Source organism: Mytilus edulis, chromosome 11 (genome assembly GCF_963676685.1).
Source record: "Mytilus edulis chromosome 11, xbMytEdul2.2, whole genome shotgun sequence".
NCBI classification, from domain to species: Eukaryota; Metazoa; Mollusca; class Bivalvia; order Mytilida; family Mytilidae; genus Mytilus; species Mytilus edulis.
In genome coordinates, this window is record NC_092354.1 from 16294498 (window position 1) to 16366586 (window position 72089).

The window sequence follows — 72089 nt, forward strand, 5'->3', positions numbered from 1 at the left end:
TCATATGGTTCAACAGTAAAGAAAAATAACAGATTCATATATTGATCCTTTTACTTGGTTCCCGAAGTTTAAATAGTAAAAACGTTCACGGACGTCGGACCCAAAATTTAATACATTTAATATGAAATCTTTCTATCATATGCCTCAACAGAGAGAGAGAAAAAAAAACAGTTTAATATGAACGAATCGACAACAAAATAATTCAACAATATACATAATTATGAACATTGTTTGGAAAAGTCATTTTTTTTACAGAAACTTTCTAAATTATGTTTCATAAAAAATTTAAAAAAATGCATTTATCTAATAATTTTTTTTTTTTTTTTTTTTTTTATTATTTTACACAATATACTTTCCAGTATTCAAATAATTGTTTTGTACACTACTTTGTAACGTTTTTCACTGAAAACGTAGCATTGAGGTGTATTTTTCGGAATTGGCCGAGTATCACCGGAATGCCATGTGATAACGTTACGGAAAGGCATGTGATAACAATCGAAGCATGTGATAAACTTTTCATACCAGCCCGCTAAGCACCAATTCGAAAAATATGAAATATACCTCAATTTAATGCTGTTATCATAAGGTAAAATTTATATGTTATTTAGTCTAAGTATATGATAAGATTGATCATCAGTGCCTTCATACTTGACTTTGATATTGCAATATCAACCGGAATGATTCCATAGTGATATCGAATATGTTCCTTGTGTCCTAACAACAATCCCCGTCTCCATTTCATGAATGTTATCTACTTAATAAAACTATTTACAAGATTTGTAATAACATAATAGTTATCAAAGGTACCAGGATTATAATGTAATACGCCAGACGCGCGTTTCGTCTACATAAGACTCATCAGTGACGCTTAGATCAAAATAGTTGTAAAGCCAACCAAGTACAAAGTTGAAGAGCATTGAAGCCCCAACATTCCCAAAAGTTGTGCCAAATACGACTAAGGTGATCTTTTCCTGGGATAAGAAAATCCTTAGTTTTTCGACAAAAATAAAGTTTTGACAACGGTAAATTTATCAAAATTGCCATATAATTGATATTCGTGTCAACACCGAAGTGCCGACTACTGGGCTGGTGATTCCCTCGGGGACGATACGCAACACGACTGGTGCCACATGTGGAGCAGGATCTGAACAACGTTTTGGTAACTGTTATATATAAATCTATCTGTTATCACGTACACACATCAGACAACGGATAATTAAAGTTCTATTCTATTACTTTTTTCATCCCGTATAAAAATAAAAATAATTTAACAAAAGTTTAAATTTTACTCAAACAAATATTATATACTGACTGTGATGTTTGAAGATTGACTAATTAAATCATTGAAAGGCAGTAGTAAATAATGGAAACAGACGTGTAGCGCTGTTCGAAATTCGTTAATCGCTAGAGAAAAAACAAATCTAGGTTACAAACTTAAACTGAGGGAAACGTATATATAGTTATCAAAGGTACCAGGATTATAATTTTGTACGCCAGACGCGCGTTTCGTCTGCATAAGACTGATCAGTGACGCTCATATCAAAATATTTATAAAGACAAACAAGTACAAAGTTGAAGAGCATTGAGGATCCAAAATTCAAAAAAGTTGTGCCAAATGCGGCTAAGGTAATCTAAGGGAAAAGAAAATCATTAGGGTTAATATATAAGAGAACTACGACACAACGGAACACAACATTAAAGTGTAAAACTATAATATAAAATATTGAAAGAGAGTCTTTTATCTACCTATATAAAATTGAGAATGAAAACGGGGAATGTTTAAAAGATGCAACAACCCGACCATAGAACATACAACAGAAGAAGGTCACTAATATGTCTTCAATGCAGCGAGAAATTACGACACCCGGAGCCGTCCTTCGGCTGGCCCCTAAACAAATATATACTAGTTTAATGAAAACGGACGTCATACTAAACTTCAAATTTTACACAAGGAACTAAAAGTAAAAAAATAAGACTAACAAAGTCCAGAGGCTCCTGACTTGGGATAGGCGCAAAAATGCGGCGGGTTTAACATCTTTATGAGATCTCAACCCTCCCCTATACCTCTAGCCAATGTAGAATAGTCAACGCATAACAATACCCAAATTATATAGGTGAGTTCATCTCACCACCACATTTTTCTCCATCATAGCGCTATAATCATGTTAGGCCTCTTCATTATTATTAACTCTGAATATTACTGGACAACTCTAAAATAAAACCACATCCTGTTCACCAGAAAGATCGTAAATACCAACTTACAATCATAAACAACATCGATGGTACAGAACAAGATACTATTCTGCAAATATAAGAATGTACCATAGCTGTAGAAACAAATCAAGAATGTATCATGGAAAAATATTTAAACAAACATGTTATCTTGCATACCTATCATTGCTGCTCATTATCACATCAAATGACATAGACTTAAACCCTGCTCTAAAAACAACAATTTTCCCTTGTGGAACTTGTGACGAACCTGTTACATGGGCAGAAAAGGATATAATGCGCGATACCTACAACCAGTGGTATCACGTCTCCTGTCAGTCTATGAGCTCAAGAACATACAACATCCTTGCAGAGGACAATGCAATAGCCTGGGTTGTCTCATCTGCGACTGTCCGAATTACAGCTCAGTATGCTTTAACCTAGTGCTGTCAACATCAAATTCATTCAGTATACTTTCTGATACATCACTCAAAATCCACTTCCATTAAATTGTATTAAACCCATTCATGCATCCACACCAGAGAGAAAAAATCAACGCTATAGACCAAAAACCAAAAATATACCAATCGAGATGCTTACTGTGAATTTCCAATCCTAAACATAGTACAGGTTAAAAATCTAGTAGAAAGTACACAGCCTGATATTGTCCTAGGAACTGAAACATGGATATACCCAACTATATCCACTTGGAATAAATCTAGAACGAGCGAGTACCACAAAAAACGCCTTCATAGTAGTTGGTTGTGACTTCAACCTGCCAGGCTGGAATTGGTTAACAAGAACCCTAAAACCAGAATCCACTTGCCAAAATAAAAACCACTATAAGTTTGGTGATATCCTGGACGACAATGGTTTTGTACAGCTAGTAGAAGAACAATCAAGAGGCCCCAACACATTGGACCTAGTTATTACAAATAACCCATCACGCTTTACACGTACCAAAATAATAGCTGGATTGTCCGAACATGATATTGTATTTAGCGAAATAGACACCAAACCAATATCAAGGAAACAAAAGCCAAGGAAAATTACCCTACATAGAAAAGGAAACTGGGAAACCATTAAAAAGGAGATGAATGACATCCATCAAAAGATCAAAGAACTAGCTGCAAACGGCAGTTCAACCGAGAAGATATGGTTAATCTTTAAGACCGACGTAAACCAGAGTGTGACAAATCACATCCCGCAAAAAACGGCAAAACAGAAAGACAGCCTGCATTGGCTCACACCCTCAGTACACAAACTAATGAAACGCCGTGAAAGATTGTACAAAAAACATAAAAAGTCAACTGATCCTTCAATAAGATCCAAACTTAAAAAAACAAAGAGAATGGTACAAAGAGAGCTCCGTCGTTCATATTGGAACTACATTGAGAACATCGTAACACATAAGGAGGAAAACAACCAATATAGTAGTATGAAACGGTTCTGGACATACATCAAACATCCAGTATTGGACCCATACTTTAACCGAAATAGATCGTCTAGAAATGGTCCAGAGACGAGCAGGGGATCGGGGAGAGGGTCTGCATGCGCACCTAAGTCATGGCATAATAATCAGCTCGTTGATTGTGGCCATTATCAGGCAGAAGCAGAAGCAGAAACTGAAATGCCAGCTCGAAACCTCAATTAAACTGAATGAAAGATTAGGTCTTCATCCTATGAAATCAGACCGATCCCTCCCGTTAGGTGTTAAGTATCATACCATCATAAAATATATCAGAAGAACATATATAACCCGCGTCATGCCCGACTGGTTTTTAAATAACTGTGTTTAGTTTCGATGCAAAGACGATGTTAAAGCCAAAATACGCAATCTTCAATGACCTAACAACAGTATCGTGAATATATCCCTTCTTAATAAGTCTATTAAAACGTTTTGTTAGCTTCTGAGTTGAATACTGACATTTGTGTGCTTTATAAAGAATATTACCATAAAAGATTTGATGTGAAATACATGAGCGTATTATAAGTTAGCATGTTGAGCTATATTAACGAATGATGTCCTTGTATCGATGCTAAAATTTAGTAAAATTTAGTAAATGTTTTGACTAGTTTAGGATATCGAAAACCCTGGTGTATTTATTTTACAGTGGTACATAAATTTGTCTCGTTAAAATGTGACGAGAAGAGAAGAGAAAAATCGTGAAGAGAGATTTATTTATCCCGTACAAACAATCATCTTTAAAACTTGACAAGTGACATTAATCCGTGTAAGAACATTTGACACTTACTAGTAGGTGGAACTTTGGAATTACATATTTCAGTTTGGAGGCTCACCCAATGATTGTAAATGTTAAAGCTAGGACGTAACATTCAGCTGAAGAATGGAAAAATCAGTTGAAAATAAAAGACTTGGTGAAAAGTGTTTTTTGTAAAGACTATGTGCTTTATATTCCTTGTTGATGTAACGAAACTGTGCGAATGTACAAATAGTTAAAACAATATGAAATTGTTTAGCACATATTGCAACCTTTATTGCCACTTGCTATAGTTTTTTTACTTGACCGATAACCGAAATGTCTAACTACAGAGTAGGTCGTCTTGTCAAAAATTACATACTTCGAAATCAGAAGTCAGTAATATGAAAACAAGTTTATTGAGACATTGACACTATCGTTAAATTAATGTAAAGGGGCGTTTTAAATACAAACTAAATGAGTGAAACAATATACAGGTGTTTGTTATCTCATAGAACATCAAATCAATTGTTGTTAGTAAAAACAACGATTTGTATGTATATATTTATATTGATTTTATGTAGTCATGGATATTTTTCGTCCGGTCTGATCCATATGTGTACATACATGTTTAATTTCATTACATCAAATATTTTTCCTTGTATAAGTATAATATTCCACAATTAATATTTCAAATTGTGATTGAAGCGGTAAATCTATCGTTTGCAGTTTTCAAGATAAAATGCAAAAAAGCATTCACAAAATGACTGTAACACATGTTTCTGTGTACATGAAAATGGCACAAAAAGATGATTATTTAAAAAAAAAAATCACGCTATTTAGAATAGATAGACATCACTGTATTGATTACTTAAACTACGTGCTAAAGCTAGGTCTTCCACGTGCTCTAAACATCTTCTATCGACATCATTAATATCAATTATATCAGTTATCAAAGCCGGCGTCAAATTTATTGCGATACTACCCTTTTTAGAGATGGCGTAAATAAGATCAAGATAATAAAGAACTCCAAATGTCTTTATTAATTTCAGAATAAGACCCAGTTTAAGCTGGCAACGAAATTGAATCAATTATTATTTGAATCGATCTTAGAAAGACCAGTTCGCGTTGACTAGTACATTGCACAATAAAGATCCATCGAGATCGATCTTATTTAATCCAGTGCGTTTACACTACATCATAAAACCGGTCTGACCTTTATTTTTTATATATAAATATAGCATTCATCTATAAAAAGATCGATCGCGATCGATATAAGCGTTTGCACCAAAAAAGATCGATTCAAATAACCCACCTCTAGAGGTAGACTTTATAAGTCCGATTGAAAATCGATCTTACCCTTTTACACTGGACCAAATATCGATCTAATAGTAAAGATCGATCTTTTTTGTCAGTGTAAATAGGGTCTTATTCAGATAGTAACCTTTGTTTTGTTTTTTTAACTATTCACAATCAACATATATTTTCATAAAACTAAAAAGCGTATAGAGCTATCTCCATTATATATATTGATTCTACTGAATGATTTAATTACCTATTAATTAAATTCCTAAATAAGACAGCAATACAGAAAACGACTAAAAACCTGCCTTTCTTTAGGATCAATGTAAAAAAGATGATTATTAAAAAAAATCAGTGTATTTTCAGTAAAAAGACATCACTTTATTGAAAACTAAACTCTATATTTTGTTATACTACTAGATCTTCCAAGAAGGTCTAAGAATCTTCTGTAATACAATATATCTACAATATAAACATCAATTCTATCAGTTGTCAAAGCCGGGGTTCAATGTTATTGCAAAACTGCTTGTTTAAAGGTGGTGTGAATCAGATAAAGATAGTAAAGAACACCAAATATCTTTCGGAGTATGATCAGATAGTAACCTTTGCATTTTTTAAACTATTCAAAATCATCTTAAATTTTAAAAAAAAACTATAAAGCGTTTAGAGTTATCTTAATTATATATTGAACCTAACGAATGATTTGTTTACCTAAAATTAAACCCCTAAATAAGACAGCAATGCATCAAACACCTCTATAGCCTGCCATTCTGTAATGTCAATGTATACTTGAGATAGCTAAAAAGTTTTACGCAAATCCAAGTTTATTTGTAATAGCTATAAACAAGGGAAATATCTGAGATTATTCCGAACTGTAGGTTATAGCTTTTTTTACCTATAAAATCACATCCCTAATTTTGAAAGTAATAAATTGAACTAGAAGACAACTTGAAAATCAAAGTAAACATAGCTGTAGAGTTTGATGAACATGTTTGCTCATAATTGAAGGTCGTACGGTGACCGTTAGTTGTTTATTTCTGTGGCATTCCTTATTTGAGAGAAATCAATCAAACTACGAAAAAGCCTGGCATCTTCTTAAATCAATATGTCATTCAGGCTGACTCAGACCAGTCTAAACTTATGTTAAGGTCAATACTGGTCGAGCATTTGTCGAAACCATGTCAAACTATACCAAGATTATCGAGTACTTAATATTTCAAGCTGTGAGTTTCGTTAAATCCAAAAACCAAAGTCAACAAGTTAAGTACTGTCGGGATTAGGTCGAGTCTAATCAATTGAAGTATGTTTTCGATCTTACTGGTCTAGCACAAGATATGGTCTTTCCAGACATGAAACAGTTTGTTATCTGTGTCAACGTTTTTCATGGAATCAAAATCAGATGAATTGAGACTGCGATAAAATAGAAGTTTTATTGTTGATAAAAACATACGCATACACGTCGTTACGATATTTCAAGCCTTAACATTTAAAAAACCGAAACGTGTGGATTTTTATACAAACAAATCCAAAATATAAAATCGACCCAACTCCCTCGAATATCAATACTGCAATCAACAAATTTAAGCGATCTTGAGGCAATACACAGGAACTCCGGATGCTTACATTTGGCGCTTTAATAATTACCTACCTTCGCCCTTATCTTACTATCACACCATAGAAATAAAAGAGGGGCTAGAAATAAAATACACCATATAAGTTATCAATTAAAATGGCTTCTGTCGATCAAAAGACTCATTTACACAGGTAAATATACAATATGTTCCAAATCTAAAACCATTTTAAATTTTACTTTTTCGGTGATAATAGTTGACGTATCTTGAACACTTTTAGGATGTTTGTGTTTAACAATATCTTAATATTGTATAAATTATAGTTCTTATATATTGACTTTTTTATCAACGATAAAAATGAAAATATATTAACATAATGATCATAATTATAAACAGTTGTTACAAAAGTACTTCAATATTGTCTGAAAATTGACTGATACACTGATTAAAAGTACAAAGTAGCAACAACCTTTCAGTAAGTTATTGAACTTTTATATACGTTTACTTTTCTACATTGGCTAGAGGTATAGGGGAGGGTTGATATCTAACATGTTTAACCCCACCGCTTTTTTACAACCGTCCCGGGTCTGGAGTCTCTAGCCTTTGTTAGTCTTGATTTATTTTTAATTTTAGTTTCGTGTACAATTTTGAGTTAAGTATGGCGTTCATTATCAGTGAACTAGTATAAATATTTGTTTAGGGGCCAGCTGAAGGACGCCTTCTCGATGCATTGAAGACCTGTTGGTGACCTTCTGTTGTTGTTTGTTCTATGGTCGGGTTGTTGTCTGTTTGAAACATTACCAATTTTCATTTTCAATTGTATCTCTCTGCAATCCGTACACACATCAGAAAATGGATAATAAAGCTTCTTATTGCTTGACTTCTATATCAAGGATGAAACAAAACATAATTTAAGAAAATTATAAAGTTTACTCAATCAGATGTTATAGAGCATCTGGGATGTAAGATTGATTAACTAACTCATTAAATGACAGCTTTGGTAAAACAGGGAGGTGAAGGGTTATTTTCATGCAACGGGTTTTTCCATGGTTATTTCACGGGTGGCTGCGATTACGGCGGTTCGTTATTCACCGTGCTTCGTGGAATTAGTATAGAGATTAACGTGAAAGTAACTTTTTATTGTTCGTTCATCGTAAAATGGCAACTTTATTTCGCAACCTTTCATTCAGAAACCCCATTCTTTTTCGCACATCATAAAAAAATAGTTGGGTTGTTGATTCCTGACTTTTGTTTACATGTTTCAAAATTTTTATAAGTCAATATATGTACTTGTAATTTTTGAAAAGAAGAAATGAAAAAACTACTGATTTTTTATTTAGATTTGTCAGATTCTCTCGTTAGACGTTTGAAATGTAAACATGTTATATACCGACGAGTATATGACAAAACGACATAGAATCACGTCTTATAGTTAGCCTCTATGATTAGTAATTGAATTGGAAATCAACGCATTTCAAGACTGTTGAAATACCTCCATTTGAAATGAAAAATTTTATAATATTTATTTACGTCGCGAGGCAATGGGACAAACACTTACCACAAAAAATATTGCTGATCGAATTATGTTCAAGTAATACAGCAGGTAAACTTTAATTATTATTATTTTTGACCCCATAAGGTTAGGACTGAACCTAGAAAATAGTCTAGCTAGTACTTTGCAATGGCTCCCTTCATTTAAGAATTGAATATTTTTTTGTAAATGTATTTGAGTGTATAAGCGTTGACTGAAGAAAGTTTTGATTATGCACAGGCAATGTTTTGCAACTGTATAACATTTCTTTACTAAGCATTCCATATTTGCGGGCTAAAGACATTGTGTTTTCTGTGATAACGAAACACACGATTTCGATTAAGTTTTCTTATGTTCATTATGATTTTTTTTACGGAAGCACGTGCCATCATGAATGTTATATTTTATTCTGAAATGAAGGTTGGTTTCAGAATGACGCGATATTGCTGTTGGCCATATAAAAAATATACACTTGTAATGTAATTTTATCTATCTTTTACATGATTCAATCTATTAATTATCAGTATCTATCTTATTACATTTAGTTTAACAAATTGCCACTAAGGATGAACTTGGGTGAGGTCTAGAAATTGGTGTCAAATGTTTATACTCTTCTGGTGTTTTTTTCTTTCAGTGAAGGGTAAAATATGTTTTCCCATTTTCTTTTCATATAAAACTTCACCAACTCTTAAAACAATCATTTACACACATTTAAGCAGATTCTGAATTCATTTTCTTTTGAATTAAGTCCTATTTAATATCAATATAAATAATATAACGCAAAAGTCCAATTCATCCTTTTTCTGTATTTTATAAAATAAAATATCTCGAAATTGAGCTCCATAACCAATCGATATTGTTGGCCTGTTTTTTTTCCTGATCTAGTACCCTTCCAACATAAAATATCATATTTAAATTCTTGTTTTTCTTTTGAATTCACCTCAGGATACATTTAAGGCTTTATACCTCTTACATATTACGTGGAAATCTGTGAAACCTCTCAAATTCATTTGATATTTATTTCTTGTTACTAGCGTTGGAACTCAAATAAAATGATTTTAACCTAGATGATAAAAATGTATAAGACCTGAATTGGTCTGTTTCAGTATACCACAAAGGGGCAAAAGGCGTCAATAAATAGATAAAACGCTCATTTAAGAACAGTGTCTCCAAGCGTATCAAGAAAGTGCGACAATTGATGAATACAATCAAAATAATTACTTTAAAACCTGTTAATATTTACTTAAGATTCTGTAATATGCATTATTCTTTTAAAATTATCACTTCTAGCATAGCTGTGGATAAATTTATCTATTGACACGATATCGTATTTTTATTATGAATACCTAAATAAGGTAGCTCCTCACAAGAAAGCTATTAAACAAAAAAGTTCAAAATTATGAAGTTGAAATCATCCCTTTGTAAATTTTAAGGACGATTTTATGGATTGGTTGACCCTTCTGGAATAACCTTTTCAAAGAAGATATCAGATACGTTTCAAATGTCGTAACTACAACCCACTTCCCTGCAGCAAGAATGTCATCCGCCGATTTGGCCTATTTACCGGGTTTGCAGTTTGAAATAACATGTTTTTTTGTATAATTACTCTAACTACCTGGTTTCCGTATCCGTTTTAAAATTTTATTATAATTTTGTTTCTTTCCAATATTTTCAGTTACGTGTTAAATTGTCACATAACCTTAACTTCTCGTTTGGCTACTTGTGATAAACAAACACAAGTAGCATTTTTAACGACAGAAAGAGTAGTGTTCCGCTTGATTGAAGATTGAATAAATTTCAAAACTGTTTTTGGCTCAACAACAAATAAGATTTCGATGGTATGTAACATGTAATTGTCTGATTGGTCATGATGTTAATTGTTAGATATTTTCCTTAATCAATACCTGATATTGAGTATATGTACTGTTGTCAGTTGGTTATATGTACAACACATTAACGTATTAAATTGAATCAGTAAAAGCGTCAACGATGAAGTCAGTAATTTTCACCATAACCGTTCTTTTGGGATTGTTATTTGTACTAGTCATTGAAGGTAAGTTTTTCATTTGTGAATCTAAAGAAAAAAATACTTGGAAAGCAGCATTATAATCAAATGCAATTTATCAAGCTTTAAGGTTCATGTGGACCCTATGGCTAAAATGGCCGCATTTTCACCTCAAAATTTACTCTGAGTACAGAAAAACCTGCGCATATGTAACAAATTTCAGGCACAGCATGTCCTAGATAAATGAGTTTCAAACATGTTTTGTGTTTTAGAAAAATAAAAACTTACTTGCCGTGCACTTTTTTTCATTCCTCAAGAAGGTGCCAAAATAAACTAAGTTGGGAAACAGGTTTGAGAACTTCCCCACAGGTAAAAATTATAGTGAGCATTTTTAATTGACATGGACATTAGATGGACAATAGATACCTGACAATAATCGGTTTTTTAAACTGTGTACCTGAGTGGACCATATCAAGGTAAACTCAACTGTTTGTTAATTTTATCATCTTCTGCAGAGACGAAAAAAAGTGTACGGCAAAATCCAGTTAAGTTAAGAATTTTCTAAATCATACAATGCATTTGAATTATATTTATGTAGGGCATGCTATGCCTTAAAACTTTTCGAGATGCACAGGTTTGCCTGTACTCAGAGAAAATTTTTAGGTGAAAATACGGCCATTTTAGCCATAGGGTCCACATGAAACTTAAATTGTTCCTTACAGATGGTCAGCACGACGAAAACCAAGTATCTCTTATGCTTGTTAAAAACAAATTATATGAGATTACAAATAACAGTATATGATACAGATTATAAGACGTGTTAAGTAATATTTATATGATTGATTTACTTAACAGGATATACAAAAAATATATAAATACTTTTATCGGACCACAGATCAATTATAACGTTGCGACTGGTTAAATGCCGTCACGTGGTGACACCCTATGAGACCGTATAGGGTTGGTAAGTTTCATATGGGGTTCATGACGCGTTAATGGCGACGTCATCTATTAATGTTGTTGTGTTTCATTGTTTTTTTTCAACAAAACGCCGCAGAAAAAGTCCAGCGTCCGATAAATTCGTTATACGGTTAACTACTGACCCCCTACGGATCCATAGAGGGTGAATACAATTCATAGGGGATGATGCCTCCGGCCTCACCCCCTATGGATTTTACTAAGAGATATTTACGAATTTAACGACCATTCAATTGTGATTATACTGATTGTTAGATATTTTTCGAGAATAAAAAAAATGGAGTCCACATGTGTGCAGTAATTTGTGTTAAATATCCCGATAAACATGAGATAAACTTGGCTTTACAAATGTTTCCTATGAACACGTTTAGTTGGGCTGTTGTTCTCCTTTAATTTGATATAAACAAAAAAAATGCATTAATAAGTACAACGTTGTACCTTAATTGTACAATTTTTGTGTTCTAGTTAGCCTCAATTTGATTAAATAAATAAGGGTTCTCCAGGTGACGGCGTTAAACTAATCAAATTTATAAAAAAAAAAAATTGTGTCCTAAAAATATTGATTCTTTCAGTGAAAAGCAAAAGATGTCACAAGACACCAACTGTTGGTAAGTAATTAATATATCTATTTTTTTGGTGTCCGTCCAATATATAAGGGGGGCCGGAGGTGTCCTGAGCTCGAAATCCCAGGTTTCACAACATTTAATCCCGATGTCCCAAATTTAGATAAATTTAAATCCCGACATCCCGAAATTCAAACAAAAAATTCACAGACCAAAAACGATCAATCCCGAAGTCCTGGGCTAAAAAGCAGGCGACCCCGACGTCCTGGAAAAGGTCATTTCCCCTCTTAATATTGTTAATCAGCAAAATTATAAACAACTGGCATACAACTGTAAGCTTTAAAATTAGCTAGCTATTAAACCAGGTTTAACCTATCTTTTCGTCGCACAGTGCTATTAACAAGTCAACTTGTTTTCCATTGGTTGATTTAGTTATGAAAATTGACCGTTTGATTATGTTATGATATGGTGGATTACTTTTTTAATTAATTTACATTTATTTATTGGATACTTTTCAAATTTGAAAAATGCTAAAAATTTCATAGAACATAATTAATTTATTTTATATAAGGAACGCATGTGATATCACACATTAAAAGAGATTATGATACATTTCTCTCAAAAATATTTTCATAACCGTTAGCTTTTCCAGCAATGTATATAAATAAATAAACTCATCAAAAGATACCGGGATTAAATTTTGTATTTAAGCCCGATTACAGTTTCGTCTACAAAAGACTCATCAGTGATGCTAGAATCAAACACATTTACGAAGTTAAAAAGCATTGAGGACCGAGCATCCTAAAAGGTTTGGCAAATACAGCTCAGTAAATTTATTCCTGAGGTAAAAGGTCTTTGTATTTCAAAAATTCAAAACTTTTGTTAACAAAAGTTTACACTTGATAACGACTATTTTAATGATAAAGCAAGTCAGCACAGATTTTCTGACTACTGGGCTGGTGTTACCGTCGGGGAATTAATAATCCACCAGAAGTGACATCGACCACGTGGTTATAAATAAACTCATCATTAATATAGGTATATAACCCCAAGGTAGTCAATAAAATTATAATCGTTAAGGTTGAGGTTTTCTTTTCTCTCACAAAATCTTTGATTTAGATTGTAAATACAGAATGTAACCAAACTAAATAAATACTTTTTGAAAGTAAACAAATTGAATTCTAAAGGTAGACTCAGAAAAGGGGGAAAATGGAGTGAAGGGGAGTAATAATAAAGGATAAGTTCAAATCTTCAAGGCGAATACCTATTTAAAGTATTATTATGAGTCTAGGATAAAAAAAAATCTAAAAAACTTAATAGTGTTAAGTTTTAGAAGAAAATTTAATTTCAGTGTAAAACAAAAATACAGCCTATACACGTTCTTATCTTAAAAAGGCTTTATTATGTTTGCACTAAGCTTTAATTAGACATATTAGTTATTAACACATTTATGGATGTTCGCTTGTCATGTTTTGGAATTTTTTTGTCAGATTTTCGGAATCCTTTGGTTTTTTCCATTAAAATGCCTTGAACAATTTTGTCCATTGATCCCCGTTTTCCTTTTTATAAATCTATTACCTGAATATTGATAAGCCATTTGAAAAAAGTCTTTTAATTAATTTTTGATAGTTGTTGACAGCTTAAGGTTGTCAATGATAAAACTATGAAAAATCAGGAGAAAACATTTTCCCGCTATCAAAATTTCAATGGCTTATGTATCGAAAACAAGCACATAAGCCCATGTTTTTGCTCTTTTGATTCCGTTATTAATCCCCTATCAATATAGACTAATGTAATGAAAAGCTATGTATTTTGAAACTGATAAGCGAACTCCCTTAAGTAACAAATACAAAGACATTATCTCAATTCAGTTTGTCATGATTGTTAATAAAAAGTGTCTTGTTCTTAATCCCCAAAAGAGTTTGAATTTATAAAATGATCATGGAATTGTAAAACAAACAGACCTTTGTTAACTGATTTGTAATTATATTTTAATGTGGCTATAATATATTAACTCATGATAAGCTGTGTACACTAAACCCAGGGTTAGTTTGCATAAGACTCATAATATGTCGGTTTTAAAAAGGTGAAAAAGGTCAAATAAATTACTAAGTAGAAGAACATCGAGTTCTGTGGATTCATTAATATTCGTTGGATACCAATTTTCGTGGAATTCGTGGGAACAGAGGAACCACGAATTTAAATGTTCAACGAAATACAAATTTACCAAAGGAATGCATGCAAACTTTTCCAACACAACGAATTTAAATATCCTCGAATATGTGAGTTTTTAGCAATCCACGAAAATTGGTACCCACGAAAATAAATGAATCCACAGTATTGAAAATTCGTTATGTCTTATGAATATGATCGGAATGTTTTCCATGGAATGTATTTTTTATAAATATATTTCTAGTTGAATGTCCAGACCCATTAACCAGAACCTGTGGCAAGAACTGGAACATAACTGTTATCACGAAAGATAAATTCGTTGGTGCCACGGTAATATTGAACTGTTCGGCTGGTTATTCGTTATCAGGGAATTCCAGTATAACTTGTTACAGTCTGGTGTATGGAGTCCGATAACAGCTGCTATATGTAATATTTGTGTTTTAGTTGCTTACTTTTTTGTTTATCTTTGATCTTAGTTTATGAGTTATTCTTTTCTCTATCTGCTTCAAACACTGATCCAGTGCCCAAGCTTCGATGAAATGAATTTCAAATCGCTCCGTTTTGCTTTCTTTTTAAAACAAACTTCCAAATTAGATCTGCTTTTGTGCAAGTTGTAAAAATGATCAGTATTTTGGTTGCGCACGTTTACAATCAAGTTAAGGATTGCTCGCCTTTCATGTTTTAGAATTTTGTCAGATATTTGGAATCCTCTGGTTAAATCCATTTGATTGCCTTACATTTCTTTTATACCACAAACCCCCATTTATCTTTTTATAAACAGTTTACATGTATAATCAATAGCCATTTGTAAACGTCTTATGAAATTCTTTTTATTTTTAAAAGGTTTTGAGAACTTCATTTTGAAAATGATAATGCTGCTATGAAGAGTCCAGAGGCAATTTTTTTCAGGAAAAAAATCAATGGCATATAAATTGAAAACAAACACTTTATCATTATATATACTAGTGTCATAAAAAGCTTGATATTTTGAAACTGAGTAGCGAATTTTCTTAATGTCTAACTAGATATGGTACGTTAGGATCGTTTATATTAGAAGTATCTCATTTCAACTTTAATGAGAAATAGTAAGAAGTTTCGTCAGTACTATAAAATGTCATTTTGAAATTTCCCTATTATCTATCTTCAGGTGTTCCAGATGATCTCCTGCGAACTTATGTATATGATTTCAGGGGTTCGACATACACATTTGTTTTTAAAACCAAGACGTATATACAGGCAAAGGTTAATCAATATACATAAATATTATAATTCAACACATTGTAGAGTAATATTGAAGATTTGTGGTAGAAAGATTGATTAAATATATAAATGATTGATATATGTGTTTTAATTGATATGTGTTAGTAATGTGTGCATATTTGGGTTTACACCAGTAATTTTGGGGCCTTTATAGCTTGTTGTTCGGTGTGAGCCGCGGCTCCGTGTTGAAGGCCGTACATTGACTCTATAATGGTTTACTTATGTTTAAATTGTTATTTGGATTGAGAGTAGTCTCATTGGCACTCACACCACATCTTCCTATATCGATATTTGTATTAATTTGTTTTGTACTTTTATCTTATTTCATAGAAGTACTCTTAACATTTACTTTACGTAATGTATACACTATCTTTTGAACGTGGTTTACTGTCCTATCAAAACATGTTTTGCAGGATTATTGCCTTTCGATGTGTTGGACTCTGGTTGAAATTAACAACAAAGAAGAAAACCAGTTCATTTATTCAGTTATTCAAGAACGTTGTTAGTACTTGTATTTTGTGAATTAATTTTAAAATAAGATAAATGCCATAGTATAAGAAATTAATAACTTAATTAGACAAAAACGTAAAACTTATTTTGACATGCAATTTATCAAAAAGTCCAATACAAAAAAACAACCAAAAAAACTTGTAGCATTAAGCTTCTCAATTGTAAACTGTCTATTTCTTTATAGTAAAAGACCTCCAGCGTCTGCATACGAAATATGTACTCAATTGCTTCAATGTTTCGGAGCTTGTATTTCCTGTAAACATTTCTATACTAGAGAAATACTGATTACAAATTACCTTTTACATCAAGAGTGATAGAATATCTGTATTTCACGAAAAACATGACAGATATCACATATATATTATGATCTTCTTACCCTTCCGTGTTTTTATTGTGAGGTTCCAATTTATCAGTATTAGGTTTTTATTGTATGCTCTGTTTACAAATGATTGTCTTTTGATTATGCTTAGTTGTTTTTTTGTCTACTAGTAGGTAGTTTCAGTGTATGATCGATTTTTTAGTTTAAATGTCCATATGGACAACACAGATACTGAAAAATTATAAAATTCAAAACCAGAGCAAATTCAATACTAAAATTTTTTTTCAAAGTTAGCGTTAACCACATATTGAATTTGCTCTGGTTTTAAATTTTATAATTTTTCAGTATCTGCGTTGTTTTTACTGAAAATACTGTAATTCTTACACTTGTGCATGTTAAACAAATTTCGTTGTAGAAGGGTCTAAACCCAGCACAAACAATATTTGCCTCAAAGCCAAAAAGAGTGAAAATGTATAATTTTACAAAACGTATTTGACTAAAAGGTAGAACAACTAGTCCGATTACGCAGTTCAGTGGCGGATCCAGAAATTTTTATAAAATTTTATAAGTGGGGCCCTATTGACTGCCTAAGAGGGGCACGCTACAGTCATGATTTAGTGATTCCCTATATAATCAACCAAACTTTTCCGAAAAGGGGAGACAGGCCCCCTGGACCCCCTCCAAATCTGCCTCTGCAGTTTGGTTGTCCACGATTATAGTCCTTAGCGTTATAATGTGTTACTTATCAATTTCTTTATAACCCTTCCAAATTTATTTCTCCATGTTTTATGCCTCAAATGGCAAGAAAGGGTAAAAATTACACTGTAAACAAATTTGGGTCATGAATTTTAAAATAAAGTAGTGTTTGAGTCTAGCTGAAACATGTTAAAAAAAATAGCATTTAGGAAGCTGTTAAAAGAATTCAGGACCCCTTAACATAAAATTGTAGAAAGTTTGAGTTAGAGCCGATGAATTTTTCTATAATGTTTCTATAATCTGTAATAACATGGATCTTTATATTAATTTTATATATATATATACTTGATATGCAGGTGCTGTCTTAATATGTTTACAGAAAATGTGCACAATTGAAGCCTGAGATCAATATTTGATACTTACTAAGCTGTATTTATAGACTAACTTGTTCTTTGTGGAATAGCTGAAAGTTTTGTTAACAAAGTCCACACAATTTAAAATATGTGTCTACTTTATCAGCTTCTTTTTAAATATTTGTTGTAGTTGTACAGCGTAGGCAATTTTATATTGGACTAGAGTCAAGGAATGGCATTAATTATGAGTGGCAATCTAAAAATACCACAGAATCAAACGGATTTGACGATTGGAACAAGGGACAGCCAAATAACATTGACGTTGACACTTGTGTTGTTATGTACGATTTAAAGTGGTATGACGCATATAAAAACGCTTGCAGGCTTGATGATCATTATTTTATATGTGAATCAAGGTAGGATATGTTATAATTTTTAATAGTTATATATAACTGATTTGTGTTTTTTTTTCATTTTGTATTTAAATTTTTTTGTGTTAAATTTACTTAATCTGATTGCTTAACACAAAACACAAATAAATAATACACAAGCACGAATATAAATATGCTATTCTAGAACATGGTAAGCAAACGTATTTTGTCAATTGACCTTACAATAAGATATATGCCATTGTATTGAAAATTCTATAACACCTATGAGATGAAAAGAAAAAGATGCCATTCAACGTATACTATTTACACTAATGATGTGTATTACCAATGACATACTCAAAAGTACTGGACAGTATTTCAGAAAGAACCAATTTCCCAAATTCAATTGTTAAAAGTTACATTTAATGCCACTGCTAGTGGAGTTATTATTCCCCGAGGTTATCATTAGCCCAGTAGTCTTCACTTCTGTGTTGCTATTATTTATCATTGATATGGTCATAATATAAAAAAACTGTCAACAAAACTTTCCATTATGAAAATACTAAGATTTTTTTCCCTACAGAATATATTACTTTAGCTGTACTTGGCCCAATTTTAGGAATTGTTGGGCCTCAATGCTGTTCAATTTCGTACTTTATTTGGCCTTTAACATGTTTTTGTTTCAAGCGTCATGGTGATAAATCTTTTGGAGACACATTGCTTTATATACAGGTTGTCTTCACAATGACATAATTAAAGCATTGCTTTATATACAGGTTGTCTTCACAATGACATAATTAAAGCATGAGTCATTAGTTTTAATGGGACAAACATATACTCATATACAGCAGAATTGAATACTGTGAAAATAATTACAGATGGTCTGATGTAGAATTATATAGATGAAATATAATATAACTGGATTTTTGATTTCTCGTTTGTATATCCCCGACAAATGTCATACTGATATAATGACAGAAACCCTTAGTTATCATGGTTACTACCCTGGGCAAACAAAATGCGCTCAAGATCAAAAGAAAAATGAAGACTTAAATTGTCGTATGGTTAACAATACATAACATGATCATACACATTTTTACACCTTCTTCGTACGACTACCTGACTATGTCTTTATTATATGCATTACTAGAGCATAGTCCAGTATAGATACCAGTAACTCTTATTATTTTCTAAAATTTCACCAATCTCTTCATAAAATAACTCATATCTTATTTTCTAATTTGCAGGTTTGACTAACTACCATGACGACAATGACCAGCTCAGGATAACATACCGTTATTATAAAATCTCAAACAAAACTTTATAACTGTATAGCATTGTTTTTTGTCATGCTCCTCTCCCTTCGAATATGTGCCAATTGATTTTGTAAGATTATTAGAATGATGAAGTGGATAGGAGATGACGGGGTGGTATGTGTGACTTCATGAAAGAGAAGTGAACGTGAATCAAGGTGGAAGTAGGCGGGGTCAAGGATGATTCAAAGGGACTGAACCTGGGGGTTATGAGTTAAAACAAAGAGATCATTTTTACATGAAAATTTGACATGCCATTGGTTTGGTCGTTTGAGATTATTTAAGTTTGTGATGTCGATAGTTCATAGCTTGCAATATGTGATGTAATTTTCTCATTGATAAATGTCGTAGGTGTGATGTAGATTTGCTAACATCGACGTCATTTATGTCTCCTGTGGATATTAACAACATCTGTATTAATACTACATCTTCACATTTTAATGTTATACATGTATAACTTTTGACTTTTCTTGGTCATGATAAATATTTATCAAAGGTACCAGGCGTATGATTTAATACGCCAGACGCGCGTTTCGTCTACATTAGACTCATCAGTGACGCTCAGATCAAAATAGTTATAAATCCAAACCAGTTCAAAGTTGAAGATAATTGAGGACCCAAAATTCAAAAACATTGTGCTAAATATGGCTAAGGTAAGCTATGCCGGGGATGAAAAATCCTTAGTGTTTCGAAACATTTAATGTTTTGTAAATTGGAAATTTGTAAAACTTGACCATATAATTGATATTCATGTCAACACCTAAGTGCTGACTACTGGGCTGGTGATACCCTCGGAATAACGTCCACCATCAGTGGCATCTACCCAGTAGTATAAATAGTTATCAAATGTACCAGGCTTACAATTCAATAAGCCAGACGCGCAATTGTCTACATAAGACTCATCAGAGATGCTCAGATAAAAATAGTTATCAAGCAAATCAAGTTCAAATTTGAAGAGCATTCAGGACCAAAAATTCCCCAAAAAATGTACCAAGTACGGCTAAGGTTATTTTTGCCTAGGATAAGATAATCATATTTGATAAAACTATAGTGTTGAATATTTTCAGCATTATTCCCATGTATCCGACACAACTGTATACCTATTTTGTCTGAACATTATACTACAAACATTGACAGCGCTGTGGTTATTGTTAGATCAGATGTTAGCAACCGGAGTTCCTGTTATTGCCGCCAAGGTCTCTTCAATTTGTGGATTGCAATATTGATATTCAAGGGATGTTGTGTTGAATTCGTATTTCGGATTTGTTTGTAAAAAATCCCCACGTATCTGTTTTTTGAAATGTTATGGCTTGAAATATCGTAACGACGTGTATGCGTATGTTTTTTTTAACAATAAAACTTCTGTATTATCGCAGTATCAGTTTATCAGATTTTGATTCGATGAAATAAATTTGACACACTCTACAAACTGTTTCGTGTCTGGAGAGACCACATCTTGTCCAAGACCAGTAAGGTCGATCACATATTTTAAATGATTAGACCCGACATAAACCCGACAGTACTTAACTTTCTGACTTTGGTCTTTGACCTTTACGATATTCACAGCTTGCAATATTCAGTACTCGATAATCTTGGTATAGTTTGACATGGTCTCGACAAATGCTCGACCAGTCTTGACATAAACATAAGTTTAGACTGGTTTGAATCCGCCTCAATTATATATTGATTTAACAACGTGCCAGGTTATTTCTGTAAAATACAGTGAGACAGAAATTAACAACTAAAGGTCACAGTACGGCATTCAATAATGAACAAATATCTTCATCAAACTCTACAGCTATATATAATTTGATCTTAAAGATTTTAAGGTTGTTTTCGAGTTTGATTTATCAGTTTCAAATTTAAGGATGTGATGTATACATTTAGGTAAAAAAGCTGGAATTTCCAGATTGGACTAATTTTAGATAGTTCCCTTGTTTATAACTATTACAAATAAACTTGGATTGCGTGAAACTTTTAACTATCTCAATTATACATTGGTCTAAAAGAATGACATTTTATTAAACCGTTTAGTGTATTGCTGTCATATTTAGGGATGTAACTTATATGTAAACAAATCATTCGGTAGGATCAATTTCTAATTGGGATAGCTCTATACGATTTATAGTTTAACATGTTTAATGAACATCCAAGTTGATTATGAGTAGTTTGTTAAAGTAAAAATGTTAAAGGTTACTATCTGAATTTTTCAGAACTTAAAAAAAGAAATTTTTCTTCATCTTCATCTTATTTGCACCATCTCGAGAAGGGCAGTATCGCAAAAAATGTGAAGCCCTGCTTTGCTTACTTATATAAATGATGTTAATAATGTTGATAGAACTTTTTATACCACGTGGAAGACCCAGCTATATCACCTTGTTTGTGGAGACACTTATGAGGTTTATGTATTCAATACAGTAATGTCGTTCTATCCGAAATAACTTGTTGGTTTTTTTTTTTAATAATCGTCTTTTTTGTGCCATTGTTTCGTAGACAGAAACATGTGTTACAGTCAATTTGTTAAATTAATGCATTTTTTACATTTTATCTTGAAAACTGCAAACGATAGATAGACCGCTTAAAATCACAATACCAACTCAAAGTTATGACTCTGTTTGAATTATAATCTGACAGACAGACTTATCAAACAAACTTCACCATTTGTTTTTTTCTCTAGATAGTTTCTTGCAGGTTAGGTTACTTAAACGTTTACGTGTCAAAATTAAAGCTTTTCGTCCATCATAATTGATTTGATCAATCAATTTTTGAATATTATACTAATAAAGGGAAAAATATTTGATGTAATTAAATTAAACATGTATGTACACATATGTTACCATATGCATCAGACCGGACGAACGATATCCATGACTACATAAAATCAATATCAATATGTACATACAAATCGTTGATTTCACTAACAACAATTGATTTGATGTTCTATCAGATGACAAACACCTGTATATTGTTTCACATGAAAGTCATTTAGTTTGTGTTTATAAGCCTCTTCCCATTATTGTCAAGAGAGACCATAATTTCAATGTCTCAATACACTTGTTTTCATATTACTGACTTCAGACTTCGAAGTATGTAATTTTTAACAAGATGACCTACTCTGACATTTTAGGTCTTCGGTCAAGTAAGAACAACTATACCAAGGCACAATAAAGGTTGCAATATGTGCCAAACAATTCTATAATGTTTTACCTGCGTGTACATTCACACGGTTTCGTAACATCAACAAGGAGTATATAGCATAAAGTCTGTACAATTAGAACTTTTAACCAACGTCATTTATTTTCATTTAGTTTTTCCATTATTCAGCTGAATGTAACGTTCTAGCTTTCTTTGTCACATATTGCTACCTTTATTGTCACTTTCTAAAGTTTTACTCACTTGACCGATGACTAACTACAGAGTAGGTTATCTTGTCAAAAATTACATACTTCGAAGTCAGAAGTCAGTAATATGAAAACAAGTGTATTGATCCATTGGCATTATGGTATCTCTTGTAAAGAATGTAAAAAAGCGTTATAAACATAAACTAAATGTGTGGAACAGTATAAAGTAAAATCACAAAAATACTGAACTTAGAGGAAAATCAATTCGAAAAATTCATAATCACATGGAAAATTCAAATTTATGAGTATATGAGTGTTTGTCATCTGATGGAACATCAAATCAATTTTTATTAGTAAAACATACTGATAAGTATGTAAATATTGGTATTGATTTGATGTAGTTATGAATATCTTTTGTCCGGTCTGATGCATAAGGTTACATAATTATGTATATACATGTTTAATTTCATTACATCAAATATTTCTCCCTTTATAAGTATTATATTTAAAAATTGATTGATCAAATCAGTTATGGCGGACAAAAAGCTTTAATTTTGAAACGTTATCGTTTAAGTAGCCTAACCTGCAAGAAACTTTTCCGTAAATCCAAGTTATAAACAAGGAGACTTTCTGAAATTAGTCCGAACTGGAAAATACTTCAAACAGAGTCATAACATTTAAGTACAGCTATTTGTAAGAACCAGGCAGTACACTGTATAAAGGTGATACAGTGGTATCAAAAAAAGTTATCAAAAACCATTTAAAATTAAAGATTCATACATATAAGAAAGGAAAATCATAAAAAACAAATATTTGAAAAGCATTTTCAATATACACACATCAAACTTAAATACAGATTTTAACAAATATCCCTTATTGACCTATATGAAAATGAAATTTTAAAATCATTTTCTATAAAAAGTGCAGACCTGATCTGAGAATGTGTTTGGATATTATGATAAAATAATAGTTGAACTAATTATTTCTTTTAAAAAATACGTGGGATTTTTTGGATAAACCATTTTAATAATTCATTTTAACAACGGTTCGTTTTCATATTTCCCCGCGCTTTTCGAAGTTGGGTTATCTCCCTTAGCATGTTGTCATAGCGATGTGCCAAACGATCGTCGCTTCCGGTAGGCGGTAAATATGGACTGTCACTTTGGTCTTCTATTTCCTACCGTCGCCTGTGGTATATTACCGCGATTTCCTCTAGAAGCAACAAAGGTAAAGCTGAACGATTGTAATAAAAGCACCCAGTCGCATCTTAGCTCGCTTAAACTTTCCCAAAAGTTACGAGAGGGGGAGCTTATTTCCTTCCGAGCTGGGTTGTTTACCTTCAATGGAAACATAGAAGTTTGCCCCAAGCACAGACACTTCTTGGGGATTTTCTGGAGACCTAAAGCTGGATGTGCCTTTCCAGAACACCTGGGAAGATGCCGACCTGACAGGCCAATAAACTTAGAAATGTGTCGGAATATTTATTTCGAGAAAGGAGTAGTCCTACCAGTTGGCGCTGGTAAGTTGTAGGATTTTTCGTTCTCCTGATAGCTGTGTGTGTATGTAAATTAAACAAAGCTGAACTTATATTTTGTTATTCTTAAAATAGTATAATGTTAAGATTTTACTAACATTATGCTGATTTTAAATACATAGGGGTGTACATTTAAGGCTAAAAGCTCAATTGCAGTCTTTTTAATCAAACTGTCAAAATCCATACTAATAATATTTTATCCTGTTGATGGCCTGGGTTATAGGGTTGGGGGTATAATGAAAAGTGCTGCGTGCAGGGGAACCCCTGCCCAATTTTTTTAAAGGAAAGTTTACAAATGATTAAACTTAAAAAGTCTCATACTAATGCAGAGGTCTTTATCATGTTTTATTTTTTCCAAAATAAAGGAACCCACAAAGGGACTGTTGTTATACTTCTGATAATTGATCAGAGTTAACATTAAACAGTACAATGTAATATTTACAAAATAAGAAGATGTGGTATGATTGTCAATGAGACATCTCCAAACAGGAGACCATTATACAAGAAATAAAAATGGCACAGATATTAACCAGATTCTTGTGTTAACACCAACAACCAAAGACAATTGGAAGAATCATTTACATGATCCATGTTTTGCTAAGTGATAGAAACATACTGAAAGAGTCCATCTCTCAAATTGCTTAAATTCAAATATATACATTTGTGGATTGGATTGGTACAAGAAAAAATTGTTTTAGTATTTAAACATGTATAATATACAAATGTACAATCAGCATTATGAAGATAGTACAAATGTTAAACCAGTTTTGCATTATAAATAGTAAATCTTGCATTTATAAGCCACTCATAACATTATGGAGACTTTTTCTTATAAAATTTAATTGGTTTTTTTTTTGCATAGTTTTATTTGTCGTATTATGATTACTTTTTTAAATGATATTGTCAAATGTATTTCAGGAATATGCAAGAAATGTCGTGGTGTCTACTATAATACATTTCCAGCCACTGATGTTGAATGTCAGGTAATAATCTCATTAAAACAAAACATATATCAATATGACAATTTTACATTTAGACCTTTTATAAACAACCTCAAATATATATATGGTTAAAGCATATATATATATATATAGATATATAACCTAGTTTGTTCTTTTGAGATTCAGTAAAGTTTTGTTTTTATAAACATTTTTCAAAAAATTTAAAGTCATAAATATCAAATGATATTTTTTCACTGCAGGTGTATTGTATATTTAATACAACACAATTCAGCAAGACTTGTTACTTGACCTGCATTGCATGCTTAAATGACTTTGGTTAAGTTTTTGCAATTACGCAAATGTATTTTACAGTTACCTTTGTAATACATGTACATGTATATTAAAGATAATTGATCACAACAGTATTTTTCTATAAAACAACACCGTTGAACAACGCTTGTATCACTTTAACCTACATTTTACAGTTAGGCATCCATAATTACAATGTTTACCATTCAGTGAGTTCTGGTATACATGTACATGTTTGGATATTAGACCAGATGTATTTATTACAATTTTAAATCCATGCATGATTATCTCTAAATTAATGTCTTAGTATTAACATACAGTCCCAATGTGTCAAACTGTTTCCTGCACAGGTACCATTTTTGGCTTTTAAACCTGATAACATATTGTCCATTATATATATAACAAAATACGATGTGGTATGATTGCCAATGTGACAACTCTCCACAAGCATGACAAGAGAACAAAATGACACAGAAATTAACAATTATACATGTTTTTGTAGGTGACAATGTTAAACTATTCAAACTAGAAAACGCACGGCCTTATTTTATATAAAAAGAAATAATGAAAAACAAACAACAACCACTGAATTACAGGCTTCTGACTAGGGACAGGCATATTCATACATAAGGTGGCGGGGTTACACAACCCTCTGCATAACCTTGGACAGTGTTATAACAGTACAACATGAGAACAACCTATAACAATCAAAAATAGTAGGCATACTATACAATAAATTGATTTATAAGATTTTATATTATTTCAAACATGTAGTACATATATTTGAGAACATAAAAATGTATATATGTTAACTTATTTATATTTTTGCTTCAGAATATTGAACCTCATGATCATGTGTTTGAAGAAAACAACAACACAACAAATTACCATTTGAGGACATTGCCAGCAGTTAAATATGCAACTGAAGATTTGGTAAGATAACACTTTTCTAAGGTAAATTGTAAAAATGTGCTTTACATGTAGATACTATTTCATAGCATTCAAAAAATATTTATTTCATATTACACATGCAAAGAAAATTAAATTTTATGTGTACAAATGTAACCTCTACTATAGAACTACATGTATATCAGAGATCTCCTGAATAATATATAAATTCCCCATTTCCATTTTCAATTTTAAATGTGATCTTTTGTTTTTGCATGAATCAACTGTCAGCATAAAATTATTTTGAGCTTAGCTCGTAAAATGAATTTCTAAGTCACCTTTTCACTTAGAGTCTGTAACCATGTGTTAAATTGTGCAAAAAGTATTCATGAATCTTAAGAACTGGGCCAAACTTAATTGAACTATATATATCGTCATGAGTGTATGATCTTGTAAAAAATGTGTCTGATTAAAATACCTGACAACCAACATGGATGTTTATTCTAAAAAATAATCACAGGGGGAAAAAATCAAGTCATATCTATTATCTGGAAAATTATTAGTTAAAAAAAGTTGGAAAATCTATGTAATTCGTTGCAACCAATTGAATAACATCAGATAATTTCCATTTTTTGCTCACCTGGCACAAAGGGCCAAGGGAGCTTTTCTCATCACTTGGCATTAAGTGTCCGTCGTCGCTAACTTTTACAAAAATTTCTCCTCTGAAACTACTGGGCTAAATTTAACCAAACTTGGCCACAATCATCATTAGGGTATCTAGTTTAAAAAAATGTGTAGGTATAAACCCGGCCAACCAATCAAGATGGCCCCCATGGCTAAAAATAGAACATAGGGGTAAATTGTTGTTTTTTGCTTATAACTCAAAATCCAAAGCATTAAGAGCAAATCTGAGAAAGTATAAAATTGTTGATCACGTCAAGATGTATCTGTCCTAAAATTTTCAGATAAATCAGACAACCTGTTGTTGGGTTGCTGCCCCTGAATTGGTAATTTTAAGGAAATTTTGCTGTTTTTTGTAATTATCTTGAATATTATTATATAAAGAGATAAACTGTAAACCGCAATATTGTACAGCAAAGTAAGACCTAAAAATAAGTCAACATGACCAAAATGGTCAATTGACCCTCTAAGGAGTTATTGCCCTTCATAGTCAATTTTAAGCAATGTTCATAAAATTTGTAGAACATTACAAAAAGAAAAAAAAACGACAAAATTTAACTAAAAAAATGTGTAAATTTGACAAATAGAAAAAAATCCGCAAAACTTCATGAATGATTTTGGCATAAAGACGTCATAGCTAAACGTGAACTGTGGACTTGATGTCAACTTTTAGCCAATGAAAAAAATTGTTACATCCAAATTGCATTAGAATTTATAATAATTTCAGATTGACAATGTAAGCTGTGATTCATCTCAAGAAAATCAGAATTTGTCTTCCTCACAAATCTCTCAAGAATCTAACTGGAGTGCAACATCAAATGCGCAGGGTGTCTTAAAAGAAGGACTTCATAGCATGAATTCAGCCCTTGATCTGCTTGGAAAAGGTACAATAAGTCCTATTAAATTTCAACTGAAAACGCCTCTTGAACATGTAAAAGACAGTACTGTGCGTTATTTGAAACGGAAGGCAAATGAGGCTGTACATTCTGTACTTGAACACATTGCACCAGGGCAATCATCTCAACTATTACATCTTTTGGCTCGTGAAACTAGTATTATTAATGTTCCAACTACATCCACAGATTTAACAAATTTGATTGCAAACCTCTACATGGAAGCTGACAACAATACCCTCAAATGCCAATTACTGTCAATGATTTCATCACCAGACATGCATACTAAGGAAAACCTTCAATCTCTCATACCGGGTTTGTCAAAATGGAAAATTGACCAAAGTAGGTCACATATTGCTACTTGTGGTGCAGGTGTCCCCCAACAGACCCAGGGTAGTTTCTATAGAAACAGAATGGATCCGGAAAAACTGGAACATGCATTAGACTTTATTTTAGATCCAAATTTTGTTCAAATTTGTTCCTATGGTACCAGAAATCTGAAGTTTGATAATGGAGAGACTGTATCTATACCAGAAGTAGTGAGAACCTCGTGTCATTCATCTCTTGTGCAGATGTACAAGACATATTGCAAAGAATCAGTATTTACTCCCTTAGCTGATTCAACATTGTATAAAATCTTATCAACATGTTCAGCAGCTAAAAGAACCAACCTTAGTGGATTGGACAACATGGCTGCAGATGGCACATCTGCATGTGACAGTCTGTTAAAGACCATTGAGGACCTTAGTGATCATGGAGTGGTGAAAGATAAGATTATGGAATTAAAGTCAGGCATAAAATCTTTAAAGCTGTATTTGAAATCAGAATATTCCAGAAATATAGATATGGCCAGTACAATCCCAGATCATTGCATGAAATTTGCACTTAGCTCTTCATCAGATGTCCTTCTACAAGAGAAATGTGATCACCAGCATGAAGCATTGTGTGAGAAGTGTGGGTTAATGGAAGAAATGGAGCATCAAATCAAGACAGCTATTTCGTCTGTTCAAGGTATTCTTTATTTCTTACCTCTGGTTTAGTCTTTTCAAACTGATATTTTGATTAGCTAATACATTTAACATTTACCATTTATTGTGTGTGAAAAAATATAATACATCCAATAAGCTGAATCATTGTATAATATGAAAAAATATTTAATATATAAAGTAACTAAAAGTAGACGTGCAATACTATCACTTACGGTACTAAGGCAAATGATAAAAGGGTGATGAATTTGAATGAAAATACACATTTAAAACATATTTGTAAGACATATACTACACAATAAAATGATTATTGCATGAAAATTGGTTAGAATTGTTCCTTGTAGAACAGAATATTTGTATTGCACTCGCAAGCTCATGCAAAATAAACACTGAAACTAGAAGGGCTGTAGCAGAGGAAAAGAATTGGAATCAAATTACAATTTAATAACATGTAGAAAAAAGGACTAATAAACTCAATTTTTCTAATACTTTATTTACATATGTAATATAAAAGTTAAGGACTTTCATTTGTTCAGTCAATAAGTTATATATTGACCAGTTACATTATATTGACACTTGGACTTTGTCCTCTGTCAATATAATCTGAAAGGTCCATATACAAATGTATATTGTTACTAACCCTCGTCAAAAGTCTGTAATTGATACATACATACATACTGATTATTTATTATTATAAAGACTAATTATAAGGAGAATATTTTTTTACAGACTTTGAGACAGCCAGTGATATAAAGTTATCTGTAGATTTTGACATTAGCAAAGTGAAGCAGTGGAAATCTCACATACTTCGGACCAAAAATCAAAATGAATGTCGCTACCATTTAATGGAAACCCTTGAAAGCCATCAAATGATAATTGTTATGGATTGGGCCATGAAGTTCCTGCCTTTGCTCTTCAGGGAAAAGCAGTCCGACTTTTATGGTCAGAAAGGTTTAAATTGGCATGTCTCTGTTGCCATATTTAGATCATCAGATGGTGCTTTAAAAGTGAGTTTAAGATACCAATTAATTTTTTTTATTGTGAAGTCACATACCAAACAATTACTTATTTACAAAAATAAGTCCCAAATTTAGCTCACCTGGCAATGGGTAGCGTAGAAAGTTAAAGAGGTATTTGCGACATTAAAACTAATACCATTATCTCCCTTTCTTAATTCAAAAGAAATTCGTAAATCAATTTCAATCCTTATTTCAGTGTGAAAATTTCATCACAAGAAAATCACAACAAAATTTCACAATTTTTTTTTATTGTTTTTGGTACCTAAACTAGGTGGCATCATTAATATACTTCTGGCCTCAATGACTGAGTGTATTAGGTAAACATTCAGTGTTTTCTGGCATCTTTGACACTTCATAATATAATAAAATTTGATAAAAGGCCTTTTTAGGTGCAACATGGGAGTTTTTTTGCTAATTATTGTAGAAATTACATGTCAATACATAACGCAATTAGGAGACAACTGTATTGTATTTTAGGTTAAGATCAATTGGGGATTTGATAGTTGCAAGTTAAGATTACTGGCGACACGTTAGTGGAGACGGTAGACAAGTATTTGCGACCATCAAATCCCCAATTGATGCTGTCAGAGCTTAAAATACAAAATTGTTATTTGAATTCTAATGAAACTGACAGAAAGCAACGTCTCATTGGTACTCATACCACATCTTCCTATATCTAATTCACATGCTTCATGTTTCTCTAATCACTGATGGAAAATTAAAGATAACAAACCTGGATGTGTATCCAAGAATAATTATTTACAGGAATGGTTTTAAGTTTATGTTTATATAGTTTATAACTGCATAATTTAATAAATGTTTCCTTTACAGCATAACACGTTCACACATTTATTAAATGGCTGCAAACAAGATTGGTATGCTGTTGCATCAATTCTGGAACACACTTTGCATACCATAAAAGCACAGAAAGCAGAGGTTGAGGAGGTATTTCTTCGCAGTGATAATGCTGGTTGTTATCACTGCGGATGCCTATGGCTTGCTTTGGATGGAATTGGGGAAAGGACAGGTAACTATTTTATTTATTCAATATGAATTAGATGCATTTAGGATGTGCATATGAGGTTATAGGTTTTTGCAGTAAATGTCAAATGTTTGGACTGCTTCAATTTGAGGCTCTAAAGAGACAGTGTCACTCACCTTGGTCAATTGGCATATCAAACATTAAGTTCACTCTCCAACAATGTAGATGAGAATAGATTTTAATGACAAAAACTTTTTGTATTTTGATCATCTTGTAATACTGATCTTTAACAGTTTCTTTGACTTATAATAGATTCTGCCATGCTGATCATTTTTGATTTAAAATGTGTATTTACTTATTATAATTTAGATCATATATGAGATATAACACAACCAAAATCATTTCTCTCTAAATATCAGTTTCCTTTATACATGCATGTAATAGGCAAAAATGAAAATAATTTCTTTGTCATTTATGAGCCATAACTCCTATAGGTTTTCTCGTAATACAGTTAGACACATAAAAAAAACCGGTATAATGAGCAATCGTCAGATCCCTAAAGGGGTCAAGAGACCATCTTGATCCTTTTGACTTTTTTTTGGTCTCACTTTGCTGAACAATTTTGTTGTGTACAGTTTATCTCTATCTGTTAAAATGTTCATGATTAAAACCAAAAAAGGAAATTTTCCTAAAAATTACCAATTATAGGGCAGAAACCCAACAAATGGTTGCATGAAGGATGTCAAGTGGTGATTAAGAGCCCATTTGGCCCTTTTGGGCCAATTCAGCTAACAATAACCAACCAACTCATGAGGACACCAGTAAATCTAGATTAATTACTTTTTTAGAGTATCAATACTTTATCACAGGAAATAATCAGTACATTTTTTATTTTTTTTATTTTCTTATTTCAGGTATTAGAATACTGAGATACGATTATAGTGAGCCCCAAGCAGGAAAATCAGTTTGTGATTCAAAAATAGCACACATGAGATGCAAAATGAAAATGCATGTTTCTTCAGGGGGCAATATCACCACAGCTGAGGATATGCAAGCAGCAATAATGAGTGGATCTGGTGTTTCTGGTTGTCAGTGTGCTGTTGTTTCGGTTGATACCACAAAGCAAACCATGTTCCAACACAAGCTTAAAGGGGTAAACTCTATTTCAAATCTTAAATTTGAAGAAAACAACATCATTCATTGGCAATCATTCAACATAGGCATAGGTAGAAAAATCATGAGGTCTGATGTTCTTAGACAGGAGCAAGAAGAAACGGGTCTGATAATACATAGTAATTTCGATAAATTGCCTGACAATAAACATGGGGATATTAGATCGTGTAGACCAACAACCGTAAATGATGGTGACCAGGAAAACAGAAATGAAGATGCTGATGTCACTCAAGAACTGCCAAATGAGAATGTTGTAGAAGATATTGTTGAAGGTCCAGCTAAATTGTTTCTTTGTCCTGAACAAGGATGTATCAAAATGTACCAAACCCATTCAAATTTAGAAAGACACGTTTATTTAGACAGACATGTATATGAATCGAATCCTCAAACCTCTACCTATGATCAAGTAAGGAAGAAGTGGGCAGAAACCTGCTATACCAATCTCGAGGTTTCGCAAGTAGGTGTTTCAACACTTAGAAGAAGTACTGAAGGTGAAAGTGTTGAAAACGACATGACCATGATGACAGCAGATCAAAATGTAGGTTGGGCGCTCAAAAAGGACAGAAAGGTCACTAGATTTTCTACTCGGGTAAAGAGCTATTTAAGCGATGTTTTTCAAGCTGGAAACATATCTGGGAAAAAGGTCAACCCAAGTGACATTTCTAAATTGATGAAGTGCTCAAGGAATGAAGATGGTGAAAGGAGGTTTTGTCGAGAAGAATGCCTAACAACATCTCAGATCAACTCCTATTTTTCAAGACTTGCACTGTTAAATAGAAGGGATGGTGTTCATAACAGGCAAAGGATAGAATTGATGGAAGATGAAGATTTACAATCTGTTGTTGCTGCAATTGAAGATGAAGAGCTTAGAGAAACATTGCATGCACATTTAGGTTAAATACAAATTAAGCATCCTATTAGGTTTGAGACCACAATTGTCGCCCCTTGATTTTCATTTTCCACAAATTTAGTCCCTAGTATTGATAGTGGGTTACTTGCAAATTATTTTTATACCCCTTCCAAATTTATTTCTCCACGTTTTATGCCTCAAATTGCAAATAGGGGGGTGAAATTAGACGCAGCTAAATAAATTGGGCCCAGAATTTTAAAGGAAAGTAGTGATTTTGTCCAGCTGAAGTAGAAAAAGGTTAAAAATTACCACTTCAGAAGCTGTCGAAAGATTTCAAGACGCCCTAAACATAAAATTGTCCATACTAACTTGTAGTTAAAGCTGATGAAGTTTCCCTTAATTGTGATATAATTTCTCCAAAAATTAGTACAACACACTTTGAAAATTTCATTGAGAATGGGCTAGGGGGATTTTTTTATTTTCATTTATGTTGTTCTAAAAGAAATGCACTACGAAATATATGTTGTCTCGGACCAATTTATGTATTGTCTAATGAATCACACAAACATATTTCCTTTCATCCTGATTTTGATACAGTTTTTCTAAAGATGCCCTATTTACACTTTTTGTGGGAGGAAGTTTTCATTTTGCCGAACATTATTTAAGTTGGTACATTTGTGTACATATAATTTGTACACTGATCAGTGTTATTATAAAGATTTCTATTTGATTACATTTCCACCAAAATATGGGTATAAAAGCAAGTTATAAATCAAATCAAATTAATTTTAATTTATTTATTGGTGATATTAAATTCCAAATTTGATGTTGTGAAGACACCCATGACACACAAATGAAACTACTTACAAAAACACAAAATTAACAAATTAATAAATGTTCATTTTATATAAGTCATCGGTGTTTCATATGTCATAATTATAAGGGGCTAGCACCTGATGGTGAAAAATATATATATACTAAATGGTTTACTTTTGTGGTTGTTATTATATTGATATTGCATTATATGATAATATATATATACTGACTCAGATGTACTTAAATATATATACTAGCTTGGTTTTTAAAAGATTTAAAAAATTGGTTACCGCACAAGAAAGTTATGAATAATTCTTATTTGAAATTACTTTATTTGGTTTTCATATTGCACTGAAAAATGATATTTGATTACTTTGCTTAGTAGAACAAAATATTGTATATCATGATGATATTGGAACAAATTTTATGTTATTTTTTTTTTTTAAATCACATTTTTTACAAAATATCATCTAGTAGTTTATCATTTTAGGCTCATACAGTCAAAAATTAAAAGTTTCTTGAAAATCTATTTTTTTTGCATTACTTTTTTTGTGTGTTATTTAGTATTATATCATAACTGGTTTGCTGATTTCAAGGAATTTTAAGAAAATTGTTTGATTCAAATCAATATAAAACCAGTGTATTTGACAATCTGTAAAGCATTTTGAAATATTTAATTGTATTTTTGTTATAACTAGTGCTCTGAACTTTTTATGCCTAATTTACAGTTCTATCATAATAATAGCTAATAAATCATACAAAGGAACAGTTTTGAAATATTTGACTGTCCAAAGAGAGATTTCAACAAATATTACAACTACTACAAAATTAATAATATTCACATTTACTACCTTAAAGAAAAAAGGTACATTATTCAATAGAAGTAAAGAAAATGATTACAAGGACACAAGTAATACTACATCAATAAAAAAACAACAAGCAGAGCAGAGGACAAGCAAAGTCTCAAAAGAATAAAAGAAAGATATGAAGCTGGTTTTGGTGTTAGCATCTCATTCCTTAAAATAGTTACTTTAAATACAATAGTACAAAACTTTCTTGTTAAAAAGAACGGTGGTTTTCATATAGTCTGTCAGGTCTGTGTGTCTAATTCCAGGATTAAGAAAATATATTAGGTTTAATACAGATCAAGTTTAAGACTACTCCTGATGGGATTAAACTTCTGATATATATTTCCAAAGGAAACAATTATTTTTCCAAAATTTGTGTTTTATTCTTTACAATACATATAAAAAAGAAGATGTGGTATGATTGCCAATGAGACAACTATCCACAAAAGACCAAAATGACACAAACAGAAACAACTATAGGTCACCATACTGCCTTCAACAATGAGCAAAGCCCATACTGCATAGTCAGCTATAAAAGGCCCAGAAAAGACAATGTAAAACAATTCAAGCGAGAAAACTAATGTATTTTAAGGACATTGTATTGCAAGAACAATACTTAAGATAGTTATTTGAACCTTGCTAAAAGTCAGTATAGGCTATTGCAATCTCTTGAAGCATTACGGATTATCAGATTGAGAACAATGAACAAAGGATGACCAGACATTGTAGCAATTTTCCTTATGAGGATTTATGAAAGATTTATACTGATTTATTGGACCGTCCATATTTCTGTACCCCCCCCCTTTTTCCTCCTTTATCTAAACACCAGAATGCCACATTGTATTTTTTTATTTTGTTGAACTTTCTACAAGACTGCATGAGTGAAACAAAGCATAGCATACAGTTATATTCTCATAAGAAAAGTATACATTTTTTTTAAATGTATTTCTTTCATTTAAAAATCCATTTGTATGACTTGAATGGGTGTTGCTATGAGTTATTTTTGTTTTCATGGTAATGAATGTTGTCAACAACACTTACAACAAAACAAATTAAGTAACTAAGTGTAAGAAAATGCTTTAAATGTTTTCTCAAAGTTTTGGAAACAGCTGAAGACAAAAAAAGTTCTCATACGACAGAATTTGGCAAATATTATTTCTGTTTCCAAGGAAAAAATCGGTTGCTATGGTGACAAAACAAAAGAAAATCCCACGCTTTTTTCTATTGTATTTGGTAAAGTAGTATCCAAACTTCATAACTACAGTGCTAACTATGCTGTACACATTTGCACTTTTCTGAAAATCACATGAAAAAATTGGGTAATTTGGCAAAAATCCAATTTTCAGAAATATTGAAAATATGCATTTTTTGGCAATTTTTTTCAAAAAATCTACAAATTTGGTTGACGCGTCATCTTAACTAAAATGAAGTTTAAGCATAGTTATTTCAATATTATATATGAAAATTTGTTTAAAAAGTTTGATTCTATTCAGAATCAGGCTATGAATTGTAGTGATTTTGCTAATTTTTGAAAGATTTTATCAGTCTTAAACACCCAAAAATAGAGCATCTGTTACCATGGCAACCACTCATATTTGTTCACCCAAATTTAATTTTTGAGCATTATTCATCTATTGCTTCTACCAGGCAAATTATAGAGAAAATCTAAAACCATCATGTATCACGCTCTGCCTGGTTCTTACAAAGAGCTGTACTTAAGTTTGTATTGTAATTTTAAGCGTCATTCGTCCGTTAGCAGTTTTAAAAAAAAAATGCATTAACAAACTTTTACCCACGTTTCCGTGTACACAGAAATAGCATAAAACATTAATATTCAAAAGTTCGCACGTCATTTATAGCTAGTTTTCGACATCACTGTATTGGATACTCACATTGTATAAATGTCCTTGCAAACAAGTGTACAAATGTATATAACTGGGTATTCCGTGCGCTCTAATAAACCTGTATAGCTATCTACATTATTAAGATAAGTTATTTCAGCTATCAAAGTCGGGCTTTAAAGTTGTTTCTATTATATAAAACTGCTTTGTTTTAGAAGTGGTGTGAATCAGACATGGATAATAAAGTTTTTTTTTCAGTTCGGACTTAATTCATATAGTAACCTCTAATTTTTTATAAACTTTTCCTAATCAATTTGGATTGGCATTAAACTGTATAGCATATAGAGCTTTCTTAATAATTGATTTTACCGAATAATTTGTTTTCCTTTTACAAAATCCTTAAATGTAACAGCAATACATCAAACGACTAAATGACCCGGTATTCTGGTATATGAGATGGTTAAAGCGTTTTCCGTAAATCCAAGTTATAAAGAAGGGGACTTTCTAAAATAAGTCCTAACTGGAAAATTCTAGTTTTTCTTTACTTGTTAGTCAATTCGTTTTATTGACAGAAATGAGTCAAACTACCAAATAACATGGTATTTTGTAAGATCAATATATAATGGATTTCGATAGGCTGATTCCGACTAGTCCAAACGTATGTCAAGGTCAAGACTGGTCGAGAATGAGTCAAGACTGGTCGAGAATGAGTCAAGACTGGTCGAGAATGAGTCAAGACTGGTCCAGCTTTCGTAGAGACCATGTCCGACCTTCTGCTGTTATCTTTTCTTTGGTCGGGTTGTTGTCTTTTTGACATATTTTGCATTTGCATTTTTATTTTTATTAATTAGTCAAAACGAAAGGCCCTGGACTGTAGTTTATAGTTTTTAACCTAAAAAACGCGGATATAACATGTATAACAGGTCCTATTTTTTTTTACCAGGGTTTAAATGATTCTATTTATGAGATTATAATCATGGTAATATATTGGTAGCATTTAATGGCGGCCACTAAATGAGTGATTATGCAGTAGTGTATTATTGGATACAATGTAGTATTTAATCGTGACTTGGTATATATGATTAAGTTTAATTGAATTTATCAATTTCAAATAAATGCGTTTAAAGCTTTGTATTTGTTGAATTTAGCCATTTTATCTGATTTTCTACATGTATATTCCGTTTTATGTATTAGAGTTATATCCCTTTGGTCATCGTCTTATTTTTGTTTTAGAGACAAATAAGAAGTTTGTATGAACGCCAATGACACGAAATCTACACGACAGACCAAAATGACACATACATCACCAGCTATAGGTCATCGTACAGCCTTCAACAATGATGAAAATCCATTATTTCTGTATGTTTTCTATCTATGAACGTGAAGAGAGATTTATTTATCCTAAACAAACAATCATCTTTAAAACTTGACAAGTGACATTAATCCGTGTAAGAACATTTGACACTTACTAGTAGGTGAAACTTTGGAATGACATATTTCAGTTTGGAGGCTCACCCAATTATTGTTAATTTTAAAGCTAGGACTTAACATTCAGCTGAAGAATGGAAAAATCAGTTGAAAATAATAGACTTGGTGAAAAGTGCTTATTGTAAAGACTATGTGCTTTATATTCCTTGTTGATGTAACGAAACCGTGCGAATGTACATATAGTTAAAACAAAATAAAATTGTTTAGCACATATTGCAACCTTTATTGCCACTTGCTATAGTATTTTTACCTGACCGATAACCGAAATGTCTAACTACAGAGTAGGTCGTCCTGTCAAAAATTACATACTTCGAAATCAGAAGTCAGTAATATGAAAACAAGTTTATTGAGACATTGACACTATCGTTAAATTAATGTAAAGGGGCGTTTTAAATACAAACTAAATGAGTGAAACAATATATGTGTGTTATCTGATAGAACATCAAATCAATTGTTGTTAGTAAAAACAATGATTTGTATGTATATATTAATATTGATTTTATGTAGTCATGGATATTTTTCGTCCGGTCTGATTGCATATGGTAACATATGTGTTCATACATGTTTAATTTCATTACATCAAATATTTTTGCCTGTATAAGTATAATATTCAACATTTGATTTATCAAATCAATTATGGCGGACAAAAAAGCTTTGATTTTGACACGTTAACGTTTAAGTAACCAAACCTGCAAAAAACTATCGAGAGAAAAAAAAATGGTGAAGTTTGTTTGATAAGTCAGTCTGTCAGATTATAACTCAAACAGAGTCATAACTTTGAAGTTGGTATTGTGATTTTATGCGGTCTATCTATCGTTTGCAGTTTTCAAGATAAAATGCAAAAAAGCATTAACAAAATGACTGTAACACATGTTTCTGTGTACAGGAAAATGGCACAAAAAGATGATTATTTCAAAAAACAAATCACGCTATTTCGGATAGATAGACATCACTGTATTGAATACATAAACTACAGAAGTGTCACCTCAAACAACGTGATAAAGCTGAGTCTTCCACGTGGTCTAAACATCTTCTATCGACATCATTAACATCAATTATATCAGTTATCAAAGCCGGGCGTCAAATTTATTGCGATACTACCCTTTTTAGAGATGGCGTGAATAAGATCAAGATAATAAAGATCTTTATTAATTTCGGAATAAGAACCAGTTTTCACTGGCAACGACATTGAATCGATTTTTATTTGAATCGATCTTAGAAAGACCAGTTTGCGTTTAAATTGCACAAGCAAGATCCATCGAGATCGATCTTATTTAATCCAGTGCGTTAACACTACAATATAAAACCGGTCTGACCTTTATTTTTTATATATAAATATAGCATTCATCTGCAAAAAGATCGATCGCGATCGATATAAGAGTTTACACCAAAGTAGATCGATTCAAATAACACTCTAAGACATAAACCCGAATTTCCAGCTACAAAGTAGCTGTGGTCTTATCAGACATCATGCTGATGTCAATTACCCCAGATCATGCATCATGCTGGGTTTGTTGATCTTAATCCCCTAGATTACTGGTCACATACATATTATATTACTTTCTATATATCATTTTCAGTACAGTTACAAATGTGTATAAATGATTCCTAGTGAACATGGTGAATATTGATATAGAAATTGAATATTTGAAAGGAAGTTGAAATAAAAACAGAAAACTATTTAAAGTGATTAAGTTTTTATTGTAATTTATAGTATGTAATATCGTTTGGAACAGTCATTTTTTTTTAACAGAAGAAAATGTACACACGTTTAAAAAAAGATGACATAAATCTAATTTTGTCAAACAATCATGGGTATTATCACTGAACTAGTATATATTTGTTTAGGTGCCAGTTGAAGGATGCCTCCGGGTGCGGGAATTTCTCGCTACATTGAAGACCTGTTGGTGACCTTCTGCTGTGGTTTTTTTCTATGGTCGGGTAGTTGTCTCTTTGGCACATTCCCCATTTCCATTCTCAATTTTATGATAGAAAAGAAGAGAACACATTGATTTACACATTCTATTGTTTTGAAGAAAAAAGGGGGATTGTCATCTGGAGGTTTAATTGATTTTTTTCGTTTTCTGGTAATCAAATTGGTTTTTTTAATAAAAATCAGTTCTTTTGACCACATTGATTTTGTGTCACTAACCTATGCTGTGTCAAATATTCAATCACAATCCAAATCAAGAGCTGTTTTAAGCTTAAATATTGTGTCCATACTTGCTCGGCTGTTCCGCTTTCAACCTTTGCAGGAAATCTGGTTTGCCGTCACTCTGACAGCCTCTAGTTACACTTGAATTTTGGAAATCATTGTTAATTTTGGAATATGGCTCTATCATGCATAGATCATAGTACTTAAAGACAAGGAGTTTTTAAAGCCCTCCCCCTTTTTAAAAAAAAATCTGGAGTTTTTACTGTTAATATCTAGCTGTGTAAAGTTAACTTAGAATCAAAAGCAAGTAGCAAATACAATTTAGTTTGAGCATGTTTATTGTGATATAGTATAGAAAAAACATGAATTCAATCGAAATTGATAGAAAACTAAGAAAAATACCAGATTTAGATAAAAGGGGGAGGGCTAAAAAAGTTGTCTTTTAGCCAATATCTATGGCATAGACCAGATAATTTTTCAAAGTTATGCTAATCGTTTATGGTAATTTTTTAATTTTCCCCGATTTCACATCAGTTTGAAAGAAATCAAAGTTATTTAATATAGAATAAAAGTTGAGGAACAAAATTATTTCAGATAAATGTAGGGAAAGTTGTCCATTACATCGCAATAAACTAAACATGCATATTATGCATATTATTATTTTTAATATATATTTTTTCTTTAGGATATTTTTTTTTTCTTCAAATTTATTGTTCAGAAATACAATGAAGCTAGGAGGAAAGACACAGAGAAATATAAATGTATAGCTTATCATTTTGTGATCAACATCTGGTTATAATTAGTGAACCACTAAACAAGTGTGTCCACATAATTTATATCTAACTGATTACTGATAACATGCTGAGATAAATTTATAGAAAAATATTAGGAAATCCGGGCTTATGTCTTAGAGTGTAAGACAGTTCTTTTTAAATCCACCCCTAGAGGTAGACTTTTTAAGTCCGATTGAAGATGGATCTTACCCGTTTACACTGGACCAAAAATCGATCTTTTTTGTCAGTGTAAACGGGGTCTTATTCAGATAGTAACCTTTATTTATTTTTTTTAAACTTTTCACAATCAACATGGATTTTCATAAAACTATAAAGCGGATAGAGCTATCTCCATTATATATTGATTCTACTGAATGTTTACCCTTTTAATCAAATCCCTAAATAAGACAGCAATACACCAAACGACTAAATTATCTGCCATTCTCTAGGATCAATGTATAATTGAGATATTTAAAAAGTTTTACACAAATCCAAGTTTATTATTTATAGTTATAAACAAATTTGAAAGTAATAAATTAAACTAGAAAACAACTTGAAAATCTTTAAGATCAAAGTAATCATAGCTGTAGAATTTGATGAACATGTTTGCTCATTGTTGAAGGCCGTACAAAATAACCTGACGTTTTGTAAAATCAATACATAATTCAGGCCGACTCAGACAAGTGTAAACCTGATTGAGCATTTGTGGAGACCATGTCAAACTATACTAAGATTATCTGAATATTGCAAGCTGTGAATTTCGTAAAATCCAAAAACCAAAGTCAGAAAGTTAAGTACTGTCGGGTTTATGTCAAGTCTAAACTATTAAAAGACGAACTCGACCTAACTGGTCTTGCACAAGGTGTGGTCTTTCCAGACGCGAAACAGTTTGTAGTTTGTGTCAACGTTATTTCATCAAATCAAAATCAAGTGAATTGAGACTGCGATGAAATAGAAGTTTTCTTTTTGATAAAAACATACGCATACACGTCGTTTTATACAGTGAAACCTGAATAAACCGAACCTCTTCGGGACTTAAAATTTTGTTCGGTTTTGGCCGATGTACTGTGTTATCAAGTTCACAACGCATACAATTTGATATGACGTTGCTTAAGACCATGTTTGGTTTATACAAGTTTTCGGTTTAGCCAGGTTTCACTATACAATTATTTGAACCGATTTTGAATGCAGAACAAAGGCAATATACCACCAGTTTAAGAAAAATATCACTGTTCTGTAGTAAAATTGAAGCCTCATCCATCCCCAAATATGTATCCATAATTCAGTATATCCCATCAAGACCCGCGTTCTTTTCTTATCATTTTATATTTCATTTGTGTACATGTGCGTCGTAACGATTATATTTCAGTTCTTAAAACAAGTGTGTTTTTCGTTCAACGATAAGCACTTGTACGCCATATCTTAATCTTAATATAAACTCGGTCGACTCGAAGTCTAAATACTGCAACATGTGTTCGCTGGTATAAAGTAAAATCAAAAAAATACTGAACTCAGAGGAAAATAAATTCGGAAAGTCCCTTATCACATGGCAAAATCAAATGACAAGAACACATCAAAAACGAATGGACAAGAACTGTCATATTCCTGACTTTTTATTTTTGTTTGCATTAAACCCATACTAGACCAATTCGTGATTTTCAAATCTGTTCCATGTAGTGAAAAGTCGTAAGATATAATTTTTACATATTCACAACGATTTATATTCGCGTTATGTTTTTTTCTAATAAAAGTCGTAAAATGAAATCGTTCGTAAAAAATGGTTGCGTTAACAGTAACATGTCAAATGACCATGACCATGGCCTGTACACTGTTAGATAGTATGGTTTGGACATTGAAATAAATTGTGAGAAGATTGGTTTCAAAATATGATTAAAGAAAATAAAAAGGAAACATGGTGTCGCCGAACATGTTTTCTTGCTACAAGTAAAAATCAAAAAATTCTCTATTAGCCTAGTGTAAAATTTGTACTAAAAGAGTTATCTCCCCTTAAATGGCTCATTTGACAAAACTGATTTAAAAACCAAAAAATTGATATTTGTGTAAATATTTGAAATAAGGCAACAAATCAGCAAGTTTTCTTTATAAAAATAAACAGTCTAACCATTAAATTTCAAATCTGTCTCCAAATTTGCAGATTTGGGCAAATAACTAGACCGATTTTGTACCGTGATTGTACAATCCAAGATGGCGGTATACCATGAATCTACCTTAAACAGGTCAAAACTTTTGTTAAAAGTAGCCTTTTTCGGAATCTAAACAATCATGGGTAATTTCAATGTTCATACCCCAAAATGAAAATAACGTCACGTCATTGGTTGAATTTCCATAGTTTATGACATTTTTAACCAAGCGTTTAAAGGCGTCGTCACTTTTTTCCCATATTGAACGATCGATTGAAAACAGCATGATGCTATAATGCTTGAACTATTCGTCTAATTAAATTCTTAAATTTTTTTTATTGTATTTTGAAAGTGCAGTCAGTCCCTTCAATCTTGTAATGACGCCAAAAAGGCAGGCATAATTGACGAACTTTACCGGGCAGGACATAATTCAAAAGTGGTTCAAAACATTTGAATAACATAGCAAAAATCTTTAAATTCAATTAAAATTAGCATCTTTTTATAAAATATATTACACATTAGAAAGATTACAAATACTATTTTGATTTTAATGAGTAATTATGTTATAGATAATGCATATTTTAAGGTTATTCTTGTCGTAGAATACACCGAGGGGTGTCAGGATTGATCAAATGAAAGACACCCTGAGGTGTGTTCTACGACAAGAAAAACCTTAAAATATGCATTATCTGACTTATATACCGTAAAAAAAATATTAATTTTATAAAGATTTGTAATTAAGTATCCTATTTTACCGACAACACTAAAGTGGGATATTCCTTTCTAATGCGTTCAGGTTTTAATACGCCCTGCGGCTAATTTAGAATGTGAAATAAAACTCACTAAATAATTTAGATATAAACCTTTTTAAAATTGATATCCATACACAATATTACTTTAACTGCATGAAGTAAGACACAAATGTATTGTTACCATCCGATAACGGTGTATGACAAATACAAGACACATTGTTTCTTTACTTTTGATGTCACAAGTATGTCTTTGAGATTTTGGGGTCTGCGATAGGCAATAACAGGAGGTGATGGAAAAATTTCTTTTAAGGAAGAGTCATTTTCGATAAGACGCCAGTGCTTTCGGATAGTAGATGAAATATTTGTCAAATCGGGATGGAAGGTTACAACAAACGGAATTCTATCTGCACGGGTCGTCTTATCTTTGTATTCCATGAGGCTAGCTCGATCTTTTTCTTGGGCTTTATCAAAAGCGTCTGTGATATTTTTGGTTTTATATCCTCTTGATTTTAGCTGTGTATTTAGTTGTCCCAAACGATAGTTAAGTTTAGATTCCGAGGAACAAATTCGCTTTAGTCTGATGGCTTGACTGTAAGGTATACTCCTGAAGCACTGTTTCGGGTGACAACTTTTTGGAGAAAGGAACTGGTGTTTATCAGTTTTCTTTGTGTGGAGATCGGTTGTCATGACCCCGTTTTTTACAAATGTGGTGGTGTCGAGAAAAGCAATTTTCTCGCTTGAAAATTCAGATGTAAATTTAATTGAGTGATGGAACTGATTACAATGATCTAGGAAATCTTGCAAATGTTCTGCAGTATCGTTCCATTTCATGTCAATATCATCAATAAAACGGAGCCATGACAAGGGTTTGTATGGCACACTCAAAAAGATGCGTTCTTCGAGATCCCCCATAAAAATGTTTGCAAAAGAAGGTGCCATTTTTGTTCCCATACTAGTTCCGTCAATCTGTAAAAAGTGCTTGTCGTTGAAAATAAAGTTGTTATTTTCAAGCACTAGCTTGAGCAATTGAACTAGACAGTCAGTTTGGGGATGTTTATCCTTTCGAGTATTCCATACTTTTTCACACGCGGCAATTCCTTCATCTTTTGGAATATTTGTGTATAAAGAACACACATCCATTGAAACCAAAATTGTGTTGTTAGGTAAAGGACTTAGGGAATTCATTTTCTTCAAATAGTCAGTCGTATCTTGAATATGAGATGGTAGTTGTTTAACATGTGGTCTGAGGTGGTAATCAACAAATTCTGAATTTTTTTGAGGTGGGATGGCCATTAGCTGATACTATAGGTCTCCCTGGGATCCCTTCTTTGTGGAGTTTTGGAAATATATATATGTGTGTGTGTGTGTTAGTATTTGTTAGTTCATTTTACAAAACATTATATCAGCTGTAGTAACTTTAATATAATACCACATTTTTTATTTGCATTAAAAAATAATATAATAAATGTGCAAATAAAAAAGGACCACAAATAATTGTATGATCATATTAGATTTAAGATAATTATTTTAACAAACAAACAGATATTATAAGTTTTGTAGTTTTTTTAAGAATGGAAATATTGAGATGTAAGTGAAATTAAAGCGGTCATTTTTATAAATTTCCTGTTTACAAAACTTTGAATTTTTCGAAAAACTAAGGATTTTCTTATCCTAGGCATAGATTACCTTGGCCGTATTTGGCACAACTTTTTAGAATTTTGTATCCTCAATGCTCTTCAACTTTGTACCTGTTTGGCTTTATAAATTTTTTGATATGAGCGTCACTGATGAGTCTTATGTAGACGAAACGCGCGTCTGGCGTACTTAATTATAATCTGGTACCTTTGATAACTGTTAACAAAATTTAAATAATTAAAAAAAAAAGGTAAGGAATTAAAGTCATGAGGGTCTCGACATGTGTTACCTTATCTTTTAGTACCTGACAGATTATCATCGAATTGATAACAAAAGAACCGGATGAAAAATGCATGAATGTTTCACAATTTATCTTTTTACTGTACATTGAACTAACTGTCAAATTATTCGTCTAAATATTATTCATATACTTACTAGTATTATGTGTCATTTAAACAAATGCTTACACTTGAAGACGCAAAAGAAAGGACAAACAAAAAGTACATTTTCCTTTGAACGTTTTTCGTGCTTCAGCTGCCTGCACTGATGACGTACTCATTGAACCGATTGCACAGGCATGCTTTGTAGATCATTATTCCTCGATTACTGAGGCACCTGATGATTCTGCCAGATGCACGTAAGTTTTATCTCTTTTGTACAGTAAAACATGTCTAAACCGTCGGACTGAAGATTTTGTTTCGGTTATGGCAGATAATTGGTTTAAACAGATACAATGTTATATACATATTAAGGTACATGTAATGTATGGCTTAGACAAATTTTTGGTTTATGGAATATTCGGTTTGAGTAAATTTCACTTTTTCATCTTTTTTTCTTTTTTTATCTGCATTTACAGAAAAAAACATAAAAAGCAGAATATTGGTGTAATACCTTAGAAACCCGGTGTGGAGAATGTGGAAGTTCGTAAATCAAAATCAAAATAAGGTAATACAGGTGTCAAGAAAATATTAATCAATTTTCAAAGACAAAAAGTAGTCATATAATTTGAAGTTATGACGATGTCTCGATTCAAAACACCCTTTTAGGGTCTGTATGGGGGTTTGAATAATAGAGAATAATATGTTAATACTACATATAAATAAACAAAACCATTAAGAATAGATAAAAGTAGACCAAACAATTAATGGTTACTAACCAATGGTGCCCTGAAATATAAGACATAATCAAAATGACCAACAAATTATCAGGAATACATAAATGATGGACCCTAACCAGTTTCTCACCTGTGACTACCTATTTTCAAAAACGAAAAATTGGATTCATGAAGAAATCAAAGTTGTTTTAAGCTACGGGTTGTTTCACAAAAAAATTATTTGCGATGAAAATACTCATTTATATTTTCCCATAGGTAACACACAAATTGGTAAAATTATTCAAACGCAAATGGGCGGGTATAAATGTTTTCCTTAATGTTAATTCAGTTCAATTTCCTAATGTCCAGTGCACGATGTTTTGTCGATATTATCAACATCGCAATGTTAACTTTATAGAGTCGTTATTGTGTTTACATTGTATCATTTCGATATGTTCTTTACCTTTGTGTTGCATCGTTCACATTGCATACATCGCGATGTTTACAATGTCGTGTCCACATCGAGTTTATATCGTATATATATAGTTTATACCTTTCTGTTTACATCGTTCACATCGTATACATCGCGATGTTTACAATATCGTATCAACATCGTGTTTATATTGTATATATATAATCTATGCCTTTCTGTTTACATCGTTCACATCGTCTACATCGCGACGTTGCCAATATCGTGTCAACATCGTGTTTATATTGTATAGATAGAGTCTTTACCTTCATGTTTACATCGTTCACATCTTATATATTATGAAAGTTAACAATATCGTTTTTACATAGTTCACATCGTCAACATCGAATAAATGTTGTCAACCCAGTCAAAGCCTACGTGTTTACATCATTCACATTGTATACATCTTGGCTATCCATATAGTGTCAACATCATGTTTATGTTGTATTTAGAGTCTTTACCTTTCTGTTTTCATCGTTCACATTGTATACATCGTAATGTTAACAATATAGTGTCAACATCTTGATTTTGTTGTATATACATATTTGTTTTTTGTTCTTTTTCTTTAAATAAATAAATCAGTTAGTTTTCTAGTTTATTTGTTTTCCATTTGTCATGCCAATTTTATATCGCGATGTTAACAATTTCAACGATGTAAACAATATACAAGAGTTCAAACAATGTAAACGATGTTAACACGATATAGTGTTAACATTGTATACATCGCGATGTAAGCAATGTAAACAAGATATCTTTTTAGCATTGTATACATCGCGATGTTAACAATGTCAACAATGTAAGCAATACATTAGAGTTCACACAATGTAAACGATGTTGAACGATATCGTTTCAACACTGTATACATCGCGAGGTTAAGGATGTCAAAGATGTAAACAATTTATAACAGTTCACACAATGTTAACGATGTTAACACGACATCGTTTTAACATTGTGATCAATGTAAACAATATATAAGAGTTCAAACAATGTAAACGATGTTGACACAACATCGTGTTAATATTGTTAACATCGCGATATAAACAATGTAAACACAATATTATTTCAACATTGTATACATCGCAATGTTATCGATGACAACGGTGTAACATATACAAGGATGCACAAAAAGGAAACAATGTTGACACGATATTGTGTGAACATTGTAGATATCGCGATGTCGACAATATTGATTAAACATCCTGCACTGGACATGAAATTTCCGGGAGCAAAAGAAGAGACTTCAAGTCTAGATTACTCTGCAACAAAAACAAACCCCAATCCACCACCTGGGTATCCCCCCCTGCTGTGTGACCAATAACACAGGTTGCACTGTACTAGAATTTTAAGGTGGTATGTATAGCTTCTTTACCTTGATCATACATTGTAGAGATACAATTGGAAAGACAATTTACCGGCCTAATGCGTGCTTACGGTAGTTACACCCTTGGTGTTCATTTGGAAACATGTTATAATATATGTAGTAATATTTTGATTTTGGATGTAACGCTTCTTCTGATTGGCTGACGTTGTTATATTTATCGGCTCATAAACATAATTTTGTCATGTAACCCTGACGTCATCAACGCTTTTTCATGGTTTACTCCGATTTAAAATGGAATTTAGAATTAAGTTATAAGAAATGACTGTACTTTTTTTTATGTATAATAATCGCGAGTTAATCAGTGTGCACCACATTTTTGATGTTATTTCTTCATAGACAGAAAAAAATATAATAGTCATCCTTTAAATATTCTGAGGGATATGCATGATTAGAACCCTAATTATTGCTGCTCGTTTACAAAATATCTGCATTTACTTACATGTATATCAATATAAACATACTATAAACTAATTAGTTTTTGCTAGAGAGTGTTTGACTTTAGAAGAAAAAAGTCAGATGAAACCGAATAATATTTTACTGTTGTACACTGTATTTTTAATACAGTGAAACCTGTTTAAACCGAACCTCTTCGGGACTTAATATTATGTTCGGTTTTATCAGGTTCACAACGCATACAATATGTAAAGAACATTTTTTGGTTTATACAGATTTTCGGTTTATGCAGGGTTCGGTTCAGTCAAGTTTCACTGTAGTTCAAACCTTCGTACAACATGTGTCTATCTTTTCTTGGCAAAGCAACCACAGATAACTTGATATCGTGTATAAAGACCACTGTTGAGACCAATGAAGGTGTGACATGTACAGACGCTGATGAATATAAAATGATTGATACTTATACTAATAGGCAGAGTACTACCAGGATTTGATGTTGTAAAATGAAGACAAATGTAAGACTTTAGTTTATCAAAAACACCTTTTATATTGATTGACATACCACTATTATTTTCGTTGGTAACAATTTTCGTGGATATTCGTGGATATTTGATTTCGTGGTTTTACAAATCTATGTATACAAAGCCTACTGAAAATATGATATTCGTTGAATATTTGAATTCGTGGTTCACCTGTACCAACAAATAATTATGAATTCACACCAAAACATTGTATAAACAAAACATAGCTGAGAGAGTGATATGACAGATTGTTAACCCGTGAAAATAGTGTCAACCGCGGCTTAATATTTTTTTTTACTGAACGTTATATTTAGATTTTATATTCAAAGAAAAAAAAATATGACGCATTTACCATTGGAAAGAGTAAATTATCTACGTCGTTTCAACCTTTCAAAATCATTCATTTTGACAAGAAGTTTAATAAATACTTGTGCAGTATATAAATGTGTAAGCATGCATTAATCTTCATGGTACCAAGAAGATACAAATTAAATTGCTGAAAATAGATTAATCTCATGAACTCTAAAGGTGCTGTCAGTGTTATCTGTAGTGAGCAATCAATTATTTTCTTATGAGTAGCATACGCTTTTATTGACCATGAAGAACAAGCGAAAGGGTAAACTTTTCTATCCAGAATGTGGGTATTTTATTTTTTTTTATCTTTAACTACATTTTGTTACGATAAAACTTCTGAAGTCGATAGCTATCTTTTATAAATAAGTCGTAACCCCTTAAGGATACTTGACCATTGCCGGTTGTTGATTCAAAGTTAAGAATATGACAGTTATTCATTCGTGTGTTGGTTTGAGCATTTGATTTTACCATTTAAATACGGATTTTTTGTTTTTAACATTCCTTGGAGATCAGTATTTTTGTTATTGTACTTTTTGTAGAATCATCATCTAATTGCGTACTGTATAGGACCAGAAAACGATTGATAAATGAATGCAACTTTCGTAAAAAGTGTGTCATTTCAGAATCAGATGGATTTGATTGTTTTAAATAATTTTCTTTTGAGATAAACAATAAACATAATTCCCTCCACAGGTCTCCAGGTTATTTCCTGTACAGAATACACATCCATAGAGTATTATACACACAGAATATGTGAATCTCAGTTTAATGCATACAGCTCGTCATCAAATTCTAGGTATGTATATTCTTAAACATAGCATACACATTTATTATACAAATAATAAATTTTTTTTGTTCACGTTGATCATTACCTGATATTTTTTCAGTTTCATATGTGAGTTCATGTTTTTACAATATCTGATTGGTCGATATTCTATCATAAACTAGTGCAACCAAGCGTTAGGAGATCTCCTAGCAAGTGTCTTGTGTGAGTTGTATATTTAAGGTCTGGTCTACAAACATCTGATTGGTCAATATGCAACAGTTATAAACCAATACAGCCAATCGTTCACACTACTTCAGATCTGTAAGCATGTGTCCTACCAGGCTTGACTCCTCTTATCTTTATAATTTTAATAAAGGCATATCTTGCTGTTTTTGTTTCTTCTCTAAATTCCATATGTTTCAAATGATTATTTATACATAACGAAATGTAGATGTAATATTGCTGTATTTTGACAGACTTATGTATCTAAAACAGTGAAATTATGCTATTTGATAGGTAATTAATATATGACTCTTTTCAAGGTTTGTTTTAAAGAGCCTTATATGTAGACTGGTGAAATTTTCACTCTTCCGCAAATCGATTAAAGTCAAAAGAAATGAACAAAAAGAAATAAAATCAAGTGCTGCTCAATCAATATATTTTTTTATAATTTAGTCTAATGAATATTACAGATTATACACTTTCTCTAATAAATCCCTTTTGGTCTTAATACATATAACAATTGTTTGACGGGTGCCATATGTGAAGCAGTATCTGTTTACCTTCCAGAGCAATTGAGATCACCACCGGTTTTGATTGGTTTCGTGTTGTTTAGTTTTTATATATCTATATTGTGTTTTGTGTACTATTGTTTGTCTTTTTTGTTTGTTTAAGCCATGTTGTTGTCAGTTTATTTACAATTTATGAGTTTGAATGTGCCTCTGGTATCTTTCGTCCTTTTCTGTATGTATTTATAATTTTTGGTTTAAGGCAGTTGACTTTGGATTGGTTCAGGGAGATAACTCTTTTAATTAATTATGCGTTTGTTAAAGTCAAATTTTTGATCGATAAATTTTAAGCATTTATTTGAAACAGACTGAAATTATCTATATAACCTAGAAGTATAGTATACATTTATGAAAATGGTTGACACAAACGTACAGATGACTTGAAACGTTTATGTTAGGGCGTTCTTGAAGAATATTGAATGAGAAAAACGCTTAGCACACACGACATTTATCAATTGTGATGTTCGTTCTTTATTTTGCAGCGACTATTGCAACCTTGTAACATGCTACAAAAACACCTCCGACTGTACCGCGGACGAGTTCATAACCACGGTTGAAAACAATTCCCCAGCATGGTACAGCTACACGTCTGCATCAAAAGTAGACATTTGTGGAAGTATGTATTTTTATTTTGAATTTTTCATAAGTTTTGCTACTACATTGTTTATAGAAATAGCACATTTATGTCATTGATTAAAATGGCATGGAGTGTATACACGCTGATGATTTAGCATACTGTGGATTTATTCGTTTTTGTGGGTACCAATTTTCGTGGATTACACAAACCGTGCATTTAAGTTGTTATGTGATTTCGTGGTTCTACAAAATAAAGATACAATTTAAAATAATTTTGTATTTCGTTGAATAATTAATTCGTGGTTCATCTGTACCAAGGCAACCCATGAAAATTGGTATCTAATGAATAATAATGTATCCACAGTATGCAATATCAAGTAGAGTACAAACAGCCACAGTTTCTTTGTAGACAAATGTAACATCATATTTTTAAAACTCATCTTTATTTCATTATTTAATATGATATGACATGTACAAATGCAGTTTAGTAGACGAATGTGTCGGTCTTTAGAACAAAAATATTCACAAAACCATACAGTTTTGATGTTTAAATCAGAATTAAGTTAACCGAAGTATCTAGTTTTTAATACCCATTAAATTTCAGTAACAACAGTGGATTACCTATGTCATGATCTAAATAAAAGCATAAAAAAGATATAAAAGGAAAATCAAACTGATTTTAACAAAGAGCTAACACCGATTAGTCACCAATAAATGACTCCGAGCAGACACAACAATAAACGACTAAAAAAGAATGCAGAAAGCACACTCGGGTGCCAATTACCTAGTATATATCTGTACAATGTTTAAACTTATGTTACTATTCAACTGAATATTCTTTATACCATAAGTGTACATGCTATTTAATATCAAATAACTAAATCCTTGATGTCATATAGAACTTAAAAAAAAACAGAAGGTAAAGTTGCCTTGCTTAAAGGTTCGTTCTTCTTCCAGCTGCCTGTACCGATGAAGAAATTATTGATCCAATAGCTCAAGTTTGCATTATTGCCTATTTTTCTGCATTATATACTGCTTCTGATGATTTTGCGAAATGCACGTAAGTTTTCTGTCTTCAGTATTTCTCCCTGTTATCTGCCAATTGGAAGTTAGTCTCCCTTTATTATTTCTTTTTATTCTGATACAAAATTAAACTGAAAAATTGATTGGAAGCTGTCACATTGTTTTCATTTAAAACAATCTACAAAGTCTACTCAATGACAGTTGTTTTACACTCGCTCTTTGGTAATATACGTTTGATTTGTACGTTTTTGGTGTTTTTTTCCTACTTGAATGTACCCTAGTTTAAACCTCGGTATTTATTGTCATACCTTTTCATTGCAGGGCAATCACAGATATAAATAATATTACCGTGAATAAGGGTCACTGAGTTAACCTTAGTTTAGACCTCGGTATTTGTTTTCATACTTTCATTGCAGGGCAATCACAGATATAATATTACCGTGTATAAGGGTCACTGAGTTTACCTTAGTTTAGACCTCGGTATTTGTTTTCATACTTTCATTGCAGGGCAATCACAGATATAATATTACCGTGTATAAGGGTCACTGAGTTTACCTTAGTTTAGACCTCGGTATTTGTTTTCATACTTTCATTGCAGGGCAATCACAGATATAATATTACCGTGTATAAGGGTCACTGAATTTACCTTAGTTTAGACCTCGGTATTTGTTTTCATACGTTCATTGCAGGGCAATCACAGATATAATATTACCGTGTATAAGGGTCACTGAATTTACCTTAGTTTAGACCTCGGTATTTGTTTTCATACTTTCATTGCAGGGCAATCACAGATATAATATTACCGTGTATAAGGGTCACTGAGTTAACCTTAGTTTAGACCTCGGTATTTGTTTTCATACTTTCATTGCAGGGCAATCACAGATATAATATTACCGTGTATAAGGGTCACTGAATTTACCTTAGTTTAGACCTCGGTATAATTTTGTCATTTTTAAGCGGATGTTTGGCTAGCCATAAAACCAGGTCCAAACTGTACCAAATGTTGAATATGGCAGTTATTTTCTATTTATGTTACATTTGGCGTTTGTTTTTTGTAGGAGTTTTTCTGTTGTCTTTTATACAGGATGATATGGTTCCGTTTGTTCTGGTTTGTGACTGAGATAATTTCGTTTTATCGATTTTTGACTATTTAAAAGCGGTATGCTACTGCTGTTTTATAAATCAAGTGGCTGTATATTATACTTTGTTTTAGAAGGTCGTGAGATGTAAACAACATTGTCATTCTTATTGTATATTTTCACATTTTCACAATTTAATCGATTTGTTGTGATCTAAGCGTCACTGATGAGTCTTATGCAAACGAAACGCGCGTCTGACGTATTAAATTATAACCCTGGTACCTTTAATAACTATTGACACTGCTGATGGACGTTTCGTCCCCGAGCGTATCACCAGCCCAGTAGTCAGCACTTCGGTGTTGACATGAATATCAATTGCATGGTCATTTTCATAAATTTCCAATTATAATCCTGGTACTTTTGATGACTATGTTCCTGTTTAACAATTAATTATTATCATATTTCGAGTTCGCATTTTTTTTTCTATCTATTGTCTGTGTGAAGAAAGATAACTCTATTTTCCTAACGTTTACATAATTGTTTTAGATATTGTCTGTAAGACGAAAGATAATATGTTTTTCGAGTGGAAACATGTGTTTGGTAAAGGGAAGATAACCCAATTAATGTTTACATTTGACTGATACAACATTTAATACTAAATACATGTAATCGATCACACTAATTGAAGTATAACATATAAATATTCCATATCTTTTGTATAATTTTGCTGCTGTATTTCGGAAATTTTTCAATAAAATTGAGAATGGACATGATGAATGTGCACGTGTCAAAGGGACAACAACACAACCATAGAGCCGAAGACCACCAATAGGTCTTAAATGTAGCAAGAAACTTTCGCACCCGGAAGAGTCCTTCAGCTGGCCCATAAATACCTGTGTTTAAACACCCCGGTAAAAACCCTACGAGACGACGTCGAGAGAATGAAATGTTCAGCTATGTCGATTCTCCAGTCATCTTTTGTTTGTATAACATGAATTGTAAAACAGTATTAACATTTTTTAAAAGAATTATTAAATAATTTAAAATGAAGAGTAATATCTTAATGTATAAGCCTTATTATTATAGTATTTTTAGCAGACGGTTTAGAATTTTGATTGATCAACTTGAGTCATCAAGGTCGGTGACTTCGTATACTGTGTCACGATTCTGATCCCAAGGCCGATTTGGATCGAATTCGCCATGTATTTCCACTGTTTCACCTGTTAATCGATTCGGAATATTTCCTGTGTACTGTAATTGATTACGAATATCGCCAGTGGTTTGCCTGGTCGATATCTGGCTCTGAGTATCGTCATTGGTGGAACACGTCTTTGTGATGTCACTAGTGGTCGATGATCGAACTTCTAAATAGTGATGGTTTTCATTTTCATTGTCTTCGTTTTGTTGATCTTGGTTGTAAATATGACTGTCTCTTTTTACATATGGAATCTCGTAAGTTTCTTGTTTATCCTCGGTCGATATCATTCGTCGAATTGAAGCTATTATACCTGTGCTGTAGAATTTGAATGTATATAAAAGATATATTACGAATTCAAAATATTTAGACGTACAATCGAACGACATAATCTGCTAGTTATATGAATATATGCATACTGGTAATTAATTAAAGGTACTAATACATAAATAAAAATGACATACTATTAGAAAACAGTTTATAGATAGGAAGATGTGGTATGAGTGCCAATGAGGCACCTCTCCATTCAAGTCACAATTATAAAAGTTAGTCAGAATTATAAAAGTAAGTCACAATTATAAAAGTAAGTCACAATTATAAAAGTAAGTCACAGTTATAAAAGTAAGTCACAATTATAAAAGTAAGTCACAATTATAAAAGTAAGTCACAGATATAAAAGTAAAAAGGAAATCATAAAATTAAAAGGAAATCATAAAAATACTACTATAGGTCAATATACGGTCTTTAACACAGCGCTAGGCTCACAACGAGCTATAAAGGGCCCCACAACTTACTAGTGTAAAACCATTCAAACGAGAAAACCAACGGTCAAATCTATATAAAAAATGAGAAACGAGAAACACTTAGGACCACATATGCAGACGACAACCACTGAACATCAGGTTCCTGACTTAGGACAGGTGCAAACACATGTAGTGGGTTTCAACGTTTAAGTAGGTACCAACAGTTATCAAAGGTACATGAATTACAATTTAATACACCAGACGCGCGTTTTGTCGTCATAAAACTCATCAGTGACGCTCATATCAAAATATTTATAAAGCCAAACAAGTACAAAGTTGAAGGGCTTTAAGGATTCAAAATTCAAAAAAGTTGTGCTAAATACGGCTAAGATAATATATGCCTGGGATAAGAAAATCCTTAGTTTTTCGAAGTTAAAGTTAAGTTAACAGGAAATTTGTGACATATCGAGAAAATATGTATTTTTCGACTGATTTCTATTATTCTATGTGGTTTAACTTTTCAAAGAGTTCATGGACTCCTCACTCTTTAATATTCGAGTGTCACTGATGAATATTTTGTAGATTAAGCGATAGGTCCGGATAACGAAATTGTAAGCCTGGTATATACGAGTTTATTTATATGATTTAGTACTAAACAGAAGATGTATATATTTAAATATATTTTGTATATGTTTAGACCGTTGGCCTTTCATTTCCAATGGTTTTACAATAGTCATATTTGGGGTTCCTTTATAGATTCCTGTTGATTGAGAGCCAAGGTTCCGTGTTGAAGATAACATTTAGACCAATAATGGTGGAAAGTTGTCTCATTGGCACATAATCCACATCTACTTATATCTATTTAAATCAAAATACTATTGTAAGTAGTGTTTAGAGGTTCCAGATATATCAATTACTAGACAGTTTACTTACTATGTTTTGTTTTTATTTGTTTTGTGATTTTCTTTTGAGGGGGAGAAGGAGAGTTGATATAAGATAAGAATAGAAAATATGACTGTAAATGAGACATCATCAAACAGAGTACATATTGCTAGGATTTAAACAAATAATGATTAATAAGTTTCTCAATATTTTCCGTGTTAATGTCTATGCCACATTTTTGGTGGAACAAAAATTCTAAATATCATCAAATTTATAATTTTGATGATGAGTAAAACAATCGACAAGTATTAATTCTTTCGCTTTTCATATTCTATCGTGTGCAGCAACAACTACTAGAACATTTTTCAAATTAAAAAAACTCTCATGTAAACAAGTTGTAGAAAATACATCGTTGTTTTCTGTAGTTTTTAAGCAGGTGATAATTTTTCAACAAGCTTTTTTAATACCTGTAAAGTGTTCGTACTTACTTTGTTTCAAGATAGATGTATAGTATAATGACAAATATAGCTAGGGTAGCAATTCCAGCCACTGAACCCCAGAGGATAATGAAAATGTCAACTCCATCGTTTACTGTGACGCCTGCAATGACAATTTATTTGTATACGTTTGGAACTATATACAAAGTCAGAAGCACAGACCATCCGGTTTCGGCATGATAGATGAATAACAATTCAAACGAAGAAAACCAACAGTGTGAATAATGTACAAAACAACAAATAGGTTTTGAACATGTATACAGTATCACACGACAGCCACGAATTACACGATCATGCTAGTCAATAGGCTTATAAAGAATACTGAGGTGTTAAAAGGATTGCACCCAACCCTCTCATTTACCTTTGGACAGTTGTTATAGCACAACATCATATCAAACTTCAAACAGTTGTGAAAAAAGGATTAACTCATCAGATGTACAACAAGTATTTTAAGTTTAAATTCTGGCTCAGGGTGTCGGTCTAGTACAAAGTAGCGTTAATATGTACATGTATGTCACATTGACATTTTCTCGTTCTGAAGATGCATTATGACTTTAACCAGTCATTCATCATCACCATCATCATCAAAACATTTAAACAACTAATTTCGGTTTTTTTTTATAGCTGACTTTGCAGTTTTGGCTTTGCTCATTTTTGAAGGCCGTACGGTGACCTATAGTTGTTAATTTCTGTGTAATTGTGGTCTATTGTGGAGATTTGTCTCATTGGCAATCATACCTCATCTTCTTATTCATATTAACAACTCAAAATAAAGACTTTAGACACAAAGTTCCGATCTGAGAGTGATCACAGTTACGTACTGAAAGCTAGTTAAAAGCTGATAACAACAACATTGCATGCATCCCGAGTTAAAAATCAATTAGTTCATACATGCAATTGGTTTAACGTAAACAATAACAATGTACATGTATTCAATAAGACCTGATTGTACCAATAGCATTTTAAATCCTATATAAATAAAAAGTCCAAAGAACGAATATATATATGTATATTTACCTACTATTCTATTATTTATTCCCTGTAGCTTTGTTCGCATTAATTGTACTTATTGTGTTATTGTTATCACATGCGACAATATATTTAAATTTAAATAAATAAATCTTTCCGCATTCTTTATAATTGTACATTTTTTTACTTTAAACAACAACTCGCCTTCTTCCTGAAATATTACAGGACACGAGGAAGCTATCAAACCAAGAGTTCCAAATGGTGAAGTTGAAACAATGAGTTGGTTGACCGTTATGGAAAACCGTTTCACAAATGATATCGGATATGCTCCTTACGTCGTAACGACAATTCCCTTCCCTTTCATGAATGTGACCTACCGAATAATGCATTTTACCGGATTTGTTAAAACCTAAGCAACATGACGGGTGCAACATGCGGAGAAGTATCTACTTACCTTTCCAGACCACTTGAGATCACGCTTAGTTTTTGGTGGGGTTCGTGTTGCTTATTATTTAGTTTTCTGTGTTTTGTCATGTGTTCTATTAATTGTCTGTTTTTTATCTTTCATTCTAGCCATGGCGTTGTCAGTTCATTTTCGATTTATGAGTTTGACTGTCCCTCTGGTATCTTTTGTCCCTATTTTGTTGCTATAGTCATTTGTAAGATTGCACACGTTATACTTGTTACACTATTATTTAATGTAAATGCAAAAATTTCAACCTTGTATCTTCTTTATGAAATATTGACTCATTATTTTAAACCAGCTTTTTTGGCTGTTTGTATATATCTTTGAAATCGATTTTTTTTTTACTTCTAAAAATCATACACAAAGAAAATAAATCTTTATGAAATAAATAAATCGTGACACAATTTTTTTTTCTTCTGAATACATTATTTTCACGTTAAGGACATTTTCCATATGGCTGTTGATAAATGTTGTTTCCGCAGAGCATTTCTAGATTAGATTTTACAACGCGATTTGTTTTTGGATTTAATCAGTTTAGACGAATTGGCATCATTTAAATATACATATTTTGTGTTCTTTTCTTGTCTATGATGGAAATCCAATATCCTTCTTTTCTTTAAGTCATTAAATGTTTTTGATGGACGATAACATTCGGCAGTTCATTGGTAATGGCTTCGTGTCCTTGTGTATGATATTGCACGCGTGACGTGTCTGTGTGTATGATATTGCACACGTCACATGTATGTGTGTATGATATTGCACACGTCACGTGTTGGTGGTGTTTTAAACAGGTACACATTACTATAACTGTTGAGGAAGTATTTACCCTCAAAATATGTTATCTATTACCAAAGATTTAAAGTATGGCACATTTATTAAGTGCAAATGTCAGTAAAAACCATTTTCTTAATCTCGTCTATTAGTACTACTCATGAAGCAGGGTACACTCATATGTCCGTCAATCTAAATATATACACGTTTCCAAAATATGGATAGAAGTTTAACTCGGTCGTTCCACGTGGCGTGTACATTATCATACATTATAAATTGTCAGGCAAAATATTTTTTAAAGATATTATGAAAGCGGCAGTTGCATTAAATCAAATAATTGGAACCAAAAATGTACTCTTAGTATAAATCACATTGAACATATCTGGGAGAGTTGTGAATTAAAGTATATCTTACAATTCCGAACAATAGAAACTGTTTTCTTGCTAACTAACCATTAAAAAATGATAGTCAATACATACCTAGCACTGGTGCAAAAATCACTAACGATATAAAAGTCCACAGTAGCATTTTATCATTTTTTGTTCAAATAAACCGTAGTATATGAGATTTGTAAAAGTAAACATTCAAGAAAGTAACCAGTGACCCAATTCCTTTGTCCACAAAAACTTCACCTGTTCGTGTTTACATTTATCAGCGAACGATTTGAATAGATTATTTTTTTGTTGATTGCATTATAATACGTTATTCAGATTGACTACACGGCATTCTCGCGGTATTCCTTAATCAATTTCATTACACATTAAAACGTATCATTCATGATGACACGAGGTCCAACAATAAAGTGCACAGGAAAACTTGATAAAAACTTGATAAAAATCGTGTGTTCATGATCTTAGCCAAATAATGTAATTATAAGTATTAAATACTTCTTTTTATAACTTCCTCGCTTCATACAAAATGTTCTTCGGTCAACGCTTTCACACCCCAATGAAGTTCCAAAAGAAGCATTCAATTCTGAAATAATATACTTATTACGTTTGATTCATACTATTTCATTTACAAATTATATACTCAGTCAAAGAGTTGTTAACAGAAAAGGTAAATTTAACGTAAAAAAATCCTAAGGTGGTACATGCATTTGTGGCACTTCAAAAAGATAACTCTGTTAAAATCCAAAACGTTTCAGGCTCTATTGTTAAGTCAATAAAGCTTTTTAATGATCAAAATTAGTGAGTTTTTTTTTTAAAGTGCTATATCCCAGTAAGCAATCCAACGTTGACATTACGTTGTGACAACGTAATTTTTTGGACTCTAAGGCACGTGCTGACAACCATCTACATAACGTTGGCACAACGTAATTTGTGACGTAATTTATTACCTTCAAAATACGTTGTAACAACGTCGCATCAAAACTGTAAATGTTCCTTGTCCTCATTTGATTGATAGGAGCAATAAAATTCCATTGAAGAAGTACACAGGGTCTATATCTTATTCCTTTCACCCGTTTGAAGTTGTAAATTTTAAAATGTAGGAATGATGGACACAATGTCGATATGTGCTAAACTTCCAAACTGCCAGCTGTGTATAATATAGTCACAAAAGTTGTTTTTTTACCTTTTTGCCAGGTTTCAATATCAAATGTATTTTTGTCCAATTCATGTTTCACACAGCTGTTACAGTGATAGTTTTAATATTCGCAATACTGGAGTAATTTAAAAGATGTACACATTTCCATTTCACAAAAGCAACTTTCTTTGAAAAAAATTAACACATAAACTATTCAAAAAGAGAGAATTTTTATGATGGCCAATGAGACAACCCTCCATCCTAAAATACAATATTGATGATGTTAGCTAACTGTACAGCCTTCAACATGTTCAACATGACACTTTGGTGCATGCTGTAACTTCTGAATGTTTAGGGTTATTAGACCATGTAGACTATAGATGGTGGAATTTCTAGAATATAGATTTCTCTTTAAAGAAGGAAAGATTTTTTATTGAAATACAACAAACTACCACATATACCTCAACATCTACTGTAGATTCATTCAGCTGGATTCACTACACAATGACAGAAGAATGGAAAAAGGCAAAAAGCTGACTGTCTAGGTGACCTTCTGCCGTTGTCTGTTCTATGGTTGGATTGCTGTCTCATTGACACATTACCCATTTCTATTCTCAATTTTACAAATATATGTTCTACACAACTTATACACATTTCTAAAAATATCCCAAATGAAGAAAATACCTAACATTTAATCAAACTAACTATTGCTTTTTTTCCCATTGACCAACTAGAGATAGACCTATCCAAAAGTTAAGACTCCTTTTTTCTTAACTATTAACCAATAAAAAAATAATGGTATGTTTCTGATTTTTTTTAAATTTTATTCCAAATTTTAGTCTTTTCTTGGTTGTATATATACATGACATTCCAAGTTTTAATTTATTGCCCCCTAATTAGCTGGTCTTGTGTTGGTTTCCGGTCTCTGAAAAAAAATCATAAATTATAAAATACTAGAATTTAATTCAATAATAATTAAATTCAGTTATTGTAATTATATAACTTGGTTTGCCTATTATTGATTTAAATTGACGGTGTGTTCGATTCATTTTATATTGGTCACTTTAATATGCTAATTAGTTTAGCCCGCGAAATGTTAGTCCGTGTAATTTACCTCGTGTGGTTTGGTCATTTGGATTCAAACCTTACACGGAGCTTGACTAAAGCTATAGAATTTAAAACACAGAAGAAAAGATGAGTATTCTTTTTTAGTTTTAGAATTAAGCAACATTTTATAAAAAATAATAGCTCAACAATTTAAACTGTTAATCTTGTTTTTCTTTCTTAAATAATTTTAACTTTGTTAAATGCTTTAAATAGTCGTGAAATTTTTCTTTGGTGTTATAACTGAATTTAAATTCTATCATTGCGTAAATTGTCAATCTTTTCTTGTATTTTATTTTATATTTATATTTGTAAATTGAGTAGATGGTTATACTTATTGTGCGAGTTGTTATATCTAATTGTTTAACTGTCTTAATACGCTAATGAACATTTACCATGTTATTTATTCTTAATCCAAATCCAAATCTTGCAGAACGAAGTAACCGGTGAGTAAGCAACATATTAAATTCAACATAAATGTATATATAAATTCTTTTTAGTCCTCAATATCTATGAAACATGTGCCACTGGACATAAAGTAAACAATCTATGAATCTAGGTATGGCAACGAATGCTAATCACATTCAATGCATTTTGAACTTCAGTCCTGAATGAGATTGGTTTACATATTTCACTGTATATATATTGTAACCGATATACAAATATGAATTTACTTTACTTTTATAAATACAAGTATTTTAATACAGTGATCTGACATAATTATTTGTTTGAAATTTCTGGAATAAGAATAATGTTATATTATTTTCATTGTTTTTCAGTGCAACAGGTATTTTAGTCCAGTAGAATAATTGTTAAAAGGTTGTTGTTTATAATCATTCACTATACAAGCTATATAAGAATAAGAATATTTCATTAAATGTTAATGAAAAGAGAACATTCTAAAACGATCATGACAATACAAAGACAGATGACATATTTCAAATCTTTTCTTGGATTTTAATAAGAAGGGCACGTGGCAAACGATTAAGTGAAAATACCCAAGCATCATGTTGAATTAAACTTATCCAATAAACAATTTAATTGTCTTTTGATCTTTACTAATTGAGTAGTTGATACAAGGATTTGTATAGATTTACTATACAAATCCTTGATTAATAGTAGTTCGATGCAAGAATAATTGAAAAAAACTTCATAAACGGTGCCATTATTTTGTTTTGTATCAATTCAAATTAAAGTCAATTTTGAGTTATATAATTAGAGCAAAAAAAGGGCGGTTTTTCTCAAGTCGTTTTGCTCAGAGTCATACTCTGGTTTGCTAGAAAGTAAGTTATTTGTTAAAAATATTGACTTTTGAACATGTATAAATAAATAAAAATAACACTATAGTACAGGTGGTTTGTATAGTCAATGTTGCACCCGGCCTATTGGATATAGAAGTCACGTATTTGACAAAATATGCAAGTTTATTCAGTATCACGGACTACATGTAAAATATGACACGGGCGGATCAAGAACCCCGATATCTGGGGGGCACCATAAAATCAAAATTGAATATTTGTATAGATATATAAATATTTTTTTATATTTTCACACTTTTAATTTGTTCTCTATACTTTTGGGTCCATTTCTTTCTTCTAATTCTTTACTATTTACTTTTTAATCATTATATAGTAATCTGTAAACCTCATCCATACGTATACTCTCATTCATGGTGGTAACCCATTTATACCCTCACACATGATAATTGAAACAAGAAATATACACCTATTTAACTGTATTATAGGACGGTTATACAGTAGGTCTTCTAAAAATACAATATAATACCTACATGTACTTTATTATCTTAAGAGCCAGTCTGTGATAAAACCATGCAAAATGGTCCAAATCCAAAATATTCCAATCAGACTGATATTTTGTATTTTAGATACCTTATATATAATAACTATTTGTGCAAAATATTTTGAAAAAATATTCAGCCATTATTTGTGTATGCCGAACATTCGATAATTGTCTATTTCTGTACTGACAAATAGCCATTTCAAGCCTATTTTAGGGTATTTTGACCTGATTTTTTTTTGTTTTATAGAAAAAATACAACTAAATGATAACAAATATCTTAACTAACAACTTAAAATGAAAGGAAATTATGATAATTCAAAAAGTTGTGAGATTTCTCAATACCCCTACTAACAGGTTGAAATTGCATGGTTTTGAAAAAGTGCCGATTCAGCAAAATTTGTATATTTTCAAAGGCTTGAATCTTGTAAGATCATGTTTTATTTTCAATAAAATGTAATATTTCATGAAGCTTACATATTCATCTACAAAATGCAAGAAAATGGTGCTCGGCAAATGATACCTTCTTACGAGAAAATAATAATTAAAGATAGGCGTGATGGCCATTTTGCCGATTTTTTTATTTTTTTATCTGTTTCATTAGAAACTTTTTAAAAGTATGTAATAGTCAAAATATAAGAAAAATAATGACTGAACTAATGTTTACTGGTTATATTAATTGAATAAAACCAAGTTTAACTTAGTTTAAATTATAAAATATACTAAATGAGTAAACCCGGGAAAACCGCTTTTTTGCATTTTTTGCCCCTAAACTGAGCATTTTTACCATATGTTTGAAATCTTAACTTATTCAAAAGTAAATTACTTTAGTAACTTAAAATGGGCTGTTTTATTTACAATACTATGCACACTCATCAAGTAATATCATCATGAGTTCTTCATAATTTTAGCATTTTATAATAGTCTAGTTTTTAGACGCTTTTTTGTCTAAATTCAAAGTGGCCACAATTGAGTTCAGTCTTAAATTTTTAAAACATTTTGTATTTGATAATGATTCATAAAACTGTTTAACATATAAGAGATAGAGACTCAACATGAATGCAACCCCTTGCAGTTTAGACAAAAATACTATCATAAAAGTACTAAAAATTCTAAGCACGTCTCCTTCAGATGAAATCGGGGTATTTTCTTTTCTAAAATAGTATGAAAATGTAGACAAAATTGTACAAACTGCGCAGCCTTGTACATCCATGTTATCTATTTCCAGAAACGAGGAAGATTTAATAGTTTTGTGAATTTCATAGAATTGTGCCTCTTACCTAGAAAAGTGCTATATTTTGTATATTGTGATAAAGCTTTATGTCAAATATAAAGAGACTACTCCTAGTAGTTCCTGATAAAACTGGAACTGAAATTTTGTGACGCTGACATGAACCAGTTAGTTATCCCTATGTCAATTCTGGGAGAACCGTGGACATAACAGTAATGTTAAGTTTCCTCCTAGAATGTAATCTCTAGCAATTTGAGGCTTGGGAATAAGACATGTAAAATACAGATGGCCTATTACTACCAGCTGAGACAAACACAAATATTTCAAATTGCAATAAAACTTATTTCATAACCACATGTAATAACCAGATACTCCGCAGGGTGCAGCTTTATACGACCGCAGAGGTCGAACCCTGAACAGTTTGGGCAAGTATGGACACAACATTTAAGCTTGATATAGCTCTGAATTTGGATTGTGATTAAATAGTTGACACAACAGAATGAGTGTGGTCTAAGAACTTAAACTTAAAAACTTAAAAAAATTTAATTTGACATTTACCTATTATATGGTCCAATATCTAAAATCTAAACACATGGTTAGATTCAGCATATCATAGAACCCCAAGAATTCAATTTTTGATGCAATCAAATAATGTTCAATTTTAGACGCCATTAGACTTCAATGTGGACCAATTTGATAACCGGGCCCAAATATTAAAAATCTAAATACATGGTTAGATTCAGCATATTTGAAGAATCCCATTTATTCAATTTTGTTGAAATCAAACAAAGTTTAATTTTGGACCCCGATTTGGACCAACTTAAAAACTGGGCCCATAATCAAAAATCTTAGTACATTTTTAGATTCAGCATATCAAAGAACCCCAAGAATTAAATTTTTGTTAAAATCAAATTAAGTTTAATTTTGGACACCAATTTGAAAACAGGAACAACAATTAAGAATCTAAATTCACTGTTAGATTTGGCATATCAAAGAACCCCAATAATTCATTTTTTGATGAAATCAAACAGTTTAATTGTGGACCCTTTTTAGCCCCTAATTCCTAAACTGTTAGGACCAAAACTCCCAAAATCAATCCCAACCTTTCTTTTATGGTCATAAACCTTGTGTTTAAATTTCATAGATTTCTATTTACTTATACTAAAGTTATAGTGCGAAAACCAAATATCTTTGGATGACGACGACGATGACAACGGCAACGTCATACCAATATACGACCAAAATTTTTCATTTTTTGCGGTTGTATAAAAACAAATATACACAGATAAATGGTTAAACTGTTGAGCAGACATACAATTATCCGGCCACGTCCACTTGTATTTTTGTCCATCTGATGAGTTAAGCCTTTTTCAACTGATTTTTATAATTCGTTCTTATGTTTTACTGTTATACCACTGTCCTAGGTTAGGGGGAGGGTTGGGATCCCCCGCTAACATGTTTAAACCCGCTAATAATACATTATTTATGTATGTGCCTGACCCAAGTCAGGAGCCTGTAATTCAGTGGTAGTCGTTTGTTTATGTGCAACATATTTGTTTTTCATTCATTTTTAATATACATAAGGCCTTTAGTTTTCTCATTTGAATTGTTTTACATTGTCTTATCGGGGCCTCTTATAGCTGACTATGGGGTATGGGCTTTGCTCATTGTTTAAGGTCGTACGGTGACCTTTAGTTGTTAATGTCTGTGTCATTTTGGTCTCTTGTGGACAGTTGTCTCATTGGCAATCATACCATATCTTCTTTTTTATATTGTCATTAAAATGGTAAGACTTTACTGTTTATATACATGTAATATTATGGTGGTCTATCGTAAAGAAAAACGTGCAAAATGGTCTAAATACAAGTTTTTAGTCATGAATGAACATGATGAAGGTATTAGCAAAAAAAAGTAAAAGTTTGATAGATCTGAAAAAATTTAACATAATAAAGTCATCAATATCTATTTTAACTAAATATTAAACAATTTTGCAGCATCAGAATTTTTTTGGATAAAAACAAGCATTCTGTGAGTAATACATGGCAATACATAGTCCCCAACCCGTTACAAATTCATTGTAATGGAACAAAGTTTTAACTTGATCTATAATTTGTCATGGTGTAAACTACATAAAAATATCGAGACAAAATCTTCAAGCAAAACAAATAAAACTTGTTGAATTCTGACTAAGTGAATTTCTTATGTCCAAAGACCACAACTCTGCACACAAATATCAGACTGGAACAAAACTGAATCACTAAATACCAAAGAAAAGGAAAAAACATTCAAAATGTCATTTTGTCTTAAAAAAAATGAGTTATTTCCGTTTGAACAGAAATTTTCTAATGAATAAGTATTTCATCAAAAATTTAATTCTAGAGAAAGGGCTTCAACTGAACAAAGAGAAAAGATTAAAGCGTGAATAATGAATTTGACCTGTAACTTGTCATGATAAATCAATAAACCAAATATCAAATCAAAATCTACAAGCACAAAGTCTTGATTTGCCAAAATGACAGATAGACAGACTGACAGACAGACAAACCTAAGTCCACTTAGACGTTAGCCGTTAGGGGACTTAAAATCAAAATCTCAAAGTATCAACAAACAGGAAAGAGATGTTCTTTGGAGAGGGAACATTTAAGATAATTTTGGAAAAGCTTTCGATTTTTGAAGAAGTAGGTTCACCTCAAATGTCTTTCTTTTATCTTGATTTAATCTGAGATATAAATCAAAAACTTTTATATGGCACATTATATATGCACATATAAACTTTTTTCGTAGATGAAAAAAAATGGCCACATTTTTTACATACGCTCTAATAGACACAGATTTCGAATCTGGACACTCAATGAGTGATTGCCCCTATAATTGGTTGCATTCCAATCAAAAGTTTCAAAGAGGAAGATTTTTTGAAGTACAAGTATGTTCACAACTCTGTTTCATATAACAAGCTTTTTAAAAGACTGTCATCAATTGAAAGTATGTGAAAATCAGGTGCTCCGCAGGGCGCAGCTTTATACAACCGCAGTGGTTGAACAGTTGGGGCAAATTAAAGTTGGTCACAATGTTCAAGCTTGATGCTGTCTGAATTTGGATTGTGATTGCATTTTTGACAAAATAAAAGTTTTTGTTACAAAATAAATGTGGTCAAAGATCAAAAAATCTATTGCACAATACTGTGCAATTGAAGATTTCTTCTTGAAAATTTTCAAAATTTGAAATTTGAAAAATTTTGAAAAAAAAAGAAATCCCTTAAAAAATTGTTTACAAATCCCCCCCCCCCCCCCCATTTATTGAAACCCCCTTTAAGGAATAACCCTTAAACACAATCCATCCTTTCCTTTTAAGTATAGAACCTTGTAGTACAATTACAGAGAGATCCATATACTTAAACCCAAGTTATTGTTTGGAAACTAGAAACATGCTTCTTTTTGGCCCTTTTTTGGCCCCTTATTCCTACATATTTTGGACAATTAATCCAAAACTAAATCCCAGCCTCCCCTTTGTTATATGGAGCGTTGTGGTACAATTTGAGAGAGATCCATACAATTACACACAAGTTATTGTCTTGAAACTAGAAAAATGCTTGTTTTTTGGCCCCTTTTTGGCCCTTAATTCCTAACTTTGAACCCATGACCCATTTAAATGAATCCAAACCTTCTACGTGTGGTTTTAAACATTGTGATACAATATCAGAGCAATTGAAATACTTATACACAAGTTATTATCCTTAAACTATAAAATGCTTGTTTTGGGCCCCTTTTGGGCCCTTAATTCCTAAACGGTTGGGACCATCATCCCCAAAATCGATCCAAACCTTCCTTTAGTGGTATTGAACCTTCTGAAAAAAAATCATAAAGATCTATACACTTAAACTAAAGTTATTGTCCGGAATATAAGTCTACTCTGATCAGTTTTAGTTAAAATATTAAAGGGCAAAAACTATTACAATTAGTGCATTTTATAGATATTTGGGAGCATTTTTTTTCCAATTTCCCAATATTTGCCAGGCTAAATTTTTTTACTTGTCTTAGAACTGATATGCACCTTTGAAAAAATCCTAAAAGTTGAAAAAAATAAATATGATCTTGAGAGAAAACACCTACTGAGTACATGTACTACATCCAAGTTATTTAATACATCTGTTGCACGAACCTCTCTGGCAACCTGCCAAAAGGTAAAAAAAATGTCAAAATGCATTTTTTCTTTTTTTTTTATAATGTTCTTTGCAAAATATAACAAGATAATGCTATATTTAAGAGATATATCAATTATCCAGACCTTTAAAAAGTACCTAAATATGGTGATTTTTTGGGCATTTTTTTTTAATAATTCACAAATATGCAAATAAGGCTGTTAAATGAAAAATAGTGTGAATTTACAAAAAAATTTTTTTTATCTTAACTCCTAAATACCCAAAGATTTTGGAAATATATATAATGTTGCCCAGTTATAACTACCAATTTGGACGAAATTTGAGATTTTGCATGGTTTTATGGCAGACTGGCTCTTAAGTAAAAAAACAAAACAAGTTATAATTGCAATAAAACATGTCGGCAGGGAATGTTTATTATTTTGTGATGCATTTTGATATTTTCAGCCTTGTCCGTTGTGAACGTTTTTTTTTTGTTTTTTTTTTGCACCAGTGACAAATCTAACAAATTTAGTACAGAGTTAAAAGTAGATTAATTTGTAAATTTATTTATAACTTTCAACAAGTCTATACTGTCTACGGAAAAAGTCAATAATTTCACCATTTTCACAATCAAAGTTTCATTTAATAAAACTCTAAATATATATTGTTTTATGTTGGTAATTGTAAAAGTTTTTCATTAACCTTAAGGATACATAATTATATCGATTTAATTTATGTAAACATTGACTATTGCATTTGTCCCCCTATTAAGTATCCGCAAGTTTCCAGGAAAGGAATACAGACGAAGATAAAAAGTAAATATACGGGGATACGACAATTAACAGCAATATGAATAATAGTCATCACCATAAAGAGTAACAGATGGACACATTTATTGTATTTAATTTATTTCTATTTGATATTCTTATTGCCTTTGATTTTTTCCTTTAGATAATCCTTGATTTAGTTTCTCGTTTTAATATTTTAGAAAGTTTTTTTTAGAAACCACACATACTGAGATAACACGAGTTTTCATGTCAGTTATCAACACCATTCTAAACATTTGTTGAATATGACATAGGTTATATGACTAATTACATCAGAGAGTTCACATATATGCTTTAAATTAAAATAATAATGTGCGATGAGTGAAAATCCGAATAATTTCTCTGCTTATATTGGCAATTTGTGGTTTTTTTAACTCCTTATAATTATTATGTGTATGCCTCCAGAGTGTGCTGTTCTAATCAGAGGGTGAAGTTTATCTACTTTACAATAATAAATAATTTCGTATCCTTTGCAAATGAGTTTATTAATTTAATTCCTGGCTACATTTAAAACATCATGCCATCTTAAGAATTATTTTTGAAGTGCTGTCTTTTTGGAACTTAACTTGGCTTCCTTTACATAACTTAAAGTATCTCTATCTTTCACAAATAATTAAAAGATTTTATTTGATATTTTCCATTTTTATCCTTTAATACCCTACTCAACTGTACAAATTGGCTACCATATTTATCAAAATAAAAAAAAATCTAAAATGTGTCAAGTTTATACTGATGCACTTATAATTAATTATTTGTTTAAAGGGAAAGTTTTATTGTAGTCAGGAAATAGTAAATTACGTTTTGTTTAAATATACTTTTTCACTTTTTTGGTCTTTTGGAAAATGTTGTTTGTGGTGTATTTAGATCCTTCTACAACGAAATTTGTTTTACATGCACACGTATAAAAATTGCGGTTTTTATCCAACGCAATCATAGGTTTGAACGTAGTTTTCAATTTAGACTCGTTTATATTTTTTCGTTTGGGCTTGTATCATATTTTCCCTCCGGTTTATATGATCCATTCATCCTATATTGACTCTTAAAATTCAAGAGTCTATCTAAAAATGAGTACATTTTATATGGCCTTCCAAATACCGTTTCGATCTCTAACACCACTGAAGAGACATCTATTGTCGAAATCCGGATCTGGTGTACAAAATTTTTTTTAACACCTTATGTTTACTTTTTTGGTCTTTTGGTAAATGTTGTTTGTGCTGTATTTAGACCCTTCTACAACGAAATTTGTTTTACTTGCACATGTATAAAAATTGTGGTTTTTATCCAACGCAATCATAGGTTTGAAGGTAGTTTTCAATTTAGACTCGATATATATCATGAAGCCCAGGTGGTTGTGTGGTCTAGCGGGACGGCTACAGTGCAGGCAATTTGGTGTCACGATATCTCAGTAGCATGGGTTCGAATCCCGGCGAGGGAAGAACAAAAAAATTTGCGAAAGCAAATTTACAGATCTAACATTGTTGGGTTGATGTTTAGACGAGTTGTATATATATATTTATATATCATGTACTGTAGTACGCCGCTAGATTAAAACTGACAAGGAAAGGTAACACACGGCCAGCGAAAGCTCTTTTTTTTTGAGAGCCCAGGTGGTCGTGTGGTCTAGCGGGACGGCTGCAGTGCAGGCGATTTGGTGTCACGATATCACAGTAGCATGGGTTCGAATCCCGGCGAGGGAAGAACCAAAAATTTGCGAAAGCAAATTTACAGATCTAACATTGTTGGGTTGATGTTTAAACGAGTGGTATATACATTATGCACACAGCCATGTAACAACATTTCAGTAGTTTAGATACCTCAGGTTGACTCGACCATATTTGCACTTTAAGTATGTAAATCTATATAGCTGCATTATAAATCAGAAGTTTGTTTTATGTCAGGATGGATTGTATAATACAAACGAAAACAATATTGAAAAACAATGAATACAAAATTGTGTCCGCATCAATTTAGAGTGACAGCATTTAATCTCTGTATTCGTAATATTGAACTGTCGCTAAAGTCAATAGCTCAAGATGGTGTGTATAATAAAACTATTCGACCGTATCATTCAACACTGATATGACTGATTTTATTTGT

General features: G+C 31.8%; 2 protein-coding genes and 1 long non-coding RNA gene across 3 annotated transcripts; 2 read left to right on the forward strand and 1 right to left on the reverse strand.

Moving 5' to 3' along the window:
• The first annotated feature begins 10547 nt into the window (after positions 1–10547).
• On the forward strand, positions 10548–19362 carry LOC139495229 (uncharacterized). The gene is made up of 7 exons (XR_011657293.1): positions 10548–10869; positions 12372–12407; positions 14779–14960; positions 15682–15776; positions 16208–16295; positions 17863–18088; positions 19291–19362. It is a non-coding gene; the product is annotated as an uncharacterized lncRNA (long non-coding RNA).
• Positions 19363–23801: 4439 nt separating this feature from the next.
• On the forward strand, positions 23802–34535 carry LOC139495230 (uncharacterized). The gene is made up of 7 exons (XM_071283474.1): positions 23802–24216; positions 25150–25214; positions 26316–26414; positions 27778–28954; positions 29659–29936; positions 30780–30975; positions 31845–34535. Exons 1-7 carry the CDS (start codon positions 23847–23849, stop codon positions 32999–33001), a joined length of 3342 nt encoding a protein of 1113 aa, XP_071139575.1. The 5' UTR covers positions 23802–23846; the 3' UTR covers positions 33002–34535.
• A 20022-nt stretch (positions 34536–54557) lies between these two features.
• Positions 54558–60149, reverse strand: LOC139494769 (uncharacterized). Its single transcript, XM_071282966.1, has 3 exons — positions 59848–60149; positions 57154–57265; positions 54558–55358 (listed from the first exon to the last, which is right to left on the reverse strand). Exons 1-3 carry the CDS (start codon positions 59894–59896, stop codon positions 54965–54967), a joined length of 555 nt encoding a protein of 184 aa, XP_071139067.1. The 5' UTR covers positions 59897–60149; the 3' UTR covers positions 54558–54964.
• Between the last annotated feature and the right edge of the window lie 11940 nt (positions 60150–72089).

What these genes read in the sequence shown, in the direction of transcription:
- LOC139495230 (XM_071283474.1), top strand. Translation starts at nt 23,847, where the DNA reads ATGGACTGTCACTTTGGTCTTCTATTTCCTACCGTCGCCTGTGGTATA. An exon ending in CATCAGATGGTGCTTTAAAA is followed by an intron (nt 29,937 to 30,779) that starts GTGAGTTTAAGA and finishes TTTCCTTTACAG; the next exon opens with CATAACACGTTCACACATTT. An exon ending in TGGAATTGGGGAAAGGACAG is followed by an intron (nt 30,976 to 31,844) that starts GTAACTATTTTA and finishes TTCTTATTTCAG; the next exon opens with GTATTAGAATACTGAGATAC.
- LOC139494769 (XM_071282966.1), bottom strand. Translation starts at nt 59,896, where the DNA reads ATGCTACTGTGGACTTTTATATCGTTAGTGATTTTTGCACCAGTGCTA. An exon ending in GATTTTTGCACCAGTGCTAG is followed by an intron (nt 57,266 to 59,847) that starts GTATGTATTGAC and finishes TTGTCATTGCAG; the next exon opens with GCGTCACAGTAAACGATGGA. An exon ending in TACATCTATCTTGAAACAAA is followed by an intron (nt 55,359 to 57,153) that starts GTAAGTACGAAC and finishes CAAATTCTACAG; the next exon opens with CACAGGTATAATAGCTTCAA.